This window comes from Coloeus monedula (assembly GCF_965178545.1).
Source record: "Coloeus monedula genome assembly, chromosome: 3".
Taxonomy (NCBI): domain Eukaryota; kingdom Metazoa; phylum Chordata; class Aves; order Passeriformes; family Corvidae; genus Coloeus; species Coloeus monedula.
The window spans coordinates 63,648,070-63,720,158 of record NC_138783.1 but is presented as its reverse complement, the minus strand read 5'-3'; positions in this window follow the sequence as shown (position 1 = coordinate 63,720,158).

The following is a 72,089-nucleotide window of genomic DNA, read 5'->3' as shown; positions in this document are numbered from 1 at the left end:
AAAAAACATAATCCTTTGCTTACCCTTTTTTTCTTTATACAAAAGCAAAGACAGCATAAATGAAGTATTATTTATCAACATTACTGTTTTAGATTTGCATTGACTTATAACAAAGTTGACTTCATCTTTGAAGTCAGAAAGATAAAAAAGAACCATTTTTTTTTCCTCCTGTTTTTATTTCTTCTGAAATACTTCTTTAAGAAAGTGATATTAAATGTGAATCATAACATTAGTAGTCTTTTATGAAACCAGATTCTAGGAGAAAAACAAAGGAACAATTCTGTGTCAAAATCTAGATATGTTCTGTTTTTAAGAATTTCCTTAGTAAATTCTAACATTGGATTGGTTTGTTAAAATTAGTGCTTGTATTAGTAATGCAAGAATGACAGCATTCAAAGACAGTTGGAGAACTGGTTGATAACGATGCAAACCCACCAAAACCATCCATCTTTCAGTATCTTTGAAAGACTGAGACAGTCAGGCAAGGTTTCTGGTGACTCAAAAAAGAAAAAGTAAATGTCGCACTCATCTTCAAGATGGGCAAAAAAGAGAGATTCAGGGAGGTGCAGACCTTATTCAGCTGAAGATTGGAAACTGCATCAAGGCACATGTAGGACAAGAGGACAACTGAGAACAGCCATTTACTGAGGGTGGACTGATGCCACACCAAACTGATTTCTTGGTGGGCAAGGGAAGAGAAGTGACTGTCCTAATGTTACCGAGATCTTCTACATGGTGTCCCACAGCACAACTTCTTGTAGCTGTATTGGAAAAAAGATGGTCTGGATACATAGAATGACAAGCTGGCTGAAAAATTGACTAAATTGCCATGTTGAAAGAACAATTGTCAGCAGTTCAAAACCCAGCTTTAGCCAGATATTATACGTCAGCCTGAGTTACTCCTCAGAGTTGATACTGAGGTCAATATTGCTCAACATCCTCATTAATGGTCTGCATGATGAGGGAAAATACACTTTCAGCACGTCCCTAGAAAGGAGGACCGTGTTTACGTTGAAGGACTGTCTGCCCTCAAAAAGGTTTTTAACAGACTAGAGAAATGGGTGGACAAAAATAACTTTGATTTCAATAGCACTGTACATTCGACGAAATAACACCATTCAACAGTACAGGCTGGAAGCTGACTGCCTAGACAGAAAAGAGACAAACCATTTTTTTGAGACAAGTTGAACCGAAGTCAGCAGTGTGCTTCTGCCACAATGAAAGCTAAATGCCTGCTGGGCTGCATTAAGAAGACACCAGGAAAGTGTTAGGAAGAAGTATCATTTGCTTGCTCTGTTTTCACCATTCCTTAGGTATCTGTTTATGGCCATTTTAGGAGAAAAAAATTCTGATTTGATGCAGTGTGGTCACCCTCATGCTCTAAAAATGATGAATGGGCAAATTCCCTACATGAACTAGAGAAAATACAGCTACCTGTAGAATAGTTTTTCAATATCTAACTTCAAGGAAAGCAGTGTTATGACTGGCTGGAACAGCCTTTGAATCTCTCTTTAATACTAAGAGGACGCATCATAGAATATCCTGAGGTGGAATGGAACCACAATGTTAATTGAGTCCATCTCCTGGTCCTGCACAGGAACCCCCCAAAATCACATCTTGTGCCCGAAAGCATTGTCCAAATGCTTCTTGAACTCTGTCAGGCTTGGTGCTGTGACCACTTCCCTGGGGAGCCTGTTCCAGTGCCCAGCCACCCGCTGGGCGAAGAACCTTTTCCTAATATCCAGCCTAAACCTCCCCTGATACGACTTTAGGCCATTCCCTCAGGTCCTGTGCCTGGTCACCAGAGAGAAGAGATCAGTTCCTGCCTCACTGCTCCACCTCATGAGGAAGCTATAGATGAGGTCTCCCCTCAGTTTCTCATTTTGTCTAGGCTGCAGAAGCCAAGTAACTTCAGCTACACCTTGTATGGCTTCCCGTCTAGGTCCTTCAGCACCTTCATCTCTTTTGGACACACTCTAACAGCTTTATACTGTTCTTATATTTTGATGCCCACAACTGCTCACAGGATTCAAGGTGAGGCTGCACCAGTGCAGAGCAGAGCAGGACAATCACCTCCATCTGTGGCTGCAAATGTTGTGCCTGATGACCCCCAGGTCATGGTTGGCCCTTTTTGGCTGCCAGGCCACTGCTGACTCATACTGACCTTGCCGTTGACCATGACCCCCAGGTGCCTTTCTGTGGTACTGCTCTTCAGTCTCTCCTTGCCCAGTCTGTACATATATCCACAGTTGCCCCACCCCAGATGCAGGATCCAGTATCTGCCCTTGTTAAACCTTATAGGGTTAGTGATTGTTCAGACCTCTAATCATAAAGAATAAACCTCTAAGTTGTTTTCCCCTTAGGGAGGTAAGAGCTACTCATGTCATTAGGCAGAAGAGGCTCTTGGTAGATAAACTGAAGTAACTTGTTTTTCAACAGGAGTAAGGTTAAATCACTAAGAGAACTACTTGGGAAAAGAGCCACAGTAGCAGATGGGAATTTCAGTGCTCTTTGGACTTACCATTTAAAAAGAAGTTCATGTCTTGGAGCAGAAGGAATTCAGGAGGCAATCCCTGGGCTATCAAGGTCAGTGCACAGCAGAACCTGAAGCCAGCAGCACAAGGGAGTATGATACTATTGTCATTGTAATTACATTTGGGGTTTTTTTTCAGTCTTTTCTCACCTATAGATAGATAGAGTAAGTGCAGTTTTGACCCAAATCTAGAGAAGGATTAAACTCAGAAATGTAGATAAGTAACAAGATGCCATAAGTACTATACATCTGCAACCCTTGCAAGCACTGTTTTTATGCTTTGGAATTTGCTTTTTTCAGATGAGGCATTTAATAGACATTTAATTTGCCACTGAGATATTGCAGAGCAAATATATTACATCAATCAAACAGAAATTAACTTATTGCTTTTAATTATACTGTAATAAGATGCCACTGCTTCAAGGGTTTAATCCAGGGGTGAATTTCTACTACAAAAAATATTTAATGGAACGGCAAAAAGCCTTAGCTGATCTCTCAACTATAGTGCATCATCTCCTTCTTTTTATGACTGTGCATTTATGGTTCTATTCTAAAGAAAAAAAAATTTCATGCTTGATGAATTGCACAGTGATAAAAAGTAAGTTGTGCTAAGTCTTGATCAAGCATGCCCATTATCCCAATAATGCCCTTTGACTAGCTTTATGTTTGATTGTTTACATTCCACAAAGCCTTCTCTCACTTACCAATTTTGCAGCTCAAATGCAGTCCTTCTTACTGAACAGAAACCCTGGATATAACAGTGATTATGCCCTCAGGTATTCTTGTCATGCCACGCTTGCTGCACATTCTATAGTACAATTGCAGCAAAGAGAATGGGAGACACTAATGGCTTTATGACTGCAGAAATATACATATGTTTGCAAAATCTTCCCTCCCTGCCCATCCACTTGAAACAGAGACCAATTTGCCTGAAAATTGTCTGCTTTACTTCTACATGGTATTTCAATATCCGAAAATATTTTAGTCTTAGAATTTTTATATTTAAACAAACTAACTGCTGTCAAGGAAATATGTTTTAAAAACCTCACAAAACAAAACAAAACCTCCCATAGTCTATACAGGTTTTATACCTGAGACAAGAACATTTTTCTCTTTTGGGCGAAAATTTTATCCAGACTTTTTGAACACTGGGGACACCATAGTTTTTATCTCTTTAAAGAGGAAATAATGTTTGTCAACAACAGCAAATACCATTTCTGATTTGAGACTACATCACACCTTTTAGACATACAAATGCAGTTGTGAATAGGAGTCTATGATTTTGATTTTAACAACTCTTTAAAATGGTGTTTTGTACCAAATATGACTTATACATAAATAAAGGATCCTGAGTTTACATAAGTCTCTATGTTTGTGGAATGGGATGTTGTACTTCTATTGTATGTTTAATGTCATATTATATAAGCAGATAATGCGACTGACTCTTTTAACCTTGAAGACTAACACCATACAGCTCAAATCAAGTCACAAATACATTCTGTGCTTACTGGACACCATGGAATATGTTAGCAGCTGAAATGGCTTTGGGGAAAAAAAACCTAAAACACTAACTGTTAATAGCTTAAAGAAAGAAAGAAAAAAATTAATCTCTTAAAGAAGGCAAAAAAAAAAAAAAAGCAGAAATTTAGCATATAAAAGTTGATCACTAAGCTAGCTGCCTGGTCTTTGCTTGCAACATTAAGCCTGCATTTTGCTGCTGGAAGTTATCAATATTTAACTGCCCCTGACAAGACAAAGCTACATAGTATGAAAGAAGAATTATTATTGTGAATACATAAGTCTTTACCTGCAGTGTTTTTATATCAATAATTGATTTTCAGTATGCAATGACACGGAATTTGTATCTCATTAACAAATTGGGACGTAATTATCAAATATTCATTGATAGAATAACTAGCCTAGCAGACAACACTGAAACAGTGGAAATAATTATTTCTTTTTAAAAAGTTTTGGAAGTGTCTAAGATGACATTCTTAAAATTAAAGCAGAGAATTATAATAAAATTAAATTTCCAGAGATAGATACAAAGCTGATTGAAAATCTCGCTGAATGAATAAATGCCAAATTTTTGATTGGTTAGTATGTGACGTTCCTGGTCTGGTCACAGTTTCATTCAATACTTTTATTGAGTTAATCAGTAGAATACAGATCATATTCTAAAATTTGCTGGCTACATCAACAAATCTGACTAAATCAAATTAGAGGGGTTGCAAACAGATTAGATGATTGGTTTTCAAATTCTGCAAAATAAAGATGCTTGAAATGAGCAAGAATAACAGTGCATAGCAGTAGTACAGTGTTACAGTTCAGTTTTGTAAAATTCACTAAAACAAGATACAGACTACAGTTACATTTACAGCTAAATAAATGTAGTTTTTACTACATTTAAAAGTAATGCTTTTAAGCATTACTGCTTAAAAGATGGAGGTTCACAGGAGTCCCTAAATTAACCATTGGTGATGGGGAAGAAATGATTCTCTGTAGGGAAAAGGAAAATACCATTTAGAAGGCAATATGATTTTTCTGTCCTAAGATTCAACCTCATCTCAACCCACTTAGGAAGAAATGTATAGTCAAAATAGGAGACAGCAAGCAAGAATAGCATGAAAAGTTGAAAACATAACTAAGGAAGAAAGGTCAAAGACAATGATTTTGTTTTATTTAACAGACAAAAAAAGACTGCCATGAAAAGGATAATAACCAGATGTCCTCATTTTGCTGGCAAAAGAAGAGGTTTATGTTAAATATAAAGAGAAATTTTCCTTGTAATAAAAGCAGTGAACTGTGATTATAGAATACACTTTTGAAGAACTGAATAGATATTTATCGATGGCTGTATTTATAATCAAGTAATGTTTCACCCTTCTTCAGTAAAGAAGAACTGTGTGACCTTTTACAATAACATTCAGCCTACTACTTCCATGACTTTTTTATTGTACATTAATAAAGAATTGGAAAAATATTTCAAATGTCTTGAGATATGCCAAATTTATTAAGAAATACACATTAATTACATTATAAGATATAAATATATAAATAGCACATGAACATGTAATGTTACCTAGATATCAAGAAGAAAAGGGAAGCAAATGTTCACCTCTTTACTTCTGTTGCAAATCTTCATGGATCAGTACTTCAATATCATTGATGAGATGTGGACATGTAATATATTTCACTCACCAAATACCATCATGGGCAAAACAGATTTGAATTAGAGATATTAAATAAATATATTGTTAACAAGAGCAGAGCAGGATAATGCAAAGTAAAATAAGACCTTAAAAACACCTTCCCCTTATCCCTCCCTCCTTCCCGGCTTTACCTCCTCCCTGTAGTGGTGCAGGGAGACACGGAATGGGAATTATCGTTCGTTCATCTCAAGTTGTTCCTGTTGCTGCTTGGGGAGAAAAGTCCTTTCCCTGCACCAGTGTGGGGTCCCTCCCGTGGGAGACAATTTTCCATGAACTTCTTCAGTCTGAGTCCATCTCACAAGCAACAGTCCTTCTCAAAATACTGCAATGTGGGTAACTCTTCTACAGGATGCAGTCCCTTAAGGATGGGCTGCTCCAGTGTGGGTTCCCCACAGGGTCACAGGTCCTACTAGAAAACCTGTTCCAGCATGGGCTCTTCTCTCCACAGGTCTGAAGGTCCCTGCCAAGAGCCTGCTCCAGCACAGGCCTCCCATGGGTTCACAGCCTCCTCTCAGGCATCCACCTGCTCCAGTGTGGGTCTTCTCCACAGGTTGTGGGTGTATCTCTTCATCCCCATGGACCTCCATGGGTTGTAGGGGCACAGCTGCCTCACCATGATTTTTACCGTGGGCTGCAGGAGAACCTCGGCTCTGTAGCATGGAGCACCTCCTCCCCCTCCCTCTCCACTGACCTTGGTGTCTGCAGAATTGCTCTTCTCATGTTCTCCCCCTGCTCTTCTCTGGACATAATTACAACTTCACAATAACTTTTTTTCCTTCTTCTTAAATATGTTATCACGGAGGCATTGCCATCATTCCTGATTGGCCAGAAGCACATCCACCTTGGAGCTGGCTGGCATTGGCTCTGATGGACATGGTGCAAGCATTGGCTGGACATGGTGGAAGCTTCTACTAGCCTCTCACAGAAGTCACCCCTATAGCCACCCCTGTAGCCCCCTGATACCAAAACCTGCCCATAAAACCCAATGCAACTTTGAAAAAAAATATATATAATTAATGGTGACAGAACAGGGAAATCATAACTAATGCTGATTTATACAAATTTCTGATGCGTGAGAAAAGAGTTTGTACGAGTGCTGACACAACAGAGCTACACTGAGCATAATGCAGTTTAACTGATACTCAGCAAAAAATAAAATGGTGTTTGTTTTGAAAGCAAACTTAAAAGTACATATAAACCCACAACTATTCTATAACTATAGATGACACCTTTTCCTCTTAAATCACATTTTCTATATGATGCTCAATATTCATATACTGAAAAAACACAATAGCAGAGATAACCGTATCCTTTGAAGTTAAAACTAATTTTTACCAAATTTGTGTAGCCAGTTCAATATATAACTTGTTTTGTGAATATTTTATGCATATTTTATTGACCACAGTGTTTAAAAATGTATAATTTATTTACAACAACCCCTAAATGTTAGGAGATAAAGAATTGGGAAATATATTACAGAAACGAGCAGAATTTGGACTGGCATCTAGCTGGCATCCATGGATTGTCTAAATTTTCTGAACATTTGCAAAAACACATAGGTGCATTCCTAGCCTAGACAGAAAATCCATCTTGTTGTTTTTCAAACATGTTAAATACATCTCAGTAAACAAGTAGTATAAAAACATACAGCTTCATAGAGAACAATAGTATTTTGGATCTGCAAACAACTTTTTCCCCTGTCTGATGTCGCTACTATTTAGCCCTCTGAGGTTAGCATTTATTGATTCTGCTTTTACTTTGATTGGATCTTACCTACTTCAGTGCTTCAGTAAATTGAAACCTTCTCCAGTTCATGGAAGAAATCCGAGAGCAAGGCAGTGAGAAAATGTACACTGACCTCAATTTGTTTCAGATGGTATTGGTAAAAACATTGTCATCATGTAGCAGAAGTGACCTCAGCTATCAATAGATAAAAATAAAACCTCATATTCTCAACAAGCCTATAACAGAAGGAGATTTAATTATTCCCAAAGTACAAATCATAGCACTATTTTTCTATATTCTCTAATATGAGAATTTCAATTATCCTAATGATTTTGAAGTTCAGCATCCAAATGCATTCCCTGCTGAATAAACTGGTTTTATGTGATGTAAGATTTGTTTCATATCTACAGTGTTATTATCCATATTATATATTTTACTGTTTATATGTATTTATCTAAGTACTCCATAGATATTATAATATGATATCTACAGTATAATCAACATGATAAGATATGATATGATGCAATACAATAAATATAGCATAATGCGATATTTATAATGTAAGAGCCAATTCTGGGCCTATGCAGAGAAGCATGGACAAATTGAAAGCTGTGAAACTAATGTTCTCAATTCAAAAGTTAGAGGGTGCCTTTCTTCAGATATGTTTTTTTACTCTTTCCAGATGTACATCTCCATTACACTTAAGATGGTTTTATACAAGAGTTTAAATTTAAGCACTTTTTTTTTTGGATTAATGCTTATCCTTGCAAGTGTGCAACTACTACAAAATGATCCTCTCCCCTTGTTTCTTTTTAATTTCTCATGCATAAAACCTCTGCCACTGAAAAAGAGTTACCATTTACCCCTACTTCTTACATCACATGTAAACAAAAAAGTGTTTGTGTATCTGTGGTGAGTCAGCCTTAGCAAACAGCCAAACACACACCTAGCTGGTCACTCACTTTCCCTCCTTAGTGGGATGGGGGAGAAAATTGGATGAGAAAGCTCATGGTTCAAGATAAAACCAGGGAGAACACTTACCAGTAACTATCACAGGCAACACAGACTGAACTTGTGTCCTGGTTTGAGACAAATTCAGAGGAACGTCCGAAATGAACATCCTCTGATTGAAGGCAGGTTACAGCCACCCCTCCCCCACCAGGTTCGGAAAGAATTTTCCTCAGAGGAAAGTGAAAAAAACCCTATTTACTTAACAAGTAAAGTGCACGCAGGCATGGAAAAAAAAAAAAAAAAAAAAAGCTAAATAATGAAACCTCTCGCTGTGGAGAGAACCTGGGTAGATTTCACAGTCCTTTGTGGGCGCGGCTTTCTCCTCTCCGGAGCTGGAGTTTGGCGTGGGCCCCTCTGGGCCGGTGTGTAGAGTCTCCCGATGATGTTCTGGTGTTGCTGAACAATCCAGTAGAGAAGAAGAAAAAACCAAAGTCCCAGGGCTCCATACTTTAGCTAATGAACAAAAAACTAGCTAAAAAACAAAGGAATGTAATTCTCTTCCCTGCTGCGGAAGCGGAGCAACTAACAGGAGAAGCCAGCGAGCTTATCTGTGTTTTGAACACAGCACCAAAAGAATTCCACTGGCTTTCCCCCTCTCCCTTAAAGGTACAGAAAGGCACAGGATTCATGTCTGGGCATTTAGCATGCAATAGGGGACACACATCATAAAGTCACTCCAAGACAACTTGTAAAAATTAACTTTACTTATTTACAATAAGAATAAAATTTAATTACTGATTTGGGTAGTGAAAAACACAGACAAACTTTACAACCGCTTTCCTTCTCCCACTTTCCTGGATCAGCTTCACTCCCTATAAACAGTACAGGTTGATGATGTGGGGTTATTGTCAGTAATTACGGGTGTTTCTTTGCTGCTCCTTCCTTCTCACACTTTCCCTGTGCTCTGGCATGGGATTCCCAAGGAGTGCGTTGTCTCAGGAATAACCATCTGCTCTGATAGGGATCCTTCACAGGCTGCAGTTATTACCTGCTCCAACATCATAGAGCACCAGATAATTATTTTAGGCCTGGACTCATTTCTGTTTAAAAAATTTCTTATTTCCTAATTTCTTTACTTCTGTCGCAATTAAACATGTAAATGTAGCTAAGTGAGCGATAGTTCAAGGAAAACAAGTATCCAGGTTCTCAGAAGTGCATTGTAAGTTCAAGCAGTAACTCTGGAATCTTCTGATAAAGAATGTCTTGAAACCACATCAGCAAAGTTTATTCAGCAAGATTTTTGAGACACTGAGTATTCCAGAAACTTTTTATGATAAAAATTTTAGCTCAGCACATGTCACACTTGGAAAGGAAGTTGTAGATTTTGCTACAGATGGTGAATGTACATAGTGAATGTAAATTCATTCACAGGAAATCATTCACATGAGTTCAAGTGAATTGACATACATATGAAGCAAAATCTGCTATAACCCAGTTTGCTTGTTTGCTTGTTTGTTTGTTTTTCAGAAATCAGATTATCAACTGGGTAAATTGATAAATGAATACCTACCCTTATTAGTGCTCAATAAGAAGCTGGACCTTTTTTATTTGGCTGGAGTTTATTTGCAGAAATCAGAAAAAATCTGCTTTCTGTCTTTTAGTCCACCCTTTTTTCATAAAAAACCATATATATAGTGGCAGAGACTACCTTTGGATTCTTAAGAGATTCATACTGTACACTTGAGTACTCTATCTACCCAGCCTTCATAAACAAAAGGGAGAACACCTCCTCATTCTCCATTTCAGATTGTTCTATCAGTCTTTACAGATGAATTATCAACCCAAAGAATCTTGTGGTTCCATCTCTGTGCTGAGTTACACTACTGGTTGAATTCAGTATACCAGAAAATCTGATTGGGCCACCAAAATATGACAAATAGTTAAAATGCAAGTGTTTCAAATCTAAGAACTTCACCTGTCTTTAAAAAGTTATTTCTGTTCTCCTAAAATATTTTAATACAGTACAAAGTTTTTGTTTGCTTGTTATTGCTTGCAATTTGACCTTCAATGTCACACAGTGGTATGTCAAATGAAGTAATTCTGATCATGTGAAATTGGATTGATTAAACCTGACAAGATGCATCAAAATGTAATGCATATGCCTCAAAAACAGACATAATATTGGCTTCTCAAAACAATAGTGTTTCTTAATAATTTCTGAAAGATACATTTTCCTTTGGGAATAAAAACAAACACGTATCAACAAGGCAAATGGTTCCACTGGAACTTGAACCTGATAATTAAAGAGGCCAGAGAAAAATAGATAGTTTTGCTTCCTTTCAGGAAATACAGTGGCAAGGAAACAATATTACTTTCCAACCTAATTTCTGTTTAAGATAAGATTTGTAAATAATATTTTGTTATAAAAAAGTAAAAAGGAAATTAATTAGATGCAGAAATAGTCATGAGACAGGAAACGCATTTTGTCTCCTTTGACTACTGTCCCAGACATAAATCTTTTAATGCTGTATCACACCATCTAGGAACATGCTAATGGGCTTCCCATGGTCCAGATGCTGTTGAGTAGACTCATGTTAATTCACAAAATTCACAGAACTGTTCATACTGGAGATGAGGAGGCAAATTTCTGCTTAACAAGGAAGAACATGTATTACATTCAAATTTAATCTAAGAAAAATGAGAAGGATTTGCTTACATGGTATGTTTTAATAGAAATTACTATGAGTTCATTTCATCATATTCATTTCAACTAAGTTATGAATTAGCCATAAAAATCCAAGAGATAACTTAGGAAATAATGTATTTAAATAAAGCAGAATCTGGCTTCAAAATACTTATATAGTTCATTGTCCTTTAGGATTTATTTACACACTCCCTTCCCCCTCCCCTCGCCCACTTTTTCTATTACCTGAGTGCCCCTCTGTAGTTCAGAATCACAGCATTTCACAGTAAAATTACACATAAGGAAGTTACTTGTTTACTAACAATGCAAAACCAATAAACATTGTTTCCCTGAATGTGAAAGAAATAAATCAGCTGATGATTTTCATGCTCATTTGTTGGGGTCCCTCCCCCTTGCCATGTAGCCCTGGGAGCGGGGCCCTGGGGGACAGACACGGGGTTTCCCTGCCCCTGGTCAGCCTCGTTCCCCATTGCTTGTTTTGTGTTCCCCTGTGTGGGCAAGGACCCTCGGGTCCCGTGACTGGAACAGTTCCTCGGCAGAGCCCCGGCCATGCGGCTGGAGAAATAAACATCTCTGAAACAGCTACCAAGAATCCGTCCATATATATTTCCTTTCCACGGGACTCCTGGTTTGATATATGCGTGTTACAGTATCCCCGCTGCAACACTCATTCTTCACTTGTCTTTCAGCAAAGGCTTTTCTAGTGGTCATTTTAGCAGCCTGTATCCACCTGTATGTGTGGCCCAGCAGCTATGTCTGTCTCTTTCCACAGTGTGTCTTCTATTTTTAATGCACACACATAAGCACATGAGTAGCTGTTCATTTGTATGTTTGGGTTGAAACCCCTTGATATTCTGCAGTGTAATATCACACATGCATCATGGGGCTCTTTCACCCCTCTTAAATGATGGAAATGGTTAAACCTCCAGCTTCCGTGCCACAAAACCAGACTAGCAACACAGATCAATCTGTGGTAAAACACAAAGCACTAAGCAACTTTATACCATTCTCATTATCTATTTCTGTCAAGTCCCTTATTTCTGTGAAAGTCTGAAAAGAAACAATATAAATTCAATTCATATTAAAGCTTTTAATGGTAATGTATAAAGAATAAAGGTTCATATAGTTTGCTGTATTAATATTTTTATTTATATATTCAGAGATTTAGGACCTCAGAAGAGTTACAGTCCTGAAGTCCTGTCATATTTTCATGTACTACCTTTCCCTGATGCAGCAATTATCAGATATGTAGATGATATTGAAAAGGGTTGCCTGCTGACAGAAATTAAAACCCAAAGAGGCAGTGTTTAGATTTGGCAGGAGTGTTATCTTTGACACTGGGCAAAGAGAAAAAAGAGGAAGAGAAAAAGATGTTATTGAAGCCTGAGGAAAAAAGAGCTTTTCTGTCAAGTTTTTTTCATGCTAGCATCTCTAAGTATCTGCCCTAGAGCATTTTACTCTTACTGTATTTCATTATTTCACTTGCTTATGTTTCGCAGTACAGATTTAACTCATCCAATACAAATAACCAAACAGTTATTTTTAAACATTATTTCCAAATGTTGTTAATTATTTTTGTGAGTATTTGAGACATATCAGCACAAATGAGGTCTGACTTTACTGCTGACCCCCTTAATCCTAGTTCTTCCACCATGCAGTTAGACAACTTAGGAAGTGGACAAGTTTGAAAACAGAAAGCAGTTTTGGGTGCAGGTGCCCGTTTTATGGCAATGGGTTTTTTTAGGGCAGCCTCTGTAACACAGCCAGTCTCAGTTGACTCCAGTCGACTCATCTTTGCAATTGTCATGTAGATAGACATATTAAAAATGTTCACCTTATAGCAGGAGTTCAAAAGCACTATTTGGGGACTTAAGGGTTAAAAACAAGTGATACCCGAAGACAAGAATACTTGTACAGAAACTGATACCTCAGAGAGCGAAAAGCAGCCAGAATGGGGAGGGAATTCATGTAGTCAGAGGGTTAGAGAAAATCAGATGGGCTACAACAGATACTGATGGGAAAATAGTACAAAGATTAATCCAATTACTAAATGGAAAAAGGCTTAAATTAATGAATGTTTTAAATTACTGAATTACTTTAATGCAACTTTTCAGCAACAGACAAAAAAGTCAACAGTTTTGGTAATTAGAAAGTAATGAACATCTTGTAAAGTCATCTATTGAAAAAAAAAAAGCCAGAAAAGGAGAATTTATTTACTTGAAATGCATGCAAATGAGCTAGTCAGATAAAGGTTTCATTCAGTAAGAGTACCATGTACCTACTTCTAAACAAGTGAATGCTTTCATGGATGACAACAGCATAACAATACTTGTGTGATTAAACTTATCAGTCATCTAATTACCCAGCTGAATTTCAGCTTATATAAGGTCAAAACAAGACTTTCTCACTTACAAAGCACCTATATGATCTTCTGGAAATATATTTATTGATTTTCCCTCTCATCAAGTTCAAACTGAGTTGAACACCACATGTGCAGGATCCACAGATCCTGTACAGAAGGCCGCAACGCGGATGACTGACTCTATAGCTTTGGTCACTGAGATTTAGTTTCTTGCAGTTTAAGTATCTTATAAAAAAAAGTCATTGATTAAAAACATCAAGGATGGTGCTGATGATTCCATCCTCCTTAGATGGAAGATGCCTGTATGTCTGATTGCAGCTCTATCAAGTCTCATTCTGGCATCTAATAGACTTGTTCTGAGTTTTCAGTGTCTACACAGTGGCTCACAATTCCGGTCGGGGATGGAACGTGTATTATTTGATAAGAGTCAGAAGGTGAGTGTTTGGGGTGACTTTATGATGTGTATCCCCTATCGCCTGCTCTATGCCAGACATGAATCCTGTGCCTTTTTGTGTCTTTAAGGCAGACCTGAGAGATGGGGGGAGGGGAAAGCGGTGGAATTCCTTTGGCGCTGTGTTCAAAAACACAGATAACTTTTCCTCTAGCTTCTCAGCTCTTGGCTTCTGCAGCAGGTAAGAGAGTGGCATTCTCCTGCGTTTTCGCTAGCTTTTCGTTCATTAGCTGAGGGAAGAGGTTTTCCTGGGACTTTGGCTTCTTCTTCTTCTCTTCTGGACTGTTCAGCAACACCAGAACATCACCAGAAGGTCCTGCACCTTGGCCTGGGGGGGCCTACACTGAACCCCAGCTCCGGAGGGAGAGAGCAGAGCCACGCCTACAAAGGACTTCGAATTTTACCTGGTTCTCCCCATAGCAAGAGGTGTTATTATTTAGCATTATCTTTTTCCGTGCCTACATGCACTCAGTTTGTTAAATAAATAATTTTTTTTCACGTTCCTCTGAGGAATTTCTTCCTGAACCTGTGGGGGAGATGAAGATGAAACCTGCTTTCTTTGGAGATGTTCCTTCCAGAGCATTTCCCTTAATTTGTCTCAAACCGGGACAGTGAGTATTTAGTGAACATTTGTAGGATGATGAAACTGTTATTTCAAATCAAATTAGACTGAGGTAAATCCCATGAATTTGTTTGCTCCTGGGGTGAGTATCCTAACCACTGAAGTATTATATAATAAGCAAGGATGACACTGCATCACAGAATTCAATTGAATTAGTCAGGTTTACATCATACCCGATAAATCAATCTTTTTAGGATGATTAAATGTTCAAAAGTCTGTTTTCTACATTGCAAATGTCCTTAGGTAAAGACAGGTACTCATTTGCTACTTATTAGCATCCGTAATCCCAAATAATATAAACTTTTCCAAACACTTTTGCTCTTATGTTGGTATTTCAGACCTGGCAACACATCAAAATTCTAATCTTGGACAATTGACTTTATCTTTGTAAGATTTTTTTTTTTCTATTTCCCTGATGCTCAAAAGTTATTCTTATGCTATAGAGAACAGTTTAACAATTAATCCCAGTTGCTGCATTTGGGCTTACTTTGTAATGAACTAATTAGAATGCAACTGTAGCATGACTTTTGGAGATAGATCTGAATGACATCTTTTACATAACATTATTAACTGCTAATACATGCAAAAGATTTTGTCCTAAAAAGCACTTCCTACTTTGATGCTCAAATGGTTGATAACATGAAAAAAAAAAAGGTTTTATGTATAACTAACCCTTTTAACCATCCTCATGATAATTTCATATGATTGCTATCAATATGTTTTTCACAAACAGGACTACATATGGGCCTACAGATATTTATCATGATGCCAAATAATGTTTCTGGAAGAGAATCAAACAGGCTTTCAAGAGATGAACACCCTTTAAATATCTTCCATGTCATCTTATTTGGCAGGACCAGACTCAACACAGAATTGTTGTTTTTCTTTACTCTTAAATCTTTTCCTAGTTGTAGTCTTTGTTTCACCTTGAGGGGAAATTGCTGGTTCCTGCTAGAATAATTTTCTTTACACTTGAGGACCAGATATCTTTATAAGGGATTAATCCTCAGACCCCTGTGGGCTAAATACATGTAAATTCATTGCTCTATTAGTCATACTTGGCAAATCTGAAGAAAAAAAACCCAATCCTTGTAAGGCTTTTATGGAAGCACTAGGTTATAAGTTGTACAGCAGCAAGGGAATCAGCAGGAAACACCAAATACTCCAGAGTTCCCTCTTCCCTAGGGTGTCTTCCTCAGAATAGTAACAGCATTAATCCCCTGCTGACTTTGTCTCAAAGAACTGATTCTTTTGGAATAGAACAGAAGAAGAGGGATCTCCAGATGCTGTCTATGAAATTATACCCAAGGCCTAGAATTGCCCTTAACTTCCATGGCACTATTTCACATTTTTTAGTTGGCAGCATCTCAGACTTGACATAATTTATTTTCCCTGAACTATGTTAAATATTCATAAGACTTCATATTCTATCCTTCCCTATAGTGTACTTCTAAGAAATATAATTGAAAGCAGAACCCATATAAATGTTATCAATGATTCTTTATGTCATCTGTTTGTTCCTTTCTGCAGTGGTTAGAAGACTCTGTTGTCATTACTGTGTGGATAAGCAGCAATAATTTTCCAATGAGGCAAAGAGAAATGATTAGATGTTAGCTGAAAAAGGACAGTAAGCATTATTAGGCAATTTTCTTGAAAATAAAGGGAAAAGTAAGTGGATATGTGGTAATTATGTCTCAGAATTTTACATTATTTTCTCACTTTTTTTACATATGTATGGGTACCATTGAAATATTTCTGAGATTTAGCTATGTTTCCCAGTCCAGGACTTAAACCAAAAATGTGAAGCATGACAGATTGTTTATTAATTTGTTTTCAGAAAAGGTGCTTCTCAGCTTCTACAGAGAAAAATCTTCATTTAAGTTCTGTTCAAATGCACATTTATAAGAGAACTGTTGAATCTTCTGATAAAACAAAAGACAAGCTTTGAACCCCTTACACCTCTGTGTGCCATAAATACTTCTTATGGTTCTTTGTTCTTACACAAGGAGGTTTTATTATATCCAAGTTATCTCTCCAGGAATTGATAAATTAGGGTAAATTATTGCAATTGTTAAATTATTATTGTCCAATATGATTCATCTCTCCTGAAAAGCTTAGACATCTAAAACATGTTTTATGTTTTTTGACAAATAAGGATGAATACTTGAGACTCATGCACCAGCACAGCACCTTCTGATAGCCAACAACTAGTGTTTGCATCAATATGAGAGGAATCCTTCTGCTGTAGTTTTTTAGACCATATTAATAAATGTCCCAGGAAAAGACCTTAGGTGTGTGCCAAACCTCTCTTTCCCTGTTATTTCAATCAGTTCTGAAACCATTTTCATTTGGATTCAGTAATCACCACTTACTATTAAATGTAGCTGTTTTTAAAGAACCATAACTAACACAATCCCTGTGGCAGTTGACTTTTATCTAACTAAGTTAAAAAGTTAACTGCTTGTCTCTATGGAAAAGGTTGTGCACAAAGTGCTCTTGGCCCACTGAATTGTCTTTAGCAAGGCCTTGGAAATATACTCCTTAAAGCCAAATTGACAAGGTATGGACAGGATAAGTACATTATAAGGTGAGTAGAAAATTATCTGGACTGTCAGGCTGAATTAGTAGTGATCAGTAGCACAAAATCCAACTGGCAGTCAGCTAGTAATGGCATCCCTCAAGGATCTGTACTGAGGCAAATAGAGTTTATATGTTCATTAATGATCTGAGTGATGCAATAGAGTGGATAGAGTACAGCGTCTGGGAATTTATGCAAGATACAGAATTGGGAGGAGAAACTGGCACACTGAATAGGAGAGCTGTCGTGCGAAGAGAGGTCAATAAGCTGGAAAATTGAGCTGAAAAATGTTCATAAACTCCACCAAAGGTAAATACAAACTTCTCTTCCAGAAAAAATCCTTGTCACCCTGTTGGGCAAACAACTGCATCCAGCAATGGGATCGCCAGCACAAGAAGGACATGGACCTGTTGGGGTGAGTACAGAAGAGGGACACCAAGATGATGAGAAGGATGGAGCACCTCCCCTGTGAGGAAAGATTTTGAAAACTGGGTTTGTTTAGTCTGGAAAAGAGAAAGCTTTGGGGTGACCTAATTGCAGCCTTCTGTGGAGGATCAGATAAGCACATTTTGTCTCAAACATTCTTGTGTTATGACAGGAAATATGTGGTCAGAGCGGAGGGTCTTGCAGAGGTGGGGCTGCACTGTTCTGAGCCAACTTCCTGCTCCACTTTGAGACCCATGCTCAGACTTCCCTCTCTGTGCCCTCCGTACTCACTCCCTGGGGAAGGTGTGGCTGTGCATATGTGAACAAAACAGTGTGAAAGTGTAGTTTACATAAGAGGCGTCCACCAGGTGAACTATAGAGAGTGGAATGGGCACCTTCATTCTCTTTTCTCTGGCTCTCTTTCTCTTCTATTTCTTCCTTCTCTTTTACTTTCTTTGTTTTGAAACCCCAGCTCCAGACGTGGCAGGACAAATGCAGGATCTAAGAACTGGTGATATTCTTTGCTTTCTGCCCTTGCTTTGCCTGAGCAAAGCACAGCTATCTCAATATGAGAGACTGGAAGGACTACTGGTTCCAAACATTTCATGGGTGGAGCAGGGGAACGGACAGGTCAGGCCTTGCTCTGGTGAGGCAGTACCCTGCTCAGCACACCCCACCCCCCTTGGGCGTGTGTCCCAACCCTGCAGTAGCCACCAATCCCTGGCATAGCAGAAGCAATGGTCCACACCTGCCTCTGGAGCCCTTAACCCAGCTCCTGAGTGGCCACCAGACAGGAAATCCCACCTGGGGGAAGGGCCCAGGGAAGCTAAAGAGTACTTAAACTGAAGCATGAGGCAGGCACATGTTTTGGCCCTACCATTCCTTGGATGTGTATGCTAGCTGAAAGACTGCTGGAACTCAAGTGGTAGCTATATTTATCCTTTTCTGTGGCTTTTTCTCTCTTTCTTCTTCTAATTCCCTGTTCTTGGAATTTGAGCAACTTAAAATCAGATGGATTTGGAGTTTCCTAAGTGGAATGGTCTAAGTTAATCCTTTGTGAAATATTTTATGTTGGTTGAGTGCTTCTCTAAACTTTTGCCAAAGTTCTCTGATTTTCTGAAGTTGCCAGTAAAAATTTGGGACTGCACTTGGAATGCTGCACCAGGCTTTGGGCACCTATATACTAGAGAGACTGAGCATACTAGAACAACTCCATCAAAGGCCACCCAGATGTTCAGGAAGCTGGAGCACATGACATATGAGGAGAAGCTGAGATAACTGGGCCTGTTAAGTGGTGAGAAGACTGAGCCAAGGAGACACTGCTATCTATAATGGCAGAGCAAAAGACAAAGCCAGGAGCTTTCTGAGTGGTAGAGTGGGAGCAAGAGTAAACAGTGACATGAGTTGCAATATGAGACATTTCAACTCAACATAAGGAAATTAAATTTTGTCATGAAGATGGTCAAACACTAAAACAGGTTGCCTGTGTAATCACCATCATTGGAGAATTCAAAATATCCTGGTCTGAGGAGAAGCCTAGACATTATTACCTCTGGACGTTCCTTCCAGGCTACATTGTTCTGTGTGTCTATGACCTACATGAATAATTGACAGAAAAATCTGCCAGTGAAATGAAGAAGATTGCTGTTCAAAAAAGACCAAACGCAGCCCCATAATCTGAATGTGTATTTTTTATGCATAGCATCAGTTCCTAGGCCATACACAAAGAAAAGCCAAAGAAGAAGTGAGTCTGGTGGGTTACCCTTTCCAACAAAATCTTGTTTACAGTTTGAGTGTATATACCATTATTGGGTGAGGAGTAGGGAGAACAACCAAAAAACACCAAACCCTCATTACTAATACCAGCTGTATCATTGGATGAGATACCCCTATACCTAAAGGGGTGATACAAAAAAACCTGGTAAATTTCAACATCTCAGCAAATGGCTTGAACCTAGCAGTGTTGACAATAGAGGTGAGTAGCATTTTATCTGGATAGTTTATATATAGACTTGTTCCTAGCTTTAACCTTAGAGTTACTTCCATTTTCTTTCCATGTCGGCTGACTTTTGCTTATTCTTAGTCAAACATTACATCTGTTGCTCATCAGTGACTCTGAATCACTTTCTACATCCAACATTAGCGTGTAATCCTCCATCCATTTGCGACATTTTTGGCTTAATCAAAGTATTTTCCAATATCCAGGAAATCTTTCATTCCCTGATTTGACATTAAGTAGACTTTGGGAGAAAGGCTGCTGCCAAGAAAAAAAGGTAGAAAGCTCAAACCAGGCAAATTTTTTATGTCTTTTCCAGACCCATTTGAACCAAAGAGTACTTTTTTCAGTATAGCAGCCAATCTGACACAAAATGACAAGACTGAGTTACAAACATTTTTGATTTTAAGTTTATCTCAATGCCCTACAATCTGTAAGTAAAGAACTCAAGATTTTTGAGGCTTTTTTAGAGAATGAGCATCTATAGAGCTGTGAATATAACTTGGCTAAACAACAGCAGTAAATCAGTATATTGGCAGCTGAAAAGCCAGTTAATTTAACCTTGCTATATTCAGTGAATATTGAAGTATGTTCAAAATGGTAAGGGAAAAAAATATCAACTGTTAACTTATCCTATCATTTCCCCATACAATAATGTAACTTTTTCATCAGCACTACAATTCTTTTTCCCAATCAAATGAACTTTTCCCTAATGTAAGTTGTGGATATTCCATTCATGGAAGTGTTTAAAGCCAGGTTGGATGGGACTTTGAGCAATCTGGTTTAGTGGAAGATGTCCCTGCCCAGAGCAGTGGGGTTGAAACTAGGTGATCTTTAAGATCCCTTTCAACCCAAACCATACCATGAGTCTCTGATAACCTGCTGCTTCCCAAAGCAGAGAGGAGGGGAGCTGGTGAGGAGAGATGCTATGCTGGATCTTGTTCTCACCAGCAAGGAGGAGCTGGTGAGGAATGTGAAGCTCAAGGGATACTTTTTCTACAGTGACTGTGAAATGACGGCGTTTGATATCCTCAGGGCAGTGAGGATGGTCCACAGCAAGCTCAATACCTGGGACTTTGGGAAAACAGACTTTGGGATCTTCAGGGACCTGCTTGGTCCCTGAAGAACCCAAAGTATTTTTATTGCGAAATAAAGCCCTGGAGGGAGGAGGGGACAAAGAAAGCTGGTTGATAACCAACTATCACCTTCTCCAAGATCAGCAGCAATGCATCCCAGTGAAGGGGAAACTGGGGAAAAAAGTTTCAGAACACCTGCATGGATGAACAAGGAGCACCTGGACAAGTTCAAAAAGACAAAGGAAGACTACAGAGGTGGAAGCAAGCACAGGTAGCCTGGGAGGAATACAGAGAGTGAATATTACATTTGGTAAGAGGTCTAGCAAGCATATGCAGTCACTGAGTAATAGACACCAGCCCCTTATGTAATATAGGTTTGTGTTTGGATTAGGAGAAATGGTTATATGGCTGTAATTAATACATGTAACAATTTTTACAAGACCAGTTGCAGTAATGTTAACACTCAAATTAATAAAGAAAGACAGCATTAAAAATGCCCTCAAAGTTATTATTAAAAAAATTAAATCAATCATTTTCCTTTGGTGTTCTATTCACCTTTCCAACCTATGTCTCTGGGACCTCAGATAAGTAGTAATAGCTTTTCTCAAATAGGGAGATGGTAGGTTACCAATCAACATCCCAAGGTCTGTGCCAGGGTGAATGCAAAAGTAATGGTATATGTGGTTTATGGCTAGCTGAAACTGAACTGCCACAGACATTTTTTATTTTTCTCTCCTTTTTTTTTTTTTTTCCACCATCCTGTCTATCTAGGGATACTCCTCATGGTAAAGACATCAGAACACTGATAGCTCAGTAAAAACCCTCCTATCTTCTGCTTGAGGGAGAAAGTAGTTATGGAACTTAAGAGAAAAATGAAAGAAAGTGAATATAATGCAGAAGAAGAGGGATGCATTACCAGAATAGTACAGCACTCTTATCTCTGTTATTAATCATGCCTTTCTGTAAAAATTAGATAATTTACACTTCTATAGCTCCACCAATAACAACAATTGTTTTGTTTGAATTAGATAATTACTCTTCAGATTAGATTAATATTAAGCTCTTGCCTTTTGTATATCCCTGCACCCATAGTAAGATACTTGGTGTAAGATTTACTGGATGTGTCTAAAGACAGAATATTTCTCAAGGCCTATGAAGGCAGCTTCTCATCTCTATCCCTTGTATGCAAATGGCGCCAAAGTGCTCATATATACCTTAGGGCAGACTTTGTCTGAGACAAGTATATTCAGTTCACCCAAACTAGCACTGTAATGTACTTCTGTGCTTTGTTCAAGTATAAATCCAATATCTTAAATGTGTTTTTTCCACTCTGTCAATAGGACAGTCTACACCTTATTTTCTCTCACAAGGAACTGAATTTTTTTGCCCAGAATTGTGTAAAAGTTTGAGCTAAAATATTCACAACGGTAATAAAATTCAAACTTTAGCTAAAACTATGGATCAGAATACCACAAGGGTGGTAGTGATTTGATGCCTCTCTTCTGAATCTCTAACTAATTCCAGAAGGTATCTAAAATCAATAGTGCAAGGTTTAAAATACAGATGTCTCTAGGTGCCTGGTTTGAACTACTCTAGTCTCAAGAAACAGATGCTCATTTTACTGTCAGACTACCATTGGATATAAACAGAAGATACCCAGGGAAAAGTGATAGGAGCTACAACTTTCTCTTCTCTCACATAAACAACTTAAAAATGACTATACATTGGGTGCCATCAAGTAATCCACTGTTCATCACCCTCTGACTGTAGGCAGCAGCTAATGCTGTGGGGAAAGCGTGTGGAATAGAAACATTATAGGATGATTTCAATGGTACTGTCTCTAGCTGCTGTCAATTAGTAGTCAAGAAGCTTATAGAACCTTATGCTGCACCTGAACGATCATGAGAGTTTCCTCACACTTTTGCTGTCTTGCCTGCAGAAGAGGCTAGTTTCAAAAGAATGCATGGAGTTCCCTCATCTGAGATACCCTTTACTTTGGTGAATAATGTTCTATTATGTGAGAGACATATCTAGTTATTGCTCTTTAGGTAAAGGTAGGTTAATCCTTTGGTTATTTTTACAAAGAATAAGTTCCTGTCCAATCTTAAAAAACAGTCTTTTGTTCTGGACTCTTGGTGGGTTCACCAACAGTGGAACATGAGGGAAAATCCCATTCAAACACACAGTTCACTGACAAAATGTACTTGAATAACAATATTATGATTCAGCTGAATTGTTTTTGAAGAGCACTGTTTTAAGGCAGGTTACTATTTAAGGTTCCTTCTGTCATCCTCTGAAAGCTACTAAAAATACTTTTCTGTCTTCTCAGAAGTATTATTGAAACAGTCTTAGTCACAAATAGAAGGATAGGTATCTAATTTTACAAAGGCATTTTTTTACATCTGTGTATTAAATTGATAGGAATAACTATGAAAGGTTTACTAAAAAGAATGATTTTTTTTTTAAAGAAAATTTTTAAATACAGAAATTATTGCTTCAGAAGCCTATCTCTTGACAATGGATCTGGTCTATATTCTTATAAATGAGGGTCTCCTTTTAAAAAGTTGACATGTGTTTATTATTAATTCTATTTTGGTTTTTAGATTTTCAAGAAATAAAAAGTTTATATTTTTAATATATAAAAGTTAAATTGTCTGATGATAAAATAAAAGGAGCAAAAAGAAATAATCAAAATTTTAAAAGTAACATGAGCTACAAAACATAATGAAAAGTAGCCATAATGTGAAACAGTTGCACATAACACAACACTCTATGAAGTCAATGAGACTTAGCATATTTCAGAAATTAAATGATACTATGAGTGTTACCAGGCATTACAACTTTTTTGTCTACATTGTAAAGATGTTAGAATGGTCCCTGATATGATTTTGACACAAGCCAACTCTTCCTATCCCAAAGAAATCCTGAATGTGTTTCTGAAATTTGTGCATCATGTTCAACAGTGGCGCACCTCATCTGAATTCCTCCCCACAAGTGCACATACAGAATAACGAGTGGATTTACACAGAAATAAAGATAGAAATAAAGTTCAGTGAGACGATAGGACAAGCTGTGCAGGGCTCAGGTAGCTCAGTGTACTGATCAACTACAAGCTTAAAAAGGACTGGCTGCTTTTATTCCTCTCTCTCCTTTTTTCCAAACTTGTCTCTCCCTCACCTGGCCTTTCCCATCATCTAACCCTTTCCCGGAAAATCCATGAAAAATCCTGTACAATCCCAAGTATTCCAATATCATAACCTCCCCTCAGATGCATCACAGTAAGTGCTGCATTTGCCCAGTAGTGATTTGAATATCATTCTGGAGACAGCTTTTTCTAGTGAATCATCTTAGTGAGTTTTGGAATAAAGACAATGACCTTATCATTCAACTTTGATGGTCTTAATAGTAGTTGATTTTGGTTATCTGGGTTCCCCACTTTGTCATTGTTTCTCTGGTCACTGCGTGGTCATCGGCTGTTTGAATTTTCATTAGCTAGACACCCTTTAACCTAGTAAACTTTACAGTTAGGTGTTGGATAAATCGTGACAATAAAATGTAAAACAAACATCCAGACTAAATATTTTGCCCTATTGTAAGCCACAACTGCAGGCTGTAATAATGTTTTCTTCAATACAGATCTAAATATTCTTGATAATATAAAGGCAGAAGTGAATACTTCATTAAAGCTAATACTAAGACTTAGGTTACACAACAAAGGATAAAAATTGTCTTTGCTACACCCCTGAATATTATAGGTAGAGAGACACAATGAAAAAGTGATAATTTGATGGATTAATAATTCTATTATTAAAACACTGGAGGATAATAAAAATCTCCTGAGTATAAATTATCAGGATCACTTCCTTTATGTAATTAATTTCAAAATTTGTCCTCCCTGTTGGGAAAGTGTATTGCTAATTTGAATGGTCCATGAAGACAAATCAGACTGTAGCTTACACATAGGACACCCACTTCAAATAAACATGGAGTTCCAATAGAACTGACTTACCCTTCTATTAGTACTTTAATGACAAAACACAAATTTTAAATCATAACTGCATTTCTAAAGAAAAAGCCAAACTCGCTCCCATCAAGCACTTTTTACAATGTAGATGGATTTTCTTATGATTATGACTTTTTTTCTCTAATTTTAACTCAACCTTATCTGCATTATTTTTTCATTCTGCTATTTAAATCTTTCTGACATACAGAAGCTTCAAGTGAAAAAACATATTTCTGTCTCTCTTTTGTATAAGACTCCAACGTTGTTCTTGAGAATAGATTCACTTTATTTCTGAAATTCTATGGAATGACCTTTCCCTGTGAGAACAAATTCTTTGGCTAACCAAACATGATGACTATGATGGTGGGAGAAAAAAATACTGTGTATCTGCTGGAAAACCCTAAACAAGAACCTGAATTATTAGCACAGCTGTGTTTCAGTGATGGTGGCATCAAATTTTTTTTCACTTGCAGTATCAGCTTACCCATTAGTGTTCTGTTCTCCCACTTCAGTGTACGGTCGCACTCTATAGAATTGCTTAAATATGAATAATCCATTTCTGGATTTATTTATTTAATTATTATTAAGAAAACCCCCCACAAATCTACTCTATCTCTCAAGAACACTTCACAATAATTGTATTCTTCATTACTGGAATACTTTCTTTTGTTCCTTCTGTACTTCAGCCTACTTAAATACTTTTCACTGCTTCATATTGAAATATGTAGAATCACATAGTGGGATTTGCTAATCACTGGACACTAATCATCATTTGATATTATTGATCTGCAGAGTTTAAAAGCAGTGGGAAAAAATAGAAAAGGACACTTCAAGGCTTTTGTTTCTGTTGGCTCCAGAGAAGTTAACTTCTAGGAAACTCAGTTTCACAATGATGCATAGAGCATGTTTGTGCATTCAGGGTCATACCTGCTCTACAGAATGATGCTCTCTGCACAAAGCCTATTTGCAGTGCTAATTTACAGGTCTGCTGGTTGTAAAGACCTAATCATGCAAACTCTTTATGAAGATATTCTCAGTGCCTCCCTGAAACAGTGAAACATAGCCCTTAACCCCTTGATGGCATAAGAACATTGATGAACTAGGCCTGGGTAGCAGTGTAAAGCTTAGTATTGATATTTTTTCCAAGAGTGTAAAGTGGTACTAGTCACACAATAAACTAAAAAGTCAATTCAGAATGCAATATTTTTTTCTTTATACTTTCTTTTATAACTTTGAAGAAGCAGGAGGCCAGATCTATATATCTTAATCAGGTGAACAGTTTCTCCTCAATTGTTGATTAATAGATGTAGCTAGAATGACATAAGGTTTACTCTCTAAAACCATTTTTTTCATTCTGTTAACTGGTTTAAATAACCTTCAATATCCTATAATTTTAAAAAGAAAATGTGATTTGAAAATGTGTTCTCTATCAGAGCATTAGCATGTTTTTTTACATTGTTTTAAGGATGGAAAAATAGGAGACAGCAGACTAAAGACAATTATATTTCTATGAATTTAAGAAGAATAAGCTTGAACACTGAATGAAGTTACTGAACACAAAAAATAGAATTAGAAATTCAAATTTGAAATTTTCAAATCACTGTAATGTTCCAAACTTTTATTTACTTTCTATTTGATGTATTTCTTCTGCTGTTTCTTCTTTTGAAATCTCAGCTATATTTTGCAAAACTTTGTAAACACCGTCATCTTCAACTGGATGCAGTCAGAATCCTTATAAGTTTTGGAAAATAGATTTCTTTCAGAAGTATTCCATGAAACCCTTAGAAAAAATTGCATGAAATTAAGGTAATTTGTAATAAATTATAGGTTGTTAATGACCTTAATCTGTCCTTATTTCTGTGTGCTGGATATTGATTCTGTAACCTGTGATCACTTTATTTGGTGTGCTAAGGTTACTATATGGTGCCAGAAGCCTTGAGGGATTAAAAGTATGGTGAGGAAAATGGTAAATGTTATGTGATCTTTGTGATCCTTCACACAGATATCTGTTATATGTGACTGCTGCATATCAACGGATGCATGGATCCATTCTGTCTGCTATGGGAGAGTAAAATCTAAAAACTATATATTTTTAAATTAATAGCCATTTCTTCTTGGTTTACTTGTTTTTTTCTTCCTAGTATAAAACTAGCTCACACTTTGACTTTGTGACATCTAATTCAAGTGTTGGAAATCTTCTGAACTCCATTTTTTCATAGGTGATGAAGGTACAAATAAGGAGCTACAAGAAAGACAAATACCTGGAGTCTCAGAATAGCAGCTGAATAAAAATACTCTGTGTACAGTGATCCAGGACAAGTCTCTAACATGATAATCAGACTGAATAAGGCCAGCTTAAAACCAGTAACAGAGTAAATGGTGTGTTAGGATAATAGGGTGCTGACAGGATGGATGCCCTGCAGCTGAATCTCTCTCTTCTTCCTGGAAGATTTTGTAATGGAGAATTAAGCATTGTCTACCTCAGGCTTACTCAGTCAGAATGTATTTCTGCAGATGAAGCTGCTGATATGACAAGTAAAGGCACAGGGATAAGTCTTATAAAGCCTTAGTGCTTGTAGGCATGAGTCCCTGCACACTGAGCAGGCAGGGTCAGTGCTGTATCCTCTAGACAGTAAAAAATAGAAAAGACTATGTAGGTATAGAACAATAGCTGATAGAAAAATAAATCAAGCATTATACTGTAGGGTCTAGTGTTACTATGGAGAAATGAGTCCCTTAGGGGTCTGCAAGGAAAAGCTTTGATATGCAAACCTGCTAAGTCTTTGGAAAGCATAATGCACTGAAAAAATGTACACACAAAAAAGGTCTGGTAGATTCATTACTATACAAGAGCTCACTCACTAATAACAGGGCTAATAATAGGCAGAACACAAGTAAATGGCAAACAGGAAAAAACAGCAAAGGTGACACAGTTACACATCTTCTAAAATTTCCTGTATGTGTTTCACATAGACAAGCCAAAAATTGCCCTCTCAAAACAGAATGTATTTTAAGTTTTAGTTTAACAGAATATGCCTTTATAAACACACGTCTGTTGCAAAACAGGTCGAGTTCTGTGATTAATCTATCCTGAAAAATGAATTTTTTCTATGTGTCTGTTGACTAAGTGGAAAATTATAAGTGTTTAATAGAAAAGGATAGTGAAATAAACAATATGAACATTATTTTACACTAATGTGTCTTTATTTCTTGCTAGAAGTAACTTTACATTTTTCAACTAAGCAGTTCCATGAATGCTGGAACTAAAGATGTGTGGTTTTATGGATTAGCAATTAGCTGGTGATTAGCTTTGTGTCTGAGAAGGTGCAAATTACAATCAAGAGAAAATAACTTGTTCTTAATATTAGGGTAATTTAAAAAGGTCTCTCTGTTGGTTCTTTGTTGTCTAGTAATGTGTCTGCTTACACAGTTTCCTTTACCATACTCAGAGCATACTGGCAGAATCTTTACTTGGTCTGTTCCATTCAAGAAAATATGTAAAAATGCAATTATAATGGAGAATATAATTTTTATGTGATTTTATGACATTGATGATAATTTGGAAGTTAAATGCCATCTCTCTTTCTCTTTCTCACATGCAGAGCATGAACTTAAGCTTAGAGGTGTTTGTTTTTTTTTTAAGACAAGTGTATTGTTTATGGCCTGCTCTTATTTTAAAGGGTCTTCACAGACTTTCCCCATTCCACTTAAACCAGCTAATGCCATATTTAGAGCATTTTATAGGTTCTTTTTTAATAGAATTTTTTTTTTTTTTTTAATGCTACCAATCACTCTTAATGTTTCTCTAATACCTTTCTGTGGAGTCTTGTTTTTCTAAAATGCTGGGAAGGATAGTAACCAGAGAGGTGTTCAGCCATCTCCAGGAAAGCAGAGCCTCATCATGCATAACGATAACTTGGGAAGACAAATACCATCACTCCAAGTGACCTTCCTTCCTCCTCCTTCTTCCCCCAGCTTTTATTGCTGGACACTACATCACATGCCATGGCACATCCCTTTGGTCAGTTGAGGTCAGCTGTCTTGGCTGTGTCCCTTTTCAGCCTCTTGTGTATCCCCCATAGTCCTTGATGCTGCAGCAGTGTGAGGAAGCAAAAAACCCTTGCGTCTCTGTAAGCACTGCTCAGAAATAGCTAAAACATTCCTATGTTTTTATCACTGTATTTGTTGCAAATCCAAAAGAACATCATAGGAACTAGTATGAATAAAATAACTCTATCACAACCAAAACCAGAAGAATTCAAGCCTTTGTTAATATTACTGTAATTTGAGACAGGATTTATATTATGGCGTGTTTTGTTTAAGGATTTAGATTTTGAATCTTTCTTTTTGTTTATGTGTAAAACGTTTCTGTATTAAACTGAGATGCCTTTTATTTATTAGTCTGTTTACACCCATGTTATGATGTGGGTATAAATCCAGCCAATTCAAGTGGTCTCTTCACTGTATCCCAATTTGCTCCTACCAAAATTTAAAGTATTAGCATGGAAAACCCCCTCATTTTTCTTGACTAGCTGCTGGAATCTTCTCAGTAAACTATCCTCCTGCAATGTCTGAGAGGACTTTTTTTTATCTCTAATCAGGTGCTTGGGGGTGGATCTACTTTAATTTGTTTTGGATTGTATAGAAAATTTCACATATGTTGTCCAGAAACACCAAACTCAGCATATCTTTTGAACTTTTTTTTCTTTTAATACATTCTGGATTTTATTGGAGAGTAGAATTTTTTTGTGTGTGCTAACAGATGCTAAGTATTATTGTTACTTTTCTATATGGAAGATTACAACAAGTTTCAATTGTGCCAGAATTTTGTGTAAGTCAGAACTTTGATGGGGATCTACCCAGATCTTTCCTTGTCAGTTAATATTTTGATGAAGGCCTAAGCTTATGCTTGTTGGATTATATGTACAATAAATGCATAATCCAAATAAATTTCAAAGTGTTTAGATATGGCTTTATGAACATTGAAATATGTTCCTTAATAATTTTTCTGTTTGGAGATACCAGCTTACCTTCTTTCTTTACACAAACTGGGGACTCTGTATTTCTTGTCTCTCCTTTTCCTTCTAATAGATAATTTTTCTTTAAAATTGAAAAAATATATTTTTTAAATATACCTATATGTATCTAATTTGAATAAAGTCTAGTATTTCTATGACACTGTGATTGCATCAAACAATTTGAACTTGCTTACTATGGTATTCTTCACATTGTCTATCTCTTTTTTAGAGTTCTTGCTTTCCACATGAGAGTTATGCTAAAATATGAATAATATATGCAATCTAATAGGAGCTTCCATGCTAAATTTTCATTGCCTCCAACGATATTGCCTTCAGAATGTGTTAGGCTTGATATGGTTGTCCTCCACAGTTGTACACAAAGTTCCTTTTAACAAGATATGACATTGACAAAAGTGCTGGTTGTGATTACTGTGCACACTTTTTGGTCTGAATCATGTATGTCTCAGGCATGTTTCTGAGCATATTTTATTTTACATTTCACCCTTAATACAAAAAATGTTAACTTCCTGGAAATAAGGATCCTTTTATATGGAAAAAAGTTTTTAATCAGAGAAGAATAGTGCCTCCTCAAACTTGAGTTAAATCAAGGTCATAATGTAGATTTTAATGTCGGGTTTCCTTCTGTGTTAAAGATTTTTAACTTTAACTTTTTATTTACAAAAGACAGAGGGGAAACAATAATAGTTTTTGACCTTCAGAAAGACATCTTCACTTTAATTCAATTCATAGCATTGAAGATGAAAAAAAATAGAGAGATAATTTGTTTTAAAATATTGAGAAAGAATGAAGCACAATTTTTATACTTTCCTATAGCTCCTACTTGTCTTTGCCCCCCCCCCCCAAAAAAAAAAAGATTGTGCTAAATTAATTACAGCATTTTTACTCTATCTGTGTGTGCCCATACATAAGCCCCATATACTGGGCTTCGTGCAGTCCATGTAGTCTAATAAAGCTGGAAAAAGAAGCTTGCTTTTTTTTTTTTTTTTTTTTCTGACACTGCTGCTAACAATGCAAAGATATGACATTCACATTGCAATAAAAAAAATACAGCATCATGCGTAATTCAAAATTATCTAGTCTATGAATGATCAGGATATCAAAAAAGTTCTGATTGCTCTTCTGTTAGAGTAGGAGAAATCTGTATTTTTGGCTGATACTTCGTCAAGGGGGTCAATGACTAAGATAGAAAGTAAAACTGAAATATAAGTACGCGTATTTTTAGAGTAAATTTCGGCTGAAGCCTATACATTTACACTGATCCACGTGCAATTCCTGGGATGCATTCTCCTTTGATTTCTCACAGATTCTAGAGAAATAATTATTAGTGAAGATCATAATCATTACTAATAGTGCATTCAAATATTTTCCTGAAGTATCAGGAGTGGTGTGACCAAGGATGTTCTGCGATAAAAATGGAACTTTAAAGTGCACACAAGAGACAGAAGTATAAAAAATTGCAGGCAATTTTCACTTGCAATAATCTAAGATGACATCTCCTATTACTGCTGCAGCTCTGCTGTTGGCTGATAAGAGGGTTGCTGTGACCTTATGAGCTAAAGTACACAAGTCAAAGTGGAGCAAGCATATTGAGTATTTTTCAAGTAGGGGTTGCTAAAACTTATATACAGGGAAATCTTATTAGTGTCAGGGAATATATCAACATCTTTGTAGTAAAAGTGATTTCTGATGGTCAGTGACATTACTTTTCGGTGCTTTTGGGTACTTTACACCTTACTCCAAGTTGTGGGATTTTTTTGTTGTGTGTGGGTGGTCGGGGTTTTTTTGTTTTGTGTTTGGTTTTTTGGTTGGGTTTTTTTGGTTGGTTTCATTTTGTTGTTGTTGCTGCTGGGTTTAGGGATTTTTTTAATCTGAAAGGAAATTTCTTATTTTGAGCCTTGTCCCTCTGTAATGAATATGAAATTACTTACCTTTTTTCCATTTAGAGTGTAATTGCCATAGATAAACATTAACAATGAGTTAGCCACCTATTTGAAATTCTTATTTTCAAAATTTCTCAAGTGCTCCTCTCATGATTCTTTCTAGGGATGATGCCTATTTCTGTCTTAGAAAAGAGAGTCTCTGGTTTCAACCAGCTGACAAGCTAGTCATTTGTATGTGGGTTTTTTTCTTCATTTATTTCAGACTATATATCTATATCTGTGTCTATATCTAGTTTATATCTATATTTATATCTGTTTGTAACCACATATCTATATCTGCATAGATGCATGAATGCAAAGACACAAAGTAAAATTGTGTTTCTATGAAAATAGAAGGTTTAAACATGAAATTGTATTTTTATGGCACTGTTATTCACATAAATATATTAAACCAATCTCTGTGTTTGCATTCATTACTTTCATTCCAATCGTAAAAAAAACCTCAAAATGCCAGGATAAACTTGCAAGCCTTATCTCTGAACAAGGAACAAAATCCATACAGTTTTTGCAGAGAAATTTCAAATATCAAAATTTGGTTACTTCATCATAGCCTTGCCTCCAGTCAGAAAATTTCCATTTATCTGCATGACTTGTTCTTCAAATGATGAGCAAAAATATCTAAATTATAGCTAAGGACCTAGTGTGCATAGACTACCAGTTTATTGATTCAGAATATACTTTACTGCTTGTACTTTCCACTGGACAAATCCCCACTGAGAGTGGGATACAGTGTGAGACAATGCAGTTTGTTTTGGCATGTCTGCTCCCCATGAGTAACTCTGTATGGATTGAATAAATACTTGAGGAATGAAAAGGGTATTGATACCACACAGACTTCAATCATGGGCTTGATGACATGGTGCTTAGGTAGATGCATTTTTTGTACTTATCTGGCTATGCTAAAAATGCAAATATAACAGGGAGGAAGCTGGCTGTATAGGCTGTCCTTTGCCTTTAGACAAGGTGAACTAAAGAAGGAAAGTGCCTTAGTGATAGCTGTTCCTACAGCAGCCCCAGGTTTTCCTGGAGACAAGAACTGAAATGAATGATTTCAGAATTGCTTTTCATTCCTGGCATAGCACTTGTATATTTGTTGTTCCTCTGGTACTTTTTTTTTATTTTTTAAATTAGTAAATCTGTGTAAAAAAATGTCTTTAAACTACTTCTCATCAGTCATCCATGGAACAATTGCATGTGCAGAGCTGGAATGCTGATGTCAGAAGAAAGGATTTAAAAAGACAAATTTAAGCACATAAAACCATTTTTATGTCACTTTTAAACCTTGAAAATAATAATTGCACAGGAATGACTGTCTAGAGAATCAGAAACAGATTCACCTCTCAAAACTCCCAGGTTTTCATGAAACTGACAAAAACTTTTTGCAAGATAAAACATCTAGTTCTTTCAATTATTACGCTGAAGAAAGTTCCTATTCTCAATTGATTGAGGTGGCATACCAGTAATTTTAGAAATGAAAGCACTTTTCAATGTGCAGGAAAAATTAGCTGATGCTTTGAAACAGGATCAAGTATCAGGAGATGACATTGGGCCTTAAGGCATTCTGGAAATCCTCTACTAAGACAGCATACAGCTGCCTGAATGAAAATAAGGAAAAAACATGCAAAAAATCAGTAGGGAAAAGAAAAAGTTTATGGTTAGGCTGGCATGGAACTGGACATTATGATATCACAAATACAGGAGAGGCACAGGAGATTAAAATAATTTGGAGGTTTTAAATGGGTTCTATTTCCTTCTGCCTCATTGATATCTCACAGTTTCCTAAAGTTTGTGAGTTCATTCTACAACATTTCTGTTACCCCACAATTTATTTCTCATGTAAGAGACTCAAGGATGTGATCTTTAAGGAAAAACATTCAATGAATAATTTAAATCTCCAACTCCTTGGAACACTTCACTTTTTTTTTCAGGGTCATGTCAGGAGGAGCTCCCCACCTACCCCTGAACTGAGAGTTAGTCCTGAAAAGTAAGTCAAGCTGTAAAGCACATCATGGAATAGAAAATCATTTCAGCCTCTTCCCCTTCAAATAAATTAAAAAGGATTTTGTCTGCAGCTGAAAATGTCATTATCATCAAAGTCTTAGTCTGACACAGCAGAACAAGATCAATTTCTCAGAGACACTGCAGTAGGTTGGCTGCTGTATGTGATTCTCCTTTCCCCCAAAGCTGCAAGCAACCCTTGACAAATTCACTTTGCTTGCTTGTGAGGGAGGAGGAATGCTACTGCAGAGGAATATTCAAATGTATTGCTAAAATAGACCCTCAAGTAAAAAAAAAAAGGAGCCCTTCTCTAGTAATCGCTGAGAATGAAGAAAAAAACCTAACTCCCAAAGACATAAGGAAGAGAAAAAAAGCAGATGGCAGTAAGAGAAGAGAAGGGAGAGCAGCTGCATTTCTTAAAAATATGAGTGTAGTTGTGAGTGCACACACACAAATACAGATTATTCTTTGGACAGTTGCAGCTTGTTGAGGGTGAAATGGAAGAAAAAAACCAACACTTTTTTTAATATGTCAATACTTTCAAGTATTTAATCAGCTTTAAAATATTTGTCTCATATTCTGGAAATTAATTCTTTTGCTAGAGATCTTTCAAAAGATTTCTGAAGGGAATTATTTTCACCAAACCATTGTGCTTTATTGCATTCCATGAAAGGTTTTCATGTGAAAGATTTCTTTTTACACTGAAAATATTTTTCACATTTTAGTCTGAATTGTTTGTACATTTTAACTTGGATTTCAGAAAGAACTCAGTACTTTAGGTACCAGGTCCTACTGAAAAACTGACCCTTAGGTTAAAATTCTATGTCCAGAGAAAAGGTGGCCATCCTTCCTAAAGTCATGCCTGGTAGATGAAAATTTACTGTGAGAAGTTTATTTGGAAATTTTCATATCTCAAAAGATGAGGCTGGGAATATTTCTGGAAGTAACTCAGAGATAGAAAAGTGGCTCCCTTGAACCTGTGTAATTCCATGGTGACATAGTGATGCCATGAAGATTTTTTTGCCTTTTCTACAACCTCTGTATTCCTAGTGCTTTTTGCCTACATTCTTGGTCTTGTTTGTTGAGCTGAAAGACTAAACATTTTAGAAGCTTCATAGTTAGGGATCAGTGTGCCCCAGACACCAAGGTCCTCTCCAGAGCACATTCTGTAAACCAAGATAGAACCATCCAGGGGAAGGCTCCTTGGGGAGGGGGGGCTCACTTGAACCTCTCATTGGGGAATCTTTGATAGATATGCTAATTAGTAAAGCCTATAAGGTTATACCCGATGTTGGGGGGATATAGACTCGGCGGGGTGCATCTCGATACATATGACCTGGACATGTGCACCTAAGGATCCTTAAAAATAAACACCAAGGTAAAATCCCTTTCCCCCTTCTAACCATGTATGACTCTTGATTTTAAGACCAGGAAAAGGCATCAATAGGGCATGTCTCTGGTCTCCTGAACAACCTGAATGAGTCAGTCTCAGCAGTCTCAACTGTTTAGCTTTCTCTTACATTAACAGCACAAGCCATAATGAGTCATGCAGTACAATGTTTAACATCCTTGGTCTAATGATCTGTGAATATAAATCTCTTTTTTTGGCAAACCCTATGTCAATTAAGAGCCAATTAAGTCAACTGGTAGACTATGGGATGCTGTAATTATGTGTTCATCGCTGAAGGCTGGCAAATTGCCCAAAACTTGTTCTTATTCTTCAGATTTTACATAGGCGCATTTGTAGAAAGCTTTGTTGATATTAAATATATAAAATTTGAGGTGATGAGCCTGGACTACATAATATGTACTTATTTTTTAAGAGAACGTTTATTTTTCAGCATTCCTTGTCAAAGTTGTTTAAGGTAAATAAAATACACTGTGTGGCGTTGTAGCATGACCTTTTTTTTTTTTCTTGTAGGTGTACGTAGTACTGGTAGTTCACTAGCTAGTGTGGTATGATGCTAATCTATTTTATGACATGATTTTTCCAAGATGGAACCCCTTAGCTCGTATTTAAAACACACAGAACAAATATTATTAAATTGGTTCATTGGTTTATTAACATGTAATTACCTGGCAATCAGTGAACCACATGATCAGGATAAATATCAGCAATAGATCAGCTAAACCAAATATTAATAAAAACTGAAAAATTCCAGTGCACATTTTTATGAATAGTTAAAAAATGTTCTTATTTTCTCCTGCCAACACACACACACACACACACCCCCACCACATTTATATGCATATTCCCTTTCTCCAAGGCCTTGTAGGTTGCCAACAGCCTCCTTCCCTAGGAATGCAAGGTATACACACAGCTTCTGGTGAAGACATGGGTGTTTGAGCTTTGCCTCTACCTGTACTGCTCCCTATGACCTGCAAGTGTGCAGGCTGGACATCAAATGTCCCATGAGGCAAAACGCACATCTGAGGTGTTGGTCCCCATGTGTTGCACTCTGAAGTACCACCCAACCTGATGGAGTGCAGGAGCTCAAAGCAGCCTTCGGGGAGGCTGCTGTGTCCAGACCAGGCAGTAGTTGTGATGTCCCATGGTGATGTCTTTAGTGTCAACGAAGGTCTGACTGCTGCTGCTTCCCCTGTAAGGTTTCTCCCTTTCCCTCTGTTGAGTATTTTCATGTTTTCATTAGACTTCTCTTCCAGCTGTTTCCTTCTTTGCTTCAAAAGTGTCTTTGTCTCTCATTGGTTACTGTTCAATCCCACTGAGGGCTACCTTCCTCTTTAACATGATCAATTTGGGGAAAACATTCTTTCACAGAGTTTCACATATTCAGTTCACATACATTCAGTTTATACTCACGTAAGTGGTGATGTCCACCCTTATGAGTGATACATACCGGAGATTTCATCATGATTCACTTGACATTTTTGTTTAACTGTCTGGACTTTCTTCTACAAATGTAGATTTTTGGAGAAGTGTTAATAGGTTTAAAAAAATAAGCAAACAATGCTTGTACAAAAAATGGTGAGTCATGCATAAGCTTCAGAATAATTAAAGTGAATTTTGTTACTCAGAAGAGAGGTGTGGATCCTAAGAATAGGAATACTTAGAAACAGATTGGTCATGTTTTCAGAAAAGTAATTTCATCATTTGGCAGGATACATGATTTACCCCACTTACAAATTCTTATGTCTTGACTGTAATTTCTTATATCCAATCTGGTTTAAGTTATTAAGGTAATATTACACTCTTGGTAGTGACAGTTACACTTTATTATAATCTCTTGGGCTTTTGACTGCTTGATATTGTAATGTGTAATTAAGTCTGAAGAATGCATATTTGTTTAATGACATTTATTGCTGCTAAATCAAACTTCCATATAATTTTCTCACTGACAAAACCTACTTAGCAAAGAATTTAAAAAAGAATTTCACTAATTCTTTAATGAGATTGTATCTGAATGAAGATTTTATTTTTTATTTATTAAAAACCAGAGTGATTATTAACAATCATGGATTTTTTGTCTTTTTTTCCTATCTGAAACTGCATAAGTCTCCACAGTCTTTTACTCTCAGCAGGACTTATTAACTCAAACACAGAACTGTGTTAACATAGCTTCAAGTTCACAGTTGCATCCTGCCTGGACAGCTCAGAGTAACTGAGGGAGAACTTATTTGCATCAGACTGAAAAACAGTGAAACAAAAAGAAATCAGTCTTTGATCAGCAGTAACCCTGAACAAGTTACTGTTCCTGAAACTGGAAGACCACAGTTTTTCATTACTTTATAGTATTTTCATGTTTGTATCAAGTCTTTTTTTTACGTTGTTTCATGCTTGATTACAAGAATAAAGTGATTGTGCTATGTCATATTGAGAGAGTTGACATTTCAAAACCTTTTTCTGAGAAGGCAAATGTAGAGCAGAAATGTTATTTGTAGCTCATAAAACCAGATTTTGTGACCTTCCAGTGTTGAAAGAGTGTTCAATGCTGACAAATGCACAAGCTACAGGTTGATTAATTTTCAACCAATACATGGTAATAATTTGTCTTGAAACTACATTGAAAAGAAACTGGATATTGTGTGTATCAGGGCTTCAGTGGAATATGCTAGAAATGTCAGAGCTGAGAAAAGACTGTAATGCATAAATGACTGGAATAAACAACCTATCATTGTCTGAGAAAGTTATAACTATGGAGTGTACTTCTATGGACACTGAAATTATTTCAATAAATATTTATATATTGAAAATATTTATACTTCCTGTTAAGATTAGCATTAATAAACTGCTGCAAGTCAGTTTCATATTTCCACATTAGGACGTTTGTACTATATATATGTATACACACATATATTCACCTATACACACATACACGCAAATATGTGTTCTTATTTTAAAAATTTAGAAATGCTTTGGAAAGGTGAATATATTTACAGCAAATGTCTCTGTCTTTCAGTCCAGTTCTTGATTCCACAGTTCTACTGTGATGCAGAGACATGATATAGTCTCCAAGTTACTATATTGACTTAATCTTAAAACAGTGACATTCTTTTCAGCTCTAGACAGCTCACAAATCTATGTATTGATAACACTTAAGGGATGATGCAGAATAAAGTGAAAGTTTTATTAAATAGGCAGGGGATAGTTTGTGGTTTCCACATCTAAACCACAAGACAGTTTGACTGCTAAATGCAATGCATTACCTGAAAGTTAATAAAAAATAATAAATTATTAATTGTTCCATGCCACCTGTTAAACTGCTCTTTTGAGATTTTTATACAAAGGCTACTGTTTTGTAAAAAAGTTGATTTTTAAACCCACTGTTTCTGCTGAGGAGAGAAAATTGGGTTATACTTATTCTGTACTGTCAGTGAGTGTTTTGTACAATTAATGAATTTAGTGATTAAAATTGGTTTGTTTAGGTATTAGATGTCCAATTTAAGAAAAATATTTTTCTTTCTTCTGCATGGTCTAGAAATGAATCCTGGCAGAGAACACAAAATCTATAAATAGTTATAGTAATGCTGTCTATCATTGATATGTCTGTAATTCCTGTTCTAGAAGTGATACACACTGTATCAATACACAAATATGTCAATGTACACAAATCAATCTACACAAATATGTCATTACAGGTTGTGATGAACGGTATTGTTAGAAGATTCTTGGAAGAACAAGGTTAATTTGGTGTTTGTGCTTTTAGACATTCAGATTACAACATGATCATCTGTTCCTGTATATATTAGCTGACTTGAGAATAATTTTTGCAGGAGAGAAAAAGGAATGACAGAGATAATTACTTGTGTTCAATTTATACCAAGACTGGAAAGAACAGAAACACTCAGAGGACAATTTTGTAAAGAAATGTACACTAAAAGAAATACTAGTTTTGCCTCTCTTTCTCTGCAGATCATTAATGGATCTTAGAGTGGCCAGCTCATGCTTAGGTGTGATGATGGAGCCAACTAGGAGTGAGGTAGACACAAAGTCACAACCACATGACCCACTGACATAAAATCTAGAATTTCTTTACTCAGCAGGATGAGGTCAGTGGGTGCATAACAATTTCACTTCTAGAATTTTCATTCTCTCCACCCCCAACTCAAACACCTCAGAGGCCCAGCACTTCCAATCTGTCTCTGACCAATGCCATGGGTGCAGGGGAACGAGACAGTTTCCTTGGTCAGAAAACTTGTCAGGTCCTGGATGTTCATATAAAGGGTCAACTTCAATCTCAGCCTTCTACACAGCATCAGATGTCTAAGATGTCTCTGCCTGCTCTCTTCAGACACCATTGTTAAAAATAATTTATTGTTTTCTAAAGTAGACTGTTAAAATAAACTGGCCACAGCCTTGCTAAATCACACAGCTGCAAACCAAACTTTTGGAATTTCTTGATATCTGTGTCCAATCCAATTGCCCCCAGGGTATTTATTGTCCTGTGGTCTCCTGTCCCAAAATATGTTCCTACAGTGTAAAGTTAGAAACAGCTGTGAAACAAGGTTCATCCATTGCTTTTTTTTGGTTTGTTTTCCTGGTCATATCAAGTAGATTATTTAGTTGGAACTGAGGAGATATACTCGTTTGATTCATCTGGGTAGTATGTTGAGTTGCTTTCACTCCGTATCTGGTGCCTAATTACTCATTAATATCACTGGTAAATAATATTATTACTAGTTGAGACGAATCTCACTACCACTGTCAATAAACATACATATCTTTAAATAAAATGGTAGAGGATAGATGGATAAATTAGCTTAAAATGACACTTTTTAGGAGAATATGTTTATGACATAAATACATATGTAAATAAATAACAAGCTGGAAACAGTAGAACTCATATAAGTACTAAAAGATGGTGGTAATGACTGTACACCTCCTCAAGACACATCTTAGCCAGTGCCTTGTGGATATCACAGAAAGCAGTTCTCTGTGATGAAGGATGCTTTTTCAAACTGTATTATTCACCAGTCCTTATGGAGATGGACAAAGTCCCAGATCTCCACTAATGAGGGCTTAGCTATTCACCTTGTATGTTCACAATAATATTGTGGATATTAAGTTCAGGTGTCAGATGTCTAGGTTTCCCTACTGCTTAGAATCACTCCTTCTTACTTTTCAGTATTTAAATTTGTTCAAACACCTAACTTATAAATGGTCTTATTCTTACTGAAAATATTTTCTATTTTCACATTACCTTTTCAGTAATAATGGGAAGAAAGATAGTCATAATTCTTAATAATCTACCTGGAAATGCATGTATGTATATGAAATTTTGCTGTATTTTTTTCCTACTTACAACCAATATTTCTTCATACAGGAGACATCTCACAGTGTCTTTACTATGGAGGCTTGGAAATTTTATTTCACAATGAAAACTTAATTATGAGTCCCTTTTGTAAATAGGAGGTTTCTCTGCTTATTTAATAATGTTGCTATTCATTTATTTATTTAATTGCAAGATAGAAAACCATTTCATATATAAAGTGATTTAAAGTGATTTAAATTGGTTTTGTAACCATATCAAATTACAGACAGGTTTTTTCGGGTTGTAAAAAATATATTGTTGCAGGGGTAAATGTCTCGTTTCTGTTAAAAAGTTGTAGAAATACCATGAATGGAGGAAATGAGATAGAGTCTCTTTACAGCTGAGTTGCACAACAACATTGCAACATTGTCTGTGGGGTGAATATACTGCAATGAGTTTCTGTAGCAAAGATGTCTTCCTGGCTGCTCCCATGCAGATTTTCCTTTCAGAATTCTTTTACTTTTTATAAAATTCATACAGCATTATTGGTTGAAAAATGATTTTTTTTTTAAATTAACATGTTTCTCCTTCCTTATGAATTATTAGTCAACATCTGTGAAAGTAGTTCTTATCTTTCTTGTGTTTACTTTCTAAGAGCCATATGTATCTATTTGCATATATATATATATCTATATTTAATCAGAGATGCTGTTTTTCTGTTGTTGGTTTGGTTTGGTTTGGTTTTTTGGTAGAAATATTGCATAAGTAGAACCACGTGAACCTATGATCAGATCAGACATCAAGTAAAATCTGTCTAGACACAGACACTGTGTAGCTTATTTACATAACAGAAAGAATGTCAATGCTGACATACATCATGTTTATGTTTCTTTAACTGTAACATTACTGGTTATGTGGCACATGCCTCTGCTGCTCTGGGATATTGACATTTATTGGTGGACTGACCCTAAATAGCAACTCCCCAAGTGGTTTTTTGAAGTTGATGATGTAAGAAATAAACTTACAAATTAGGACTCTCTTGGTGGGGCCTGAACTCAGCTGATGATACAGTAGTATCCAATAACAGCATTATGGACTGTAATAAATTGCTTAGAGTATTAACAGTGACAAACATGAATAGTAATTAGCAGTTAGCATTTGCAGTAGATATTGCATCCATGTGACACTTCAGAGACTTTAAAAGTCAATCTGTATTTCACACTAGATGAATTATATTTTTATTTCAGGCAATGACATTATTATGCCTGCAGGCATTCATCAATCATCCTCTGACCTAAAAGTCATGGATCACTGCTATTAGGATTTTATTAAATTGATAAAGAGAAACCCTGAACTTTGAAGGAGATGACATTTTACATGGAGAAAGATAACACAATAAAGAAAAACGTTGTTGTCATCAACAATAAATGAACAGTGAATATATATTTGAAACAAAAAAATCCAATAAAAGGCAAAACTGATGTGAATAATACAGACTACTGACTGCTTTTTCTTATTTATTTTAATTTAATTTTCCTTAGTTAACACAATGCTTTCAAGGATTTTAGCATCTCACCCAGGATGTTTAAACCATCTATTCTTGTTTATCTTTTATTACAAGTGAACTAGCAGTATCTCTTCATGCAATTTAAAGCAATAGCAACTCAATTAATTTTGTTACATTTTACAATAAATGTTTACATTTTTTGCTAGCTAACTAAATGGTTGTAAACTCAGTTACAAATACATTAATATCCTATTATTTCATTAATTTTCTGCTCAAAAAAGTGTTTTGATAAAATGCGCATCTAAGCAAGATTTATAGTACTAAGGTTCTATTACGTTTTCTATTTAAAAGAATTTATTAATATTCTCTTATTGTATAACCCAGAGTAATTAATTTGTATGAGAGAATAAACTTGAAATTTCTTCCTCCTCTTTTCTTACACCCTAACTATCCAATAAGGAAAAAAATCAGGTATTTTAAAAGGCTGCTTCAGAAGGATTGGAATGAGCCATCAAAAGAAGATCAGTGAGGTACAGTGAAAGAAGGCAGAGAAAGTAAAACATTTTCTGCTCTTTTGATTTAAGAAGTCTCTCCCTGATTTCAATGAGGTCAAAACCATAAGAAGGATGACATTAAAAAGCAAGTGAATAAATATAAAGCCATTTTCCTGCAATCTATACTAAATTTTCGCTATTTAATTAAACTCATCACTTTTTTTTCTTAACTAGGCTTTCCTTTGAAATTCTATATTTATTCTGTTCCTCTGTTTTATCAAGAGTAGTACCATTCTTTGAATTCTTGTTTGTGACATGATAAATTTTTCTTATTCTCTGCTTTCTCTGAAGTATCTGAGTGGATGGAAAGCAGTCATGAGAAGTAAATGAAAGCATGATGGAAAGAAGAAGTAAAAAAGGACCTGGAGAGCACGTATCCCTATTGTTTTGAGCAGAAGTACAATATATCAATGAAAAGAGTCAAATGTGTTTTGCTATTAATATTAGCACAGTCTCCTACTTCTATGGCCTTTCCATCAAAAAATGAAAAGATTTATGGAAAATACTGTTATGTGCTATTAAAACGGTCATATGGCTTTGACTATAAAATAACTTTGCATTTAGGAGAAATTTTCAGTTTTTAATACTAATTCACTCCAGTTATCTTTAAATCTTTTGTTTCCTAAAATGTATCACTTCAGCTGTGTACTCAATTGTGAAGCTGGTGCATCAGTAAATGCTCAATAGCCATGGAATATTTCACAACAGAACTGTTTTTACAACAGTAGTTCTTAATGGGATTCTGCTCATGTAGGAATAGATGTCTACCACATGAACATCTTCATGCAAACCAGTCATTCTCAGCTCCCTCTGTAAAATGCCAAAGAAAAATTTCTTGGACATGATCCCAAAACCATCTAAAGTAGGTCAGAGAATCCATGCCTTTATATCCTTATTTCTATGTACTGACTAGAAATGGACCCTGAAATAACTAACTTAAATATTTATATCTATGTTTATTTCAATGGATCCCACATTGACCTTATTCTTTGCTGGCCCCCTTCTGCTGTACTAACAGAAGTAGACAGTCTTCAGAAGGAAAATATCATTTATTTCATTAGCCTAAAACAGTTAAAGGAAGTAGCCAATTCTGCACTTACTATGAACACTTGAATTCTGAAAAAGTGATTTCTTTTAAAGGGGTTACATTCACTGATGACGGTCTTGAGGATAAACAGCACTTTTTCTAAGACTCTGGGGAAATGAAGTTGGATTGGAGGTTGACAGAATGTTTAATTTAAAAAAAAAGTCAAAACAGTCTCCCAGAATTCTATTTTAAATTTTTTCTGATATTTTGAGGAGAACTAAAAAAGTCAAAGTTTTGCAGAATAAAGGGTTCTGTAAATATATGTGTGTTTTGTAAACATATCACATACAGCTCAATATGTTTTTAAGCAAAAGATAGAGCTGCATTTCTATTGTATAGAATTTGACATAAATATGATCAGAGGAAGAAAGATTAACTTTGAATATCAAAAAAAAAAACCCTGCTAAACAAAGCAAAACAAAACAAACAACCCCCTCCCTCACTCTTAGGATGGTAAGAACTCCAAAATAACTATACAAAGGATTTGACATAAATCATCAGTTTGCAGCATCTGCTGTGATAGCTGGAAACCCACATAAAATGAACACCAGGAAGCTAGCAGTGCTTGATTCTTGGCCAGTTAGCCTTGGATATTAAATGATCAGGAGCGTCTCCATGTTGCAAAACTCTGGGGTCATCACTTGCTGTTGCACAGGTGTGTGTTTGAGCACTGAATTGTCCATAACGAGGTTGAAGTTTGGTGTGTTTAGACCTTAGAAAGCATTTTTGCCTATTCTTAAGAAAATGGTTTGATCTGAGTATTCAAGGGTGGAAATGGTAACTACTGAAAATGAAACACTACAGGATTACACCAACTGAAAGAAGAAGGCAGTTTGGAATTCTTGCGTCTTTTTCAGGTTAATAATGTTGACATTACATATTTTAGTAACATAAAGGTGGTTTATGAGATTTTATGCAACAGGGGTGATTTACAAAAGATGCAAAAAAATGTGAAAATAAATATTTATTTTTCACATTTGCATCATCCCCAGAGCCCATATTCCCTTTTTTCCTTTCTCAAAGTTAAAAATCTGTTGTAGTTCTGTATAGTTTATGTAATCACATATTTCAAAGAGGTATACAGCTATAATAATGCTAATACAAGCAGAGAGAAATGTAATAGGAACAAAAAAAGAAAGAAACAAAAATCAAAAAATGTACTATGCTATACATATAATTATCCATACCGAGTATCATTATATTGATAATATAATCTATAATATATCTGTTATATATGAGATATCAATTGCATTTTTGAATCATGCTTTATTTTCAGTATAAATACATATTTCATTAAGTAGTAGTAGTTGCTGTTGTTGAAAGTGACCCATTAATGTAATAATTTGCAAATATTTGGGGTTTGGCTGATTTTGAGGAAAATGCTTTGGATTTGTATGTTTTGGTTTTAAACCACTGGTAACTGAAAAAGGTTGTAAAAAGTTTGTGTGGTTTTGGGGTTTGGTTTTCTTTTTTTTTTTTTAGAATTTAAGCAGCAGAGAAAAATTTTAGATGAGCCTTCTGTTTACATCGTAAAAGTGATCAAAATGATGAGACACAAAAGAGAGATAATTTCAGCATGCTTCATGCCTCTTTGTCAAATAATGTCCCTCTTGTAAAATTAAGGTGAATTTAATTCTAATATATATCATAAAAAGGAGATTCTAGGGAGTCTCAATCAAACCACATCTTGTTTTAGCACTCTGTTCAAGATGATTAAATTTCCCATTTTCTGTTCTTGATGGGAGTTGAAAAGGGGAGTTATTTTTATTCCTAGTTGTCTCCCCTGCTCATAAAATTATAGATTGCAGATTTTCAAAGAAAGTAAAAAGTCAACTCCCAGACGCACTCACTTCTCAGAAAAGAAAAAAAAGTTATTAAAAATGTCAGCGCTGTCTTCTTTCAATTGTAATGATCCAGAGGAAAGAAAAAGAAGTGGTCTAAGATGAGCAAAAATTCTGCTAGGACAATTCTTATAATATGTTACAGTGAAAAATCTATTGATACACAGCAAAAACTAATGCAAAAAATATATGGAGAAAAAGGCATTTTGGGAGCTTCTCTAGGCTAAAACTGGCAGTTGAGGACACTGGCAAATCTTTCACAGTGAGTATAAAGACATATTTCAGATCATAATACTGACATCTGTAACAGGCTATAACAGTTAAAAAGCTTAGATAACACTCAGTATTTAATTCCCATTACAGAAGTTTTGGGAAAGAAGAAACTTCTGGCCTTTTCTTGGCAATGATGTTGCCAACCAGTCGAAACAAGCTAAACAATGTAAGTCTGACACTCGTATGGGTTTGTATATCTGAGGGAAGGAGGACAAGAAGACTGGTCATGACTTCATTTCTGAGTAGCCTTATTATATGAAAATCTGTCCATTTTAAATTTTAAGTATCTTTAAATGGCAAAGGTGCCATTTCTTCTTCTCTCATTGTACTTCAGTATATATTCATGAGGGCATGAGACATTATATAATTTTCCATGAGGGGTTTTTTCTGTCTGCATTCTTTAACCTTATTTAAGATGCTGATATAAGTAATTATATAAATTCAGTAGAAATTAAGAACAAGAAAAAGAAAACAAGAAAAACTATTTACTTCTTTATTTCATTTTTAGAAATGTAGTATCTAGAAAGTTGATACATTACATGAAATCAATAGATAGCTGGATAGCTAAAAAATTTGGGTCAAACATGAATGAAATTCAGAATTTTGTGAATGAGGTTTGGGATAAAACAGGAAAATATTTTATAATCAATACTGAATGGTATAGTTTGCCTATGCAAAAAAATATTTTAAAAGGACAGAAATAAAGAAGAAAGTATACCTATAGGAAACATAGCTGGAAATACTAGGTTTAGGTTGATTGGTATTTAGGGGTTTTCCCCAAATAATAAACAAACAAACAAAACTACACAAACAAAAAAGTCAACAAAAAGACAACTCAGAAACATTAAAAACATCTTAATTTCAAAAGCAATATGCAGTAACACGTTTCACTGATTGGAATTCTACAAATGCTTGCTTTACTAATTGTGCACTTTCATTTTTTTTGCCAGTAGCAGATGCAATTAAACAAACTGTGACTTCAGCCCGTTATTATGACATTGGATAGTAGCAGATTCAATTCCAATGCAGCCATTTTTTTTCATATTTGTGGCGTTTCACTGCTTGTCTGAAATTAGTAGTACTGAATAATTTCCAAGTTTTAAAATAACTGTATTCTGTTTCATTTTCCACATAATTATGTTGACTTAACTTTTGATTACCAAACTTAATTGAATAAATAATTATCTGCCTAACTAGATTGAGACAGAATTTAATATTAAACTCTAAGGACTCAAGTCTTCATAGAAAATCAATTCAATTCAAGATTCTAAATGAGTTTTGATATTAAATATTGGGGTTTTTCACACCCTGGGCTATATTCTTAATCACATGTAACATTCACAATATCCAAGTAAAATATATGAATCTTAGAGCCAAGGACAGTTTCTCATTGGGAATATGTAGCGGCGTTTAATGGACTGGAATTAGATACAAGTGCTTACAATTTGTTTCCAGGAACTTCTGAACTGCCTATTGCTCTTTTTTTGTTGCTGTTGGTTGGTTAGGGTGGTTGTTTGGGGGTTTTTATTCTTCATTCTGATGAAATTTTTATTTATTGTACTTATTAAACAAAATTATTTGGTCTCAGTTTAGCTGTCTGAAACGTGTTTGTTTCTGACAACCATCAAATTATTTCAGTGATCTGCATCTATATATGAGAAGATTTAGACATTTACAAGTTGTGACTCAGTCCATCCTAAAATAAACCTCTAAGGCAGATGGATTGATTTGCATTTTAAGGTACCTATCACTCTGCAGCAAAGCCAGGCAGAAAATAGCTGCTTCCAGAAAACAGTTTGTCATTTAATGGCACTGTAATAGAAATCATGCTCTCTCCCTCTATCTTCTATAACAAAATCAAATGTTCCACAAATATTTTTGCTAATATAGAAGATGTTCACATATTATGGAAAAAAGAGCATGAAAGATTCTAGAATATGATTACACTGATGTCTAGAGACAAAGAAAACTACTTCACCTGAACACTGTCAACATAAGTGGCATTACTGAGTTTAAATATTCCTTGCTGCTCCAGGTAAGCCACCAGAAATCTGGCTTATATTGGATTTCTTGTTTCTAATAGCTTTCAGTGGTACATTTTGTTACTTTATCAGTTAGGAGTTAATTAATTCTTTGAAACTACAGAGTTAACAAAGAGTATAATTCTGTTTTGTGAATAGGAATATTATATTAATCAGATTTATCCCATTGCACATGAAAAATATGAGATAAGTCTATGTGAACAGAATAGGGATAGAACTGCAAAAGAGAGGCTAAAAAAGGCAACTTAATATCCCTCTCTGTCAATGGCAAAAATTATTTTATTACTTTACCACAAGTTTAGAAATAGCAGCCAGCTAAGGGAACTATTAGCATACAGCCTCAGGTTCCCACAGTTGATCAGTGGGCCACTTAAGTGTTTGGCTGGTTTTTTCCTCTCTGATTTTCTCTTTCTATTGCTTTCAATTGATATTATTGCTCTTCCTCATGGCCAGAATCACGTCTCTGACCTGTAAAACATTAATTAAAACCAATGGTCTTCTTTCTTACTGAAGGGTATATTATCTCTTTGATTCATACATATTAGCTCTATTAATAAACAGCAAATATTATGGGCAAGAGTGTATGTTATACGATACTTATAAAATAACAGTGTTGTCAAAATTAAACTAAGCTTGAATTTCCTGATAAGGCAAGAGGAAAGATGCTATTTATCTCTTAACAAGACTCAGGAGAAGTTATATGCATTTTATAGGGTAACTGGGCACACAAAAGTTATTTCAGTTTAAATACATATATATATATATATATATAACATATATATATATTCTAATTTTATATGCGTCTCCAATTATACATCACTCAAATACTTTCAGGGGTGATTGATTTTGAGCAGCATAGGACTCAGTGTTTGCAGACTTTTAAATTATTGTAGAAGAAAGTTGTAACATAAATTTGCTTTTTAATATTAAAATCACATAATCTTTCCAATAGTGAAATCACATTTTTGGACCCCTCAAAGAGAAAAGTAGAAGACTTCTGTGTACACAGCTGTATCACAGGAAATGCAAACATATTTTCACTTTATCTTGGGAGGTTGTTTGTTAGTGGCTTGCAATATATTTATGGTGACCATATTCTTACTTTGAAAAAAGTTTTCAGAGAAAATTGAGTCAACTTATAAAATTCTGTCACTTATGGAATCCATTTACTTGTTTTTTAAACTAATAAAATGCCTTTATCCAAATAATTGGAATGAGGATAAAATGGTTAGCATGCTTAGCATTCATGGTGATGGACATTGTCACCTTTATCATTGTGGAAGCATCTAGATCAGAGTTGAGCTAAAAAGGTAAAGTGCTATGTGTTGTTTATACATAAAATCCCATCCTAGGGCATTCAGCAGGGAGGAGCTTCCTGTGTTCATAGGCTGTTAAGTAACCACTGAATAAAATGAGATAGAATGCAAAGAATCAAGAATTACAAGCAAGGCTACCCTCCCTTACAGCATTAAGATCTTCTTTCTTACCAGTATCCACAAATCCTGAATGCTTTACTGCAGTCTGTCTTGGCTTGTTCATAGGGCAATGTTTGTTTCTGAAACTTTCTGAAACTTCTGAAACTCCACATCTAAGAGTGTTATAACTATGAAGCATTCAACTTACTACAAAATTCAAAGTCGTAGATTCAGGAGACTGGATGTGTAGTCCTGAGACAGATGCTAAAAGCCATGCAGGAGATGGAGCTGTGGTCAGAGCACTAGTTGTTAGAAATCCCAAAGTTTACATCTATTGACAGATTTCACAGAATCTTTTAGGTTGGAAAAGACCTACAAGATAATCAAGTCCAACCTTTGATCAACCTCCACCTTGTCAACTAGACCATAACAGTAAGTGCCATATCCAGATGTCCAGTAATTTCTTAAACACCTCAAGGGATGCTGACTCCAACACATCCAATGACTGACAACGTTGTCCTGTCTTTCCCTTCTTTCAGAAAATGCACTGTGTGAAATTAGGAACATAAGTTGACCTTGGAAATCCCTCTTCAAGAGCTTCACTCCTAAATTTTGAGTTCAAAATTGCCAACTACTCTTTGATACTTCTAAGATTTTCAAATTCAAGTTCATCAAAGGCAAAAAAAAAATACCTTAAGACTGCAAATAATTAGCAAATAAGCACTTTCCAAAATACATGTTGGGGGAAAAAAAAGAAATAGTGTTCTCAATCATGTCTGAGTGAGCACAAGGTTACCTCAGCAGACTATAGATGTTATGAAAATTGAAAAAGATATTAACATAGATATTGATATTCTTAGAGATATAGATAGCAATAGAGACAAAACTTAGTTTTATATAGTTGAATTTCAATCTGCATTTATTTACCAAACTTGAATTTTAATTTAGTCAAAACAAAAGGGTACATGACTGGATAAAATTTCAATAATGAGCCTGCTGTCTGTAAAAATATTAGAGCTTTTGCAACTCTTTCTGCACTCAGTAATAAGTGTAGATGTATTATAGCTTGAACTATAAATAGTTACAGGCAATCAGACATTAGCAAGGCACTTGACATTGCTAACTATTCAAAAATATCGACATTTTATTATTGTGAAAGAAAATCAGGAATCAAGTGAGAGATTGGTGCTATTCTGATGATATTGTGAAGGACAGGACAGGTAACAGTTTGAGTAAAGTGTTTCTAAAGCTCACCTCATTAATATATTAAAATGTTTCACATTAAACATCAAAACGTTACACTTTCTATGACATTTAGTTGTGATTGTAATTATAGTGATTGTTTTCTTTTTTTTTAGAATTAGTTTTTGAAGACTAATAGCTTGACTAAATCAATCTGCAGTATAACTGTTCCAATTTTTCTGTATCACGATAAGGCCTAAGCTTTGATAATTTTTCTTAAATTCTTCTTTTTTTTAACATTTAAAGTATTTTTAATTAGCAGTTGTTCATGCTACTGTCTCTATTTTCATATGAGGTCTGTTTTAAGAGATGAAATGCAGACTCTATCAATGTAAAATTTGAGTTGCTTACTGGCTTTTTCACAAGCCAGTAAGCAACTCAATTTATGAGACACCTAGAACACTTAATTAAAGCATATAGCCTCTGTCTTATGTTGAAATTTTAGAGACTTAATCTTCATAAAGTTTATCCACCACACAGAAGAGGGAAGTGCCTTTGAATGTCTCCAGAAAAGAAAAAAAAGAAAAAAAAGAAAAAAAAAAATCACGTTTGTTTTAACATAGCATCTAGTATGTTTGCTTAAATTTAGCAGATTAGGTGCCTGGGGGGGGGGGGGGGGGGGGATAAAAAGTTTGATAATTTTGTGCAAACAGTATTGACAATAAGGTTTCAACTGTGTTGAGTTTGGAAGTCTATGATGCCTGTGAAATTTTCAGTAGCCTACACTATTATTGGAATTACCAAGGCTTTAAACAAGATCGTCCTAAAATAAAAGAGAATCTTAGCATAAATTTAACTGTATTATAGATCAGACTGCTATTATGTCTTATTTAGACCTAGCTAAACAAATCCATTCATGTATTTGAATTTTCGTTAGCCAAAATTAAATGCACTCAAACGTGAAGGAAAGGTGAAAAACGTCACAAAAATTGAGCCACTTAAAATCATTTGAAGCAATTAAATATGAGTAATGTTTAAAACAAACCCATTGTGCTTTGAACCTGATTCTGGTCTGATCAACTGCTATGTAAAAAATTTGTGTGCACTTTAATTTTGTTTAGTTACATTGATTGCGGCATTATATCTTCAGGTTCCAACATCACACAGGTTGCAGTTGGCAGTATTGCTTGATTACGAGCCGAAGGATAAAGTCATTTACTAAGGTTGACAAAAAAGCTGTCAAAGCCATACTCTACAACTTAATGCTTGTTAGTTTGCCTGTTTGTTTTTATCCTGTGTCTGCAGGTGACTACAACACTACTAACACTCAAGGACTTTCCTATTTCTTCTCCAGCACTAATAATGTAATCCCAATTATTTGGGTTTTCATGTTAGGAAAAAAATTATAAACTTATATCATTTTCTTCTGGCCATATTTAAGCTGAGATAGGGTTAATCTTCTTAGTAGTCAGTACAGTAGTGTACAGTTTTGGATTCAGTATGAGAATAATGTTGATTATACACCCATGTTTTGGTTTTTGCTAAGCTGTGCTTACCCTAAGTCATGGAATTTTCCAGTTCCCATACTCTGCCAGTGAGCGAAGCCACAAAAAGCTTTGGTGGGGAGCATGGCGAGAAAAGCTGACCTGAACTGGCCAAAGTTCAGGTCATACCAGAATGTCATGTTGGGTCTCTAAACTGTGGGGAGTTGGCTGGCAGCTGCCAATTGCTTGGAGACTGGCAGAGTATAGGTGGTGAGCAATTGTTTTGTGCATCACTTGGTTTTCTCAGGTTTTTTTCCTCTCTGACTCCTATTATTGCTGTTATTGTTATTGTTGTTATTAGTTGTAGTAATAATAATAAATAATAATGATAAATATTGTTGTTGTATTATTTTAATTTATTTAAATTATTAAAATGTCCTATCTGAACCCATGAGTCTTACCTTTTTCCTATTATCCTTCTCCACACCATCAGGGGAAGAAGGGAAGAGGAGTGAGAGAACAACTGAGTACTCGTTAGTTAACAGCTGGGTTTAAGCCCTGACAGTCCTGGTTGTCCCTCTTTTCCACCTCACTTGAGTCAGGGCCCTCTAGTACTGGTCATAGGATTCTCCACTTCTTTCTCGTAGAAACAGATTAAAATTCATTCCCATAGGATCAGGAGCAAAATCAGCCCTTCCAATCTGTCTGGGAAACTGACCACTGGAGACTGGAGCAGCAACTTCCCTGGAAGAACACCTATCTGTAATTGTTTTCCTTTGATATTCAAGTCCCTGTGCCTCTAGGTCAAGGTAGGTTTCCCATCTCGCCTCCCAAGGTCCTCTCTGTGATCCTGCAGGTAAAAGCACAGGACACCTCATGGTGTGTGCTTCCTATATCCTCTTTCTCAAGCAAAAGGATGCTTACTGGTAGCTAAGATGGTGGTCCATACAGGTGGATTAAAGAGATTAAACAAGTGTTAAAAGGACACAAGCCCTTGACAACAGGAAATACCAACAAGATGATTGAAATATGTGAAACATAAGGGTCTTCTTCATAACAAGAATATGGGAATCATTAGAGAATGACACACATGGATACTCAGGATTCAGTCAGGGATACATTCAAAAGAAATACCCTTTGTTTCAAAGGACAAACATGACAAAAACTTAAATATCCATGACAAATTTAGTTGTTCAATGAAAAACTTTAGCAATAGGTAATTTTTCTACTACTCCTTCGACAAGGGAAAATCTTGATGACAGTCATAAAGACGATCAAGATGACATCCTCCTCTCTGTTGTAAGTAGTTTTATCTAACAGAAAAAAATGTTGCATAGAGAAGAGTTCAAAAAATATGGTCTTTAGTTCCAAGCAGACAAGTGCAAGCTTTTCTAAGCAGTACAGAGTATGCATCTGAATTTATTCATCAGTTCCTACTTTCATTTAGGTGTTTTATGTCTATCTAGCTCACTTTTGAAAGCTTATTATGGCTGGAACTTTCTTCTAAACTGTTTGGGAGTTGAGTATTAATTATGATTTTTGGCAGATGTGTATATATCTACCAGAAATTATGTGGATTTCTCGTAAAGAATTCCACCAGGTGTGGGATGACTGTCACTCAAATCCCTCTCAACCAGTTTTAGGTTTTAGAGGTCTACAATAAGTGGTGCAAACAGGTTTTTTTGCAATAAATTTTCAAGCAGTCCTTCTAATATTTTTTTGTGGTTTTTTGCCCCTACTTCCTAATTATCTTCATATTTATGGTTGTAAATGGTAAAAAAAAAGACACCACAGTATAAGACTACTTTTTAGAAAATATTACAACAAAAGATCCCCTCATAGTGGATTGTCTGTTGTCTAAGTTTCTGTGAATCTGTGAAATATTTTCTTTTGAAAGCAATAAGAATATTGTTTAATTCCAATTCAAATCATGCTAACTAAACCTTTTTAATTTTTAATTTAGTTATAAGATGTGCCACAGCTAGTGTAGTTTCCTTGGAAACTAATGGATCCAGAAAAAAAAAATGTACAAGACTTTATTTTATACACAAAAGATTCTGGGTTTTGCTTACTGATTAATTCTGTGGGCCACTGAAAATGCTTTCAAAGAATTTTATCTTTAAGAAATACTTGAGAAAAAATTTCTCAGACTTTAGTCTTAATATGAAGATGTGAAAGTGTTTATGGAACATTTTTAATCTAACAGTATACCTGCTGATGTAAGTACAAAAAAATTCACAGAAACCTTAACCCTAACCACACAGAAATGAAAAAAATATGTACTAAAACAAGGAAACAAAAAAAATCAGATGGTAAGGAGAAACACTTTTGTTTACTGTGGTACAAATATTCAGAAATATGTATGTATATGGAGATATTTTCACTGCTGCAATTTCTATCTTTTGAGATATTTTGCCAGTATGTGGAAATTGTCCAATGCTAATTTTTTCTGTTTGAAGTAGCTTTAGATAATTTGCTTGTATATTTTTAAAAGTATTTCAAAATTATACAGTAAGTGAAATTTTTCACTTAGTGCCTCATATCAAACTCTATTTTCAGCTTCCACAGCCCTCAATATGATTTGTCTGAAGTTTCAGTGGCAGCTTCTCACACCACAGACACAGTGAGAATGGAACAGACATGAGTATTGAGAAGGCGAACACTTGGGTCTGCATGGGCAGGTGCAGCCTGACGTGCGTTTGCAGTGCTCACGATCCAGTCTGGCAGGGCATATGCTGGCCATGACTCAGGAGCCATGTGGCTGCATGAGCACTGAGCCTCCTGAGAGGTGGGATTCAGTTTTTGGGACAAACTAGACTGTGACAATAGTGCTGTGAATTTTCTGGATTGGTACTGGCATATACAGCCACTTCATATGGCGAGCAAAAGAGATGTTGTTTGCCTATACTCCTCTGTTTAAATGTGTATTAGTCTTGTTCTGTGGTGATATTTTATATCTCTTCATATTTGTGTATTGACTGAACTTCTGTATTTTGTGATTGTCAGGACTCTTGCTATCTAAATGAGGTTAAATTGCAATTAAACACATAAAAAATCCAGAACAGAGGTGGTGTTGAGAACTATCACTGAGCTGAGGAGGTCATCACACAATTTATTTCTGAACAATCTTTTGTTTTATATGCTTATAAATACAGCCATCCAACTCACAGAAAATACATGGTTTAAAAGTTTTAAGGCTTTTCCAGCGAAGAAAAGAAAAGAAAAAAAAACAAAAGAAAAGAAAAGAAAAGAAAAGAAAAGAAAAGAAAAGAAAAGAAAAGAAAAGAAAAGAAAAGAAAAGAAAAGAAAAGAGAAAAGAAAAGAAAAGAAAGCCAGCAAATTCACTGATGTTCTTTATTCGAATTTCCTGATTTTGCAACTACATGTATGACAGTGCATTGTCAATGCAACATATAAATGTCAATGCTTTAATTGCATTTAGATGGATCCTTATCACCTAATCAGGATGATCTCTTAATTTCTTTGGTAGCCTCAGAATGCATTTGGGCATGTCATCAGGCTTCTGAGGAGCCCTAGGAAAACGACAGACTTTCCTTTTTGTTACCAAATGACTCAGAATTCCATTAGTAAAGAAAGTTAAAAGACTTAGCAGCTAGTAGCTGTTCTAGTCCTCAGGCTAATAATGGTTTTTTCTCAGTTTCTGTTGTAATGTGGAATCTGCAACCTGTATGCAAATCAGAATGAATATTTGGGCCACAATGATCTGAGCAGACACATCATCAGATAATTTTACGACTGACTTACATGTACTCAGGAACCAAAATTTTATAACCCTCACCTCATGACCACCTTCTGGCTCATTCTATGGGATGTACAATTTCTCCAGAAAGAAACTTTGGGTAATTTCAAGAGATACTGTGACTATCTAATAATTATTACCCCTGGGGTTTTTAGATACATTTGGATCACTCAGCCTAAGCAATTGTGTTTTCTTGTTCTTTCTTCATGTATGCAATGGCTTAGAGTACTTGACTACAATTTATGGACACAAAATAAAATGAAAAATAAATAAAAATATACACTTGTACAATGATTATATTCTCTCTAAAAGAGTATTAAGTTGTAGTATTGGTTACTTTTTTATGTTTTATTTGCTAATTTTTATGTTATGAGCTCTTTACCAGTTCCATTGCTCGTATGTTGGGTTTTTTTCTGTAATGTTGGAGAGGGACTTGTACAGCATGCAGAGATTCAGATTCAAATTCAGTTTTATGCCTATTTTATTTGATAAATATAAAATACTTTGGCCTGTTGAATGAGCAAAATATTTTCTGCAGTCTTATTTTCCACAAGATTTAATTTTCAATTTTATTTTTTTAATGTGTGCTAAAAGCTTTGAACAGAAAGGAGTATATGGTTGCTTTTTCTACTACCTTTAGGTTTTTTACCAGATTCACAGTCACTGGACATTGAATGTTCTTCCATATAAGTAATTTTTTTCCATTTGCTCTCATAGCTTTTATTAACTCTTTCTTTATAAATTATTTAGTTCTCTGTAAATAAACTTATCTATCTGCCCAACAACTGTTAAGGATCCTCTTATTCTGTGTACATGAACAAATCACCATGTGATGTTTTTCAAATAAAGAACAGAATGGCATGAGTTTAAGCATTATTATTTTATCATTGATAGATGCAAATAAAATAATAATAATAAATAATAAGAGTTAAAATTTTTGCCATTGAAATAGTTGTTTTAAACTATTTTATACTATACTTTTTATTGACAGATCTGTATGTAGGTAATTAAATTTATTGCATTGTTGATGAAATTTACCTCAAATTTTTTTTTTTTTTTTTTTTTTTTTGTCCAGAATATAATAAGGAACTTACTACTCCAGAATAGGTACATGTATTCATGTATTCATTTATATAAATACTGCTATTATAAAAGTTCTAAACTGGCCAGACCCACACACAGCAGTGAAAAGTTGTCTGGTAAAATGTAATAATAAAATGGAAGTTGAAACCAGCAAAGACAGAGATATATATTCAGAAAAAAAAAAAAAAAAAAAAAAAAAAAAAAAAAAAGAGACAAAACGTATAAACTCTTATTATGATACAACGAATTCTTCTGTATAAATAAGAGGCCTTAAAAGTAGAAAGATGAGATGTACATTATGATAAAAGAATTTTAAAGAGAAGAAACAAAATTGCCTAAAATTTAATATTATGGAGGATTCTGATGCTATCCAAACTTAACTTCTTGAGTCTTTGGAAAAGTATCATAAAATACCCAAATGGGGAACATGCTTAATTTGCCAAGGTAGTTTTCTTTAAGTGCACAAGTAAACTTTACACAATTAGGCAAAATCAAATGAAAGATTCCTGTCTGTCCATAAAGATTATTTGATATTAAAAGAAAAATAAGTCATATTACACATCTGGAAAAAAGATGGGGATTGTTTGGGGGAGGAGGGTTGACTATTTTTATTTCTTGTTTAAGGATTTTTGGTTTTGCTTTGTCCCCACAAAAGACAACCAAAGTCTCATTGAAATAACAAACAGACTGACAAGAACAAGTTTGACTGAGGAGAAGCAGAGTCACGTCTAGAAATACTTCACTCTCAACAACATTAATTTCAAATGCCTGAGAAACTATTGGGAAAAAGCATATAGGAAAGAGTCTGGTTTGTTTACATAAAACAGTTAAATTAACAATGGATCAATTGATTAACTATTGCAGTGTTTCATAAACAATCATCAAACTACCTCTGGGTCTGCAAGGTCAAAGTAGGCATACTAAATATAGTAAGTGCTGCCTTGTCAACGAAAATGAAAGAAGAATGCTTTGCTTCACCCTTAAAACAACTAAAGGCTGAGAAATTTTAAATATAAACATTTAATTTTAGATGTAAAGATTTTGAGAGCTACAGATTAATATTGCAGAGCTGGACAGCTTCATATTTGTGATGTGTTATTTCCTTCAGGGTATTAGATTTTATTGCTGATGAGATGAAGCCAGATGAAGGATCATAACCAATAACACGGATGGACTTTTGTTCTGAAATTTTTCTCAATAGAGCATTTAAGAAACTAAAATACATAATTTTTTAAATCTTTCAAAGACATAAAGCACTGAAGAATTTTTATATCCATAAAAGTCTTGCTGTACATTTCATGTACACTTTATGGCGTTCCTCTTATTCAACTGTCTTTTACAATATTTCACTTCTAAAATTATATTTTCTTAGGTCTATGCCTTTAATTCTTCATAGATAAATATTTAAATAATTACCACTTTTTACAGGGTGTAATCCTGCAAATTATTGTAGTGATTCTCCAGACATCATGTCAAAGTGTACTTAATTTTCTTTAACAATATTTCCAGTTTATCTCTGTAATGCAAATACATCCCATTAAGAAGAATTTCTTGTAGACATTTGAAGCAATTAAGTGATCATAAGTATTCACCCGTCAGTTAAGGATAGCTTCTTAACCTTTGCTCTCATAATCCTTAATTTGGTAAAATATCATTCTGCAATTTTCTATAGACATTTTTTTTTTCCTTTCCACTGCTTCAGGGATGATTTTCTCAGAATTTCCATTTCAAATTAAACATTAATATAATATTAGTAACAAAACAATATCACATACATCAGAGGGAGATGTGGATGAAAAAAAAATAATCTTATGAAATTGCTGGGCCATAGTTTGTAGGCTTCCTTATGGCTTTCACGGACAACTTTTTTGGAAATAAATTATTGTATTGGTACATATGCTTAGTGCCCCTTAATCATTCTTTGATACCTTTCCTGTCTCCTTATTGCCCTGCAGTTTTTGAGGGACAACACGAATGGGTGCGCAGCCCAAAAGAAAATTTGATGGATGATTTCTGGTTTTTGCTCCGATGAGTAGTACTGCTGCTAACAAGCTCTCCCAAATTTTTAAACACCTACACTCAGACTTGCTGAAGAGAAAGCCAAGGGAGAAATTGTCATCTGGGGGGGAAGGGAAGGGAAGGGAAGGGAAGGGAAGGGAAGGGAAGGGAAGGGAAGGGAAGGGAAGGGAAGGGAAGGGAAGGGAAGGGAAGGGAAGGGAAGGGAAGGGAAGGGAAGGGAAGGGAAGGGAAGGGAAGGGAAGGGAAGGGAAGGGAAGGGAAGGGAAGGGAAGGGAAAGAATATAATGTAATTACATAGAAGCAGAAGCAGTTAGCATTGTTCTTTTAGAGTGGTCACATTTGGCATTGGAATTACCTTCATGTTAGAAGTGAAAGACACCCTGTTACAGGGTCAAAGGGCATTGGGAATACACAGATTTTAAGATACATGAATGGTAAGGTGTGAAAACAAGTACATACTTTTAATAATTAAAGCCATTTTAGATTATCTCTGCATACATATATTGTTTGACATTCATGAATGAAATCCAGAAAAATATTCAAGTTCTCATAAATTTTAACTTCTCTTACTATATCTATAAACATTTTAAATAAGATTTTTTATCTTTTCAGCCATCAATAATATACCATTAATTTTTTTCTATTATCAGTAGCACAGTTTTGATTCTATACTTTTAATGCTTTTTTTGTTTAAATCGATAGAATACATTAAAAATATTTCATTAATTTCTCTTCCTGAAATTACAAAAAATAAAGATATTAGGAAAACTTCCTTATTTTTCATTGTAAAAAAATCAAGATCAAATCCACTACAAAGTAAAGGGTTCTATTGTCTTGAAAATGGTTTAGAAATCTTTCAAAAAAGGAAAGAATTTAAATACCTGTAAATCAACTTTATTTACCTCCATGAATGAGGACTCTCAGCTTGAAAAACAACAGCCAAACACACTGTATTTTTGAGATGCAGCTTTATATATGCGTTTGCATATTCTTCATATTCCTTCTACTCTCTTTGTCCTTTTCTGGTTGTCATTGTTGAATTAGAGCTGACACTTTGACTGCCACATGTAAAGCATACATTTTCCAAGTGTGCAAGTGGAAACCAGATCCACGGAGTGGCAGTAATGACTGCCTTACCTGCAATTGTGACTTACAAGATCACAATTCAAATGCAGTGGAAAGAATCTGTAGGTCCTCCATTCCCAGTGCAGGAGCAAGTAAATTCTTAAGCTACTTCATGTTGTTCATTGGTACAAAAATGAAGCACATAACTTCTCTCCAAAAGTCAGTCAGTCAATCCTTCTGACAAACTTGAGCTCTAGAAAATTCTCCATTTATTTTTAATTCATGGAATATGCTATTCTGCTTCTCAGAGTATTCTGTCTTACAAGGGCTCACAACTGAAAAATTATAGCTTGGTGAGAAACAATGTATGGATGGAGCAGAAAACAAAACATGAAGCATGAAATGGAAATGTCAGCTGGAAACTACCAACCATCTCTTAGCATTGCTTGTTTTTAACTAGAAAGAGATTTACCAATTAGCATGTCACAGTCTGTCATTTTCTTTGGGGCTCCATAACTGTACTTTCTGTCTTCAGAGTAGAAGTTGTTAATTCTCTTTTACTTTGTATGTCTCTGTAAACGTCAGATATAGTTTGTTATTCTATCAAAGTATTGGCATGCAAATTGGTGAGAAATGATGTGTGATCATTTCAAATTGATTATAATACAAATCACACTAGTCTCACTTTAAAAAAATGACAGAAGTAGGAGTTCAAATCCATGCTAATCACTTTTATCCAAATGGTTGTCAGTTTTTGTATATTAAAGGCTTCTTCAAAACACTCTCGTTATAGAAAGAATTTTCTAGAGAGCACTTCTAAAAAGTTGTAGGCGCATTTTTTCAATTACTTACAAAATTTTTTTTCATCATTAAAGTGTAAATAAGATCTGTAATGCTATGAATAACTTATTTTCCAATGAGAAAAGAAACAGCCAACATTACCAGCAATTTTCACGAGTATAAAAGCAGCACCTGAACCTATATTCCATCTGACCCAAGAGAAAAGAAGGGAATAAGTAAGGGAGAAAAGCCAAACCAAGGCAACACAAGGCATGGAAGAAAGATGAAGTCATACATTTCTGAACAGAAGAAGCTAATACAAATCTTGATGAAAAGTGTGTGGTCAGAATTAGTTAGTTTATCATATCTTGCTTCAGATGAAAGCAGCAGTCATTTCTGTGCCAAGCATCATGCTACAATGTACTGTCATAGTATTCTTAGCATCATTCTTTTTGCTTTTAATTTCTGCACTTTTGAAGAGCAGTTCTTACTAGGACATTCTGGGTTTAAGTAAATTAAGATTCAAATTCTTTTTCATTTAATCATTTTCCATGACATCAGGAATTTATTTCAGAGACAGCTATGCAGGAAGACTTCAAAGCTTGACTACAACTTCAGATATCTAGATCAAACTGTAAAACCTCAACTAGTAACCAATAATGAGGGTACTTGGGTTTTAGTAATAGCAGATCCCTGGACTAAGTGCTGAGAGTCTACAGGCGTGATTCCTTGGAAGGAAGTTTGAATATTTAAAAATTAGTTCCCCCTGTAGTCAACAGGGCCCCACAGAAGATAAGAATTGAAGCTGTGAAGGTATCTGTTTTGATAGATATTTGAGGGTGGCATTTATAATAATTTTGGAGATTATATACATTTTTTGACACTGAAAATAAAGAGAACTTAGGTAATGTTGAAAGCAGGATGAATCCCACTTCTGTTGCTCAAATTCATGTAGCACCCCCCCACACACAAAGATCAATGATGTATCGAAAACAAAGTGCAGATTGAAAAAAAAAGCCAAACAAAGCAATTTTCCCATTTTTCACTAGATAGCCTATAGATAACTAAACTTATTTACTGAGAAATCTTTTTTCTCCTTAAATGTTTTTCAATCTTTTTTCCTCCCTAGAACAGCTCATTTATCATTACCTTTCACTGCTTTCAGGCTGACAATAGAGCCATTCAGCTAAAAGAAATCATAGAATCATAAAATCATGGAATGGTTTGGGTTGTAAGGGACTTTAAATATTATCTAGTTCCAATCTCCCTGCTGTGAGCAGGAGCACCTTCCACTAGACCTGAGTATTCAAAGCCCCATCCAACCTGGCCTTGAACACTTCTGGGGATGGGGTATCCACAGCCTCTCTAGGCAACCTGTTCTAGTGCCACAACCCTCACTGAGAATTTCTTCATAATATTGAATCCAAATAATTAAACATCTTTTATGTGTCTTACAACATTTAGTCAGCAGCTAATTGCTATTTGTGTTTACATATTATGAGATTGTGGGAAACCTATATTTGTTTAGCAAAGTTATAGCAAAGGTAATCTGTCTTTCCTCATTCATTTGAAAATTTAAATTTTCAAAAATATGAGAAGAACTTAGCACAAGAGAAGTCTTTATAATTCTATTGCACTGGGCCAGTAGAAGGCCTTTTAATGGATTCTCTTTCTCTTTTTTTATCACCTGGATATTTTGCTATGAGTGTCCATAATGAATCCTGAATATCAGCACTGTCAAATCTTACATATGCACTATCAGAATATTTCTACACTGTCAAAAATTTCCTACATGTCTTCTTTTTGTCATATATGTCTTTAAGAAAATGGAAGACAAAACAGAAACTGGAGGGCAGCACAGTGATGTGCAGCTGATCTACCCTAAACAAAGAGATGTCCTCTCTTTCTGTTCCACATTCATGCACATTACCTGAACAGAAGCCTGATTATAAATTGGTGTATCTCAGCAAAGGCATAAGATAAACAACCCACAAACAAGCACATGAACTTCTCTTCTCAGAACTCCCTTCAGCTTTCAGGCATATGGATTGCCTTTGCTTTTCTTCATTTGTTTTTCATTTATTTTGTGAAGGTGGTCATAACTTTTTATTATTTAAAATTTTATTATTTATTTTTTCCTTTCTAATGGATCATCACAAGTAAAAGCTGCAGCCTGAAGTAAAATATTATGTTTGTTGTCCACTCATGAGTACAAAGCAAAACTACTGTAAAGCTAAAAGCAGAGTCTAGCTAATAGCTAGGGATACAAAAAAAATTATCTTGCCAGACAGCATTTGAAAGTGTTTTCAGAAGTGTCAGATATTAAATTCATAGCTCAGACAAAAGATTCTGTATGAACATTAGAAAGGATTCTGCTTCTTCAAAATACAAGTCAATAGTGAAATTCCATAGCATAGGGATAAAACATTTATATAATAAAAAATACATTCATGTTAATATATCATTATTGCAATTAAGCATAGTGTTGTAGAACAGCAATAAAATTGTTGAATCACTGAATGAATCAGTCCACGAAGATGTATCAGACAACAATGCTTGGAGACAAATGATTATTACTGGGTGCAGTGTCTCTTGAATGCAGATTTTAGCCATTAATGATCATTACTATCCATTTTAGACTATATACAGCACTTCAAATGCCCAACATATAAACTGGTTAAATATGACATTTTAAAAAACCCACCACTTTATCTAAATTCTGCATAGATTTTTTTTCCCATGGGAAATGAGTAAATTATATCTCTGATAGACAAATCTGTCCTTCCCATGATTTAGAAAGCCAATGAAGACAACTTAAATATGAATATGTCACAGCCAAGGAGGAAAAAAGTCACTATTTAACAGAACTGTAAATATTTCTGCCTTTACAAGCAATTTGTGTATATACCAGCAAGCAATATCCTCTAGTAAGTTTGTCAAAAATGCCTAAAAAAAATATACTGGGTTTGCTGACATTTGTCCAGATTAAATGAATTAGTTCTGTACACACCTGATTACATTATGCATAAATATATAGAAAAATACAAAGAAAAATAATTTTCCCCTTTTATTCTTTGGATTGTTAACATCAGGCTAAAAAAAGAGGCAGTGCCAGATTTTTTAACTTTTATGAAATTTAAACTTAATAAATTATTTTGGTCTTCCTATTGACATAAGGTGATGACCCACCCCTTAAGAGTGGGTTGTCACACATAATGTCAAGATAAATAGATAAGGCACAGTTAAACACTGATTTTTCAAGTTGTCTATTAGTAATTACTTCATGAAGTGTGAAGATTTCCTGTGAAAATAATTATCATAATTCTCTTGTAGGCCTGAGATAGCACAGTGAGTTAGTCTCCTACTTTGGTGCTAAACATGAATTTGAGAAGAGCAAGTTTTACATCCAGGCAATGGATGAAGTCTTCGTAGCCGATGGCTTTGTTGCTGTTTACTTAATTCTTTGAAGGCATTTATTTTATGTTTCCTTTATTTTCTTTGAGATTTGTTCTCTAAAAAATAGCATCACCTAGTCAGGCTACAGACAATACACTATTACAACCAAATAATTACAAATAAATTTATAAACTTTTATACTATATATAAACTTTTAAACTATATATAACTTTTAAATTTTTCATTCAAAGTCAGATTATTTTAAATTAAATGCCACTTCTTATGTCAGGGAATCATGTAACTTCATATTTTTTGCTTATTAAAACATAAGCCTCTCAACAATTATTTCAAATGAAAGACAGTATTTTATCACAGTATTCCATAAACAAAATCATCAGTATATAAAGTCTAGTACAGCTATAATAATGTTTAATTATACTAGCTTCATGTGAAATGTATTACAGTTATGACAAAGAAATTTCTTAGTGTTCCTGGTCAACTGCATTCTATTAATATTTCAAAGGATGCACATATACGACTTTTGGAGCCATTACACTTCCTAAAATTTTAATAAACTCCACGTAAGCAGAAGCCAAGTTTTTATTTTGCAAATCGGATAGAATACACTCAATCATCATAGATAAAGTATAGTTAACTGCTTCAAGAACTCCTGACATGGTTGTTGCGTTTAGGTTTTTTTGTTTTAAAAGGTGGAAGAACGCATTGTCAACTATGACATGAAATCAATTATGATATTGAAATAAACATGAGTGTAAAAAAACCAATTTTTGCTCCACCATGTAGCTTTGAGAACTTGTCCATGATCTATTCAAAAAGATCAAAAGGCAATTTCCAGCTCAGAAGAAAGCTCCCTAACCTCCAGACTACAGGGAGGGCAGGAGGAAGAAGGAGAAGCAGTACATTTCACTGGACTACTATACAGTTGATCAGGAAATGGGGATGACATTCATGGAAACAGAATAGATTTGAGAAAGAGGTTATTTTCTCTTTTAGTGATGATCAATTTACAGAAAAGAATTTCATACCTACATATACCACACATATGACTTATTTTTTTTACTTTTGTCAGAAAGCAAACAAACCAAATCCTTAAATTTTGCAGTTAGTGTAATTAATCTTAAATTTTTTGTTATTAATTTTTTATTTCCCTGCCCCCCCCACCCCCACACCCCCTGTGCTCCTACCCACCACCCCCTCTACCCCAGCCCTCACACAACATTAAGTAACAGAAATGTTACTATAAATCTCTCTATACTATGATGAAACAGGCAGGGACAAGAACAGAGCTGCAACAAAAGAAACTATTTTGTAGCACTTGGTCAGATACAGAAATTTTAAAACGGAGAGCTAAATTCTTTGAAATCATGGCAATTTGGATTTGTGCAGAACATTACTTCAGTTGACTTCATGGATCATCCTAAAACTTGCAAAATCAATAGATTTTCAGCTGAGTTCAAAGGCATTGGGATATCTTCTTGACACTTCAAAGACTATGAAGTATCATAGCCCCAAGCAGAGAAATATTACTAAGAAATATTAATATTGTGATTACATATATAAAGTACCGTGTCATGTTAGCATACTTAAAACACAGTGGATAAACTACTGTTGTTACTTCACCCACATCGTGAATTAACTAACAAGGAACCAGAGCACTTTATCTGGATTGGGAAAATTACCAGAAAACTGACTAGATCAGCACAGCTTTTGGATTATTATCCACTCCTACTGTTTTATATAAGTACAAACAACATTGCAAGATGAAGTCCAAGGTCCCTCAAGTGAAATTTTAGGGCACTGGGAAGAATATTGTTTTAAAAGTAAATAATTGTAAGTTGTTAATGACATGAGAAAAATGCTGACAAATGTAGCACCTGCAAGTAGCTAAACATCTGGATAGTTAGGATTATATAATTAAACAGCTTTTTTGTTTACCTTCCCTTTATTCTTAACTGCATAGAACATGAAAATTAAAGCAGTTGAATTTTATCGATTCAAATATCTTTTATAAAATTTCGTAGCTTTAGTTTCTTGATTTCTGCTTGCTTCTGTTTTCAAATGGATACATTCTATCTCTCAAACTCTTTTTTTGGCTGAAATAATTTTAATTTTGTTGTGGATATCAGATGCCTGCATTATTAATTAAGAAATTCATTAATAATTTAGCTTGTAAGTTGCAGGGGAAAAAAAAAGCTCAATTCACTTGGCTTGAAAGAAATCAGGAGAGAAGTAGTCTATCAATTTATTAACAACATGCAATTAACCAGCAGTCATTGAACCACACATTCAGGATCAATATCCTAAAAACCTTTCTACAACTCATTGTAGAATTTCTAATCCCTGACCCAGAATCACACTGCAAACCCTGACTGGGGTAGCTGTGGGTGCTGGTTTTTTATGCCTTGTTGATGATCCCCATCCCTCACTAATGTACTCAACAGTGTGACAGCAGCCCATGGTGCCAGACATGTACACCTGAAATGTGGGTCCTCATGAATCACCCCACTAGCTGAAGTGCGGCTGCTCACTGCAGCTTTCAGGAAGACTGCTGTGCCCAGCCTGGACAGAAGCTGAAGTGTCACAGGGTGACTTCTGGCAGTGTCAAAACAGTTTTGACTGCTGCTCAGACACCCTCTTCTCTGCGGGTCCCCTGTGCGCTTCAGAAATAAAGCTTGAGAATATATGGGAAATACTGGGAACTTTAAGTGTCTCCAGTAACCTCTGTTTTGGCAGCTATTTTGTCCCTCAAGTCCTTATTTCTCCTCATTGATTGTTAGGGAATTCTGGTTGTTTATCACTACTTTTGATCAAACAAATCCCATTAGCATAAATTTGCCTATAATGTTATGTTTTTATGCTTTAGAAGGACAAGACTTTGAAGTTTCAGATCTCTTCTAAATACCCAGCCTGAGTGGGAATAGAAACAATACCTTTTGGAGCACTGCGTGTTGCACTGTAAGTAGAGGAAAGAGATTTATAAACATGTTTTTTCTGGTATGATGAAAAAATCTTTTTCACTTTGTAAATATAATAACTTAATGTTTATATTTGCAAAATTTTTCTCCTTTGTCTGGCTATTCTGAATTTTCATTTAAAGATGCAAAGTTGTTTGGTTAGTAAGACCAAATTTCTACCCTACTTCTGAAAGATACATTTTACCATTGGCTTTTGTCACTTCTTCCCTGGCAAAATAAAGGCATGATCCAAAGTTTGAGCAATTCTTGCTACATTTGTGCTTGTGAGAGTGATTCTTTTTCCTAAGGTGAAATGGTGCAGAGGTGCTAGACTGTGGAGAGTGTATATCCTATGAACTATGAAATCAACGTATCTCTATGACTCAGAAATTAAAGTGAGTTTTTTGTATCCTAAAAAATCAATCTTTATTCTATGTGAGGCTATGGATTTTGATTCTTCATATGCTGTTAGAGCATGTGTATTTAATAGAGCTGGGACAGAGCTGGATTGACTATGTGGGGTGTGTAAGGAACTCATCCTTATAGAGCCCTGCCTATACACTGACTTGGGATCTTACACGTACCCTGGACCCTGTATACATTGGCCTGACAACCTGCTCCCAGCTATTGGCTGAACCTACTTACCAGCACTAGACCTGCTCTGCTCTTGTTTTTCAGGAAGACGTGTGGATCTGTGTCTCTGACACTGAGGGCATTGCCCTGCCTGTCATCCTTGGCCTCCAGCTCTACATCCCTTTAGGAACAGGCCACTGTTTCTGCCCCCTGACCATCTGCAAAAGGATTTGCAAGCCTGGAGGTTGAACTGTGAAGACTGATCACAGTCAGTGTTTACTAGAACATCTTATAATAATTAAGCTGTTTTTCTTTTTACTGAGCTGCTATTGTTCATAGAAATAACATTACACAGTAACTCTGACTGCTTCACTGCTCACACCCCCTCTCACCCACAGAAATAGGTCTGGATCACCAGCTGAGAGCCCGACCCCAACAGTTTACTCAGGTGCCAAGGGTCACAGAGATGTGCCACTACTTTCTTTCTAAGTGGCTGGAAAATACCTCTATGAGTCTTACATTTTACCAGGCATATCTAGGAACCTGTAGTCTCTGTCTACATGTAGAGCTGTTGCCTCTTGGATGTGGTTAGAACTATAGAACATTTTGCTGAAGCAGATGTATGTTAGCGGCCTTGAACACATTCAGCTGCTCCTGCCATTCTGACTTTGTCAGTTCTTGCAGCTTCAAAAGGACTGACAGTTTCTGGAACTATTCAGTTCCAGGGAGACTTTCAGAAATTATCCCTCAGCACATATCTTTTCTTTTTTTGCAGCCTGCTCTTTTTTGGTAACTGTTTCTCCATAAGCATACAGAAGCACACAGATTTTCATCTAATGGATCTCTCTAACAAAACTTTTCTTTGGTACGTGGACACATGATATCAATGCCTGTGCAATGAAAAATGAAAAAAAAAAAAGAAACGGAAAAAAAACCTAAACAGCTTTATCTTGGACATGTCTGATATTCAAAGAAAGCATCTCTCTATCTAACATACTGCTTTTTTATTTTTCAGGCAGTTGAATTAAAAGAGAATATTATTCTTATAAAGCTAGAAAGGTCAGAGACACACTTGATGCTTCAATGCTTCCCTGACAAATATGACCTCCTCAGGGCAGGGGTTTAACTTTTGGAAAATACTTGCACTCTTTTATTAGTAAAATCATCATTCTTTTTACAGTGTGTTTGTGGTCCATACCTTTCATCTCACTGTTAGTTGATTTATTTTGCTAAGCTGCTCTGATATTCTCCATTTCCTGTCCAGCCATGAGAAAAATAGATTAGACGAAGCTTTCAGTGTAGGACCTTGAATATTTTTTTTATTCACAACTTTGTTGTCATGCCTAGCTGAGCTACTGTTTCAGTGTCATTAAGAGTGAATGTAAATGGATATATGGTACAGTAATGAACAAATGAAATGTTTCTTCCTGGGAGGTGTTAAACTTTGTCATATAATGTATTTTGGAAGTATCTGCATTACTTAAGGCATGCTCTTCCATGATACATTTATAGAAGTAGAATTTATTGAAGAGGGATTGTCTGCAGAAATTAAATCCAAATTAAATAAACCCCTTCAAAAATTAATTAACAGATTGGGCAAATGTCCCTTCACCCCCTGAAAAGAAAGGGAGTTTTTTCTTGCAGTTTTAACTTTTAGTGCTCATGTTATTACCATTCTCTTTTCTTGTGTGTATCATGAGAAGAAGGACCATATGAATAAGGTAAGAGAAGTATCAGAAGCATTATTTTGTTCATATAGACTACATAGTGAGCATAGCAAAAATAGAACTACTGTTAAAAATCCTATTGCATTAAAACAATTTTTTGAAGTTTTTTTTACTTTATTCTTTACATAGGTGAGAGTTGGCCCCGTCTATTCCTTTGCAACACCCAGAAACAATACTTTTATTGCAACAATTCTGCTGATAGACAGTTAAAGATTTTCCATACTGCTTTTCATCCTGGATAATTTGATCACTGTAGGGCATGTTGTGCATAATTTTACAAGAATGAAACACAGAAATTTACATGACAGAAAATAATTTTGCCTTAAAAAACTATTAAGAAGAAATAAGACATGGCAAATAACATTCCCTGGTTGTTTTTTGAAGGACAGTGAAGCAAACTAAAAAGGAACAATTTATGCAATTTGGTGCACATTCCTTTCTCAGATACTTTTGGTCACACTGAAGTGAGGCTGAATCAGTGCCCACAGCTTACTCAGTTTTGTGTGGCAGGTCGAACATAGCAGGGGGTGAAATGAATTCATCTTTCTGTCTTCAAGTGAACTAAAAGCAATTTTATTCTTCCCATGTGGTCACTTGAGGTGCTTGTCATGTTCAAGCTAATGATATCAGGCACCCTCAGGTTGTTTAAGTATTCATGAAGTAATTAAATTCTCATTAACATATAAATAAAAGAAAACTGAAAACAAGTTTAGGAGGCACCTAACATCTGTTCTAATGCTTTTAAGTATTAAAATGTGCCACATACAGAAGGAAAAGTGCATTCTGTTCAGGCAAGTATTTTGCATAGATTATTTATAGAAACTGTAATTAAAGTGATTTGGCATATTAAGTAAAATTAACAGCAAAGCATTATTTAGGTAGTTCACATGTCTCTGACACCTAAATATGAAATTTAAATAGCAAAGAGAAAAGTAAAATTAATTTTTGTTTGTTGTGAGATCCAGAGAAAATAACAAAAACAATTGAAAATTTATTCCTTTAGAATTAGAGAAATGCAAAATCTCACTCTGCAGGCATACTTCCAGCTGCTGCTTCAAAATACATTAATTTTTAATAATGAAATGCTACTGACATTTGGAAAAAAACAAGGCCACAAAATGACTTATAAGTTAACTGTTATGTTTCTTTAAATTGAGTTTAATGCACAGTTCTGTCATACAACTTGAGACCTTAGTTCAGACACAGCCTAGTGCTCTAAAATGAATGTTTCCTTCTAACCTTAAGTAATTTACTTCTTCAGATAATTTTTCCCAAGAAAATGTTACTGAAAATATGTTTTACCTATTAACAAAATGTGTGCCCTGTATTCTATACCACATCACTGCAGTTTTCCGTACAACAGAAATAGCCAATAAACTTAAATTATCTTGAACCATAGTTTGAGATTGATAGGCTGAAACAGAGCAAAAGAGACAGAAAAATCTCTGATAGAAGAATCTTCAGAATGCGTTAAAATAACCATTTCATTAGACAGAGACAGCTCTGGAAGAATGCATTTCTGAGAAGTAAATCTTTCAAATATATATTTCAAGTGAAATATACTGAATTGATTGTGCTCTTTTTGGTTTGTAACAACCTCTGTCTTGTTTTTTTATCATGATCTATATTAAAATGTATTCTGTACCAGTTTAATTTCATTGTGCTCTTATTGACTTAGCTGAAAGTACATAAGATATACGCTTATATTGTCCTAACTTTTAACAGAGCAGAATGTATGACCAGAGAAATTTAACATTTTTTTATTGTTTATGTTCTGTTGTTCATTTCAAAAAGCAGTATTTCATGCCTTATTCCTTGCCTTATTTCATGCCTTTCTCCTTTCTGTGATGCCTACAGAGGGAAACGTATGCCAGTTATGCAATGCGTCTGGTGCATGCTGAAAAGGATATATTGCAAAAAAGGCCACATAGACCTTCTTGAAATAAAAAGATAAACCTGTTTTTTTCTGGTTTTAACTGTGGCTGACAAAGTCCAAGTAATTTAAAAATAGCTGCAGTGAGTTATTATAGACACAAACAAGTCTTACTCTTTTATAGAGAGTGCTATTCACTACCAGTAACAACATTTACAACCAACACTTGAAAATATTCTCCTCTTTGTTTGGTTCAAAACCTGTTATGAAGTCATATCAGTACCCGTCAGCTGTTATGATTATCAGAGAATAATATTTCCTTAGGTGTTATAGCACTGAAAGGAAACTATGTACTATTACAACCTAGGAAAAAAAAAAGGTCCAAAACCCATGCAGCAATGAATACACTAACTGAAGCCTGGATAATTGCAATCTTATACTGGTAAAAGCTCATAAAAAATTAATTTGGTAACTCATGAAACAGGAACCGAGACTTGGCTCCTACATGCCTACAGGACAAGGAAATTAAACATTACAAGGCTTGCTTGAGAGAATGTCTGCCCCAGAGCAATTATCTATGCTTACCTTGGAATCCCTACTGATCTTAGATTATCTCACAAAACACATGAGAGAATTCCTGCCTAAACAAACTCTAATCTTTTTATGAACCTGAAATAGGGTGCAAACTGTCGAAGTCTAAGTCTGTATGAATATAAAGCATCAGTATAGGTATAAGCTCTTCAATGTGGGGATGGGTAGTGAGCACACACTTTCATGCAGTACTGGTTCTAAACAAGGGCTCATCTTTTATTACTATTAGTCAAAAACCTATTTTAGAAATCTTCTTGAATAGACTTTAATTCAAGACTAAGCAGTTCTGGATCTGGGGTGGAGTTGCAATGGAGAAAAGATGGTAGAATTAATAGCTGTTGACCACATTGGGTATATTTCATAAAAATGCTACCTGTATCCTTAAATAAAGACATATTGGTATCTATAAAACAGGGTTTAGCCATAAAGCTGTCAGGAAACAAAACCAAGCCTAGAGAATTTACAACTCTCTCTGGAAAAGGATGTTCTCAGTTGTTTCCTATTAAACACTCATCTGTCTCTTTAGTGCATCTTCT